The sequence below is a fragment of the Cebidichthys violaceus genome, unplaced genomic scaffold (genome assembly GCF_023349555.1).
Source record: "Cebidichthys violaceus isolate CVI_PGR_0920_01 unplaced genomic scaffold, fCebVio1.0.p SCAF_78, whole genome shotgun sequence".
Classification (NCBI taxonomy): domain Eukaryota; kingdom Metazoa; phylum Chordata; class Actinopteri; order Perciformes; family Stichaeidae; genus Cebidichthys; species Cebidichthys violaceus.
This window is the reverse complement of record NW_027176962.1, coordinates 463,733-518,269: the sequence shown is the minus strand read 5'-3', so window position 1 is coordinate 518,269 and position 54,537 is coordinate 463,733. Positions and strand designations below refer to the sequence as shown.

The 54,537-nt window shown below is 43.8% G+C and overlaps 3 protein-coding genes across 4 annotated transcripts; 1 reads left to right on the top strand and 2 right to left on the bottom strand.

Annotated features, from left to right (window-relative positions):
• Positions 1–3,779: 3,779 nt before the first annotated feature.
• On the bottom strand, positions 3,780–38,466 carry lpgat1 (lysophosphatidylglycerol acyltransferase 1). Of its 2 annotated transcripts, none has more exons than XM_068737333.1 (8): positions 37,909–38,466; positions 36,922–37,175; positions 25,693–25,811; positions 23,612–23,707; positions 20,233–20,512; positions 16,079–16,205; positions 7,611–7,717; positions 3,780–6,862 (listed from the first exon to the last, which is right to left on the bottom strand). In XM_068737333.1, the coding sequence occupies exons 2-8, from the start codon at positions 37,157–37,159 to the stop codon at positions 6,711–6,713; spliced, it is 1,119 nt and encodes a 372-aa protein (XP_068593434.1). In that variant the 5' UTR covers positions 37,160–37,175; positions 37,909–38,466; the 3' UTR covers positions 3,780–6,710. The 2 variants fall into 2 exon arrangements, with proteins under 2 accessions (XP_068593434.1, XP_068593435.1); XM_068737334.1 differs by lacking the exon at positions 37,909–38,466 and adding an exon at positions 37,314–37,431.
• A 1,207-nt stretch (positions 38,467–39,673) lies between these two features.
• On the bottom strand, positions 39,674–47,402 carry ints7 (integrator complex subunit 7). The gene is made up of 20 exons (XM_068737348.1): positions 47,225–47,402; positions 46,921–47,050; positions 46,451–46,597; positions 46,222–46,359; positions 46,029–46,075; positions 45,386–45,585; positions 45,014–45,136; positions 44,811–44,928; positions 44,549–44,683; positions 44,325–44,422; positions 43,491–43,730; positions 43,109–43,246; positions 42,774–42,980; positions 42,321–42,515; positions 42,020–42,123; positions 41,845–41,913; positions 41,022–41,154; positions 40,805–40,903; positions 40,275–40,460; positions 39,674–40,077 (listed from the first exon to the last, which is right to left on the bottom strand). Exons 1-20 carry the CDS (start codon positions 47,316–47,318, stop codon positions 39,796–39,798), a joined length of 2,883 nt encoding a protein of 960 aa, XP_068593449.1. The 5' UTR covers positions 47,319–47,402; the 3' UTR covers positions 39,674–39,795.
• Positions 47,403–48,595: 1,193 nt separating this feature from the next.
• On the top strand, positions 48,596–54,202 carry dtl (denticleless E3 ubiquitin protein ligase homolog (Drosophila)). The gene is made up of 15 exons (XM_068737373.1): positions 48,596–48,744; positions 49,417–49,554; positions 49,652–49,744; positions 49,827–49,888; positions 50,158–50,278; positions 50,639–50,704; positions 50,870–50,985; positions 51,133–51,206; positions 51,301–51,407; positions 51,497–51,601; positions 51,883–51,995; positions 52,096–52,185; positions 52,339–52,462; positions 52,628–53,292; positions 53,424–54,202. Exons 1-15 carry the CDS (start codon positions 48,693–48,695, stop codon positions 53,487–53,489), a joined length of 1,992 nt encoding a protein of 663 aa, XP_068593474.1. The 5' UTR covers positions 48,596–48,692; the 3' UTR covers positions 53,490–54,202.
• The last annotated feature ends 335 nt before the right edge of the window (positions 54,203–54,537 follow it).

The window sequence follows — 54,537 nt, the reverse complement described above, 5'->3', positions numbered from 1 at the left end:
TTAATGTTTTTATATCTAAACAGCCCTTTTTAGATATTTATGTTGGTTTTTCTTTGCCTAAAATGTAAGCAAGGATTACATTGAATTAATAATATGTCTAAATTTAATTTACATAAAGATCACCTTGTTGAATCATACTGAGATCAAACTGGTTAGATCTGGCTATTAGCTGGAGCAACAGCATGAACAATTTTGAATTACATTTCAGAATTCCTATGGCAGATAAAAGATTATTTTCTCATCACAAGCACACTGTGATGCATGATCCCTGCTTTGAGTCGTCTGTCAGTAACGTCCCTCTCAGCGGGGGAAGCCTCAGTAAACAGTTGTGTTCAAATCATCCTCTTTCTGCCTCTCTGCTGCCAGCGTACCACACACTGACAAAACTCACACCACCAAGAGAGTGAGCGCCAGAGCCGGTCTGTCAGTCTGCCTCTGCAAAGGTCACTCCTACAAAGAGCTGGAGGAGTTTGGACATCAGCCAGGAATGGCGGCGGGCGGGAGGGAGGGAGGGAGTAGAGCGGAAAACTGACAGCTAAAAACAAGAGAGACAGTCAGCTGCCCGAGGCCGCTCTCACGTTTAAAGGCCAAGAGTTGAGAAAGAGTGACGGACGGCTCCGTCACAGGATAACCTCTTCACCTTTGCTGGGGGGGGGTGTCACTGTGACGCCGTTATGGAGGTTAATGGTACTCTTTCTTTTTTGGGTGCAATTTCCCCTCAAAGAGCCTTCTCAAGACAAGATAACACACACAAAGGTGACCGACATTTTTTAATTACAATCACCTGGGTGCTTTCTTTTCTTTAGACGTTCAGACTGATATGCTAATAATTAGGCTAATTACAGTAAATATTAAATATTATTGCAGAGAGTGAGATGAGAAGATTGATACCACTCATGTCTGCTAAATGGAGGCTACAGCCAGCAGCCGTTTAGCTTAGCGTAGCTTAGCATAAAGACAAAACAGGTGGAAACAGCCAGCTTGGCTTTGTCTGAACACAACAAAATCCACCTACCAGCACCTCTAAAGCTCACAGATTAACACTATATGATTGTTTCATTGGTGCAAAACAAAGCGCAGGAACATCTGTTATAATAATAAAAGTAGTTTCCTTCTCATGTGCAGAGGTTTATACTGAGAGATGCTGACCCTGGTAAGAGGTTTTCCCAAATGAAATTCGGTTTACCGCCATTGCATTGGGGTGGAGACAGAAAACTGAAACCCATCCGCATGGTTTGACACTAAAAAGCGAATATACTTCTCGCGATTTTGATATGAGGAACGTGTGATCCTGACAACACAGAGGGTCCGACCAGCCCTCATCGTGCTCTCCTGAGGGGCCAGCAGCTGCTGCACAGACGTTCAGCCCGGCCCTCCTCTTCACAGCTGGATGTTTTAGTGCTTGCTGACTCAAGGGACACTGCCACCACCGCAGCATTCATGAGGGAGCAGGCATCAAAGTGTGACATTAAAGGCCTTGGGGAGCAGTACCCGTGAAATAGTTAATTGCAGGTGTCCGAGGAGGATCACTACTTCTGCAGAGGACACAAAAGTTCCTCTGGAGACGAATTTTGCCTGTGTAATGTGGGTGATCTTAAGAGGAGCTGTACTGAGGAAGAGGAGTATCAATGCAGGGTGATACTACCCCCCCCCCCCCCCCCCCCCCCCCCCCGCTGAGCAAAAGCCACCATGGCTCCTGCCTGGTAGCCCTTTGGTTGTTGAAGCTTCGTGCATATTTAATCCCATTTTCCAGCTCACATCCTGCTGTTTTCAACCTCAATTGCCATTGGTCGCCTGTAGCGCGCGGCTTTCCTGAAGACCCTCCACATATCTCTAACGGTTGGTGCTGATGGAAACTCACAGTGCCAGCCGTGGAATGTAACTAAATACATTTACTCAAGTACTGGAAAAGAAATTGGGTTAGATATTGCGGCGCATACTCTTTTTTTTGGCTTTGTTGTCCAGAGTTAAGACGAGAAGATCGATACCACTCTCATGGCTGCATGATAGATATGAAGCTAAAGCAGGCAGCTAGTTAGCTTAGCTTAGCACAAAGACTGGAAACGGAGGGAAACGACTAGCCTGGCTTGGTTTCAAAATAACATTATCTGCCAACCAGCACCTACAAGCTCCCTCACTAACATATTATATCTTGCTTGTTTAATACGAAGGAAAAAACAGAAGTTATGAAGGTGGTTATGAAACGTTTTCATGTCTTGGATTAGTAACTTCCTGAGGTCTCTACTGGTTGCCTGACAACTGGTCCCAGTATATAAATAGCTCAGGACATCTTAATTAGTGAGCTTTAAAAAGTGCAGCTAGACAAATATTTGGACAGAGTAAGGCTAGCCGTTTCAGGTCTTTGTGCTAAGCTAAGCTAAGCTAACTGGCGGCCTGCTTTAGCTAGCTTCATATCTATTTAAGAGTGGTATCAATCTTAAAAAACAAAGCTTTAGATTAACCAACTACAACAAATATGCTGCTCACATATCAATACAAAGGTGATAATAGATTCCGTGATGTACCGTATATAACACTCACAAGTACTTTCAACTTTTTGTTACTTGAACATCATTTTGCTGAGAATACTGTACGATTTTGAATGCAGGTCTGAGTACCTTTACATTTACTGAATACCTCTTTATTTCTCCTGAGAGTGCTTCCCTCTCTCTAACCTCCAACCTCAATATACATATTTTCCCCTTACAGTCCAGACAGGAAACACTAATAATCCCTTGGTGGATGATGCAGCAGTAAACCGTGTGGAAGGGTAAGGAGAGGTCACAGTGACCCAAGCACCAATACCAAGAGACTGGGCGTCACAGCTGACATCAGAACTGTGTAATACAAACCAGTGACTTTCAACAGCCGGTGACTGACACCACAGTTAAACAACGGGCACAGGACCGTTCTCAGCCAGCGACTGAGTGAAGTGAAAATGTGAAAGATGACATTTACATTTGCAGACAAAAGAGAACACTCGGAACAAGAATGTAATTTAAAATCAGTTACAAAAGGAGGCTTTCCTGTCGGACCCTCAGGATTCCTACGTGCTGTGGGAGAATTAAAGGATAGTTTGAGGTAAACATGCTCATCGGTTCACGTTAGATGAGACGATTGATGGGGCTTCCTGTTGGTTAAATACGAAGCTAACTTGATTAAATATGAGACGGGAAGCAGAGAGAAACAGCCAGCCTGCCAGCCGTCCACAAGAGAAAATAAATACATATCCAAGTTATAAACACCAATTAACATGATAAATACAAGTATTAAAGCTACAAGGCACTTTTCCATGGTTGGCACATAACCCCCCCACATAACATGGAGCCAAAATTAAGTAAAGGTTATCAGACAAGTCACATGTATAACAGGATAAGTCAATACATATTAGATAAAATGAAATGTAAAAATAAATATAAAGCTTTATACTTTTTCCTTTAACCTTCAGTCAGTTAAATAAAGCAAAAAGCTTAATTTCCCTTTACCACCAATCAATTGAACTTCAATTATTTTACTCTATTTATATATTAAAAATCTCATTTTATTTCTCAGCTCCTTACCAATTTTTCTTAAAGATGCCGAGCTAAGCTAACTGGCTGCAGCTACATATTTAACAGACAGGTATGACACTTTTTTCTCATCTAATTCTCGGCAAGAAAGTGATTATGCATAATTCCCAAAAATGTTGACATAATCCTTTAAATGTCCAATGCATCGATAACTGAAAACCTTATACACTACTGAAGTGTATACAACTGGTTAAAGAAAGCATAACACTGTTTGGCTTCTTTATGATGTTTTATTCCAGCACAAGTCTTTTGTGTTGTAAAATGGCTGTGCAGCTAGGAATTAAAGGAGAAGTACAAAATGGAAAATTACAGACAGCTCTAGTATAATTTGTTTAAATCCCTATTGTGTTTATTTCCTAAAACCACATCGAGGAAAACATTTTTTCCCTGCCTTCTTTGGAAACATTGTCAGAAAAATAAATAAATAAAAAAAAAGAAAAGAAAAGAAGTGAAAAGGTGAGGAAAAAAGAAAGATGAAGCTTCGTTTCACTCTCACGGCGGAGGGGAATCTGAAAGGGCCGCTGGATGAGTCACATTTACCTCCTGATTTAAAAAGTTAGTACCGACCCAGTCAGGCCCGTTTCTTCTCATTTCACACACAGTTCCCACCAACAGGGGCACATTTTATGCATTTTGTTCATGATGATGATGATGATGATAACTGCTGCTCCCCTATAATCTTCATAATTCAAGCAGACTAAGCAAATTACACGATGGACCTCAAAACCACAACACAAGTGTATTTGAGAGGGAACAGCTGCGTCACTGCAGGGCCCTGCCAGAGCTTCCCTCCTCAGTGAAGAGCGATTCCTTCCTCCACTGGCCCAGTTTTGAGCTCAACGCCACGAAACGATCCTTAAAAACAAAATGTTTTGCCGAGAGGGAGTGTGAGGAAACAGCATTATTATTTTTGGGGGATTGTGGTCCACCGGGACATCAGGTAAGGCTTGATATTCAAGGTTTTCCACGACATCCTGATGACGTAAAAATGTACAACGGTACAAGTTTGAAAGTGGGCCCCGTGTGTCGCTGAGTCAGCCAGAACACGGACGCACAGTCGCTCTAATGTCTTGAAGCACACAACAACCTCCAGGTCAAGAACTCGACATGAACAAACAAACAAATACAAAATTAAAAAAAAGGTCAACACTGAGAAATGAAGGGAAAATCCTTTCTTCTTCTTCTTTTTTTTTTTTAAAACATTGACTTTTCAAAACTAAATTTCTCTGAAATTATCACAGAACAAAAAAAAAGAAAACGGCTGCCGTCATTTCTAACAATTAAAACTCTTCCTCAGCTTCGTTATGTACAAGATTTAAACATACCATGACATGAAGACGACAGTTTCATGTAATTTAAAATGAAATCAAAATTTGACCACTCATGAAATTGCCGCCATACTCTGAAGTAACAGAGCAACACGACATGAATCATAAATATCAAAAAAAGGGTGGGGGGGGAAGAGAATAGGACAACCACACACACACTCACTTAGGCAGGTTATGCTGTAAATTTACAGTAATGACACCTATAGTTCTGTAAGCCAAAATCTCTATTTTAGAATGCTGAACATTAGGGTAGCTTTCTATAAAAAAAATCATATTTTTCCCCCATTTCTTTTTCCCCACCCGACGACACTAAGCATATGGCTTAAATATTTGTAAAACTATGTAGTCCAATGGGGGAATAAGAGTCTCTGCCTTCTCAGTCTGGCTTGCTGAGATGATCCTTCGCGACAGACGTCTACTCTGCTGTGTGTAGCTGCACATGGCTGTGTGTGCACATGTTTGTGTCAGTGTGTGTGTGTACGACTGCTGGAGAGCAGAGCATGAAAAGGGGAATCCACAACGAGGGAGTTGCTCTTTAGGCGATCAGACTGCAATTCTCGCTCCATGTGCCACCATCTTCTTCTTTTTTTTTCTTCCTTTTTTTATATATATATATTTTTTTTAAATAAGCACTTCGGCACCTTCTCCTCTCGCTCCCTCCAACGCCTGACAAAGAAATCCTTAAATCAAGAGCCGCATCATTGCCACCATCCCTTTAGGCTTTCAGCAGGGCTGCCAGTGTAAACATTATCCTCCTTTCTCAGTGAGCTCAGAATACTGCCTCGACATGGGGAAGGGGGGGGGTAAATTTGACAAAAAGACGTCAACAACAAATACAGTGGCCGTTGTTGTGGAGATATGCAGGTTAAGGGAAGAAAAAAGAAAAAAAGAAAAATGAAAACATTTGACGGCTACCACGCAGGAATATCTCCTAGGACAGGGAGCAGTTAGGGCAGTATGGATCCTTAGTGCAATGAAGGCCAGAGGAGCAGCGGGCTGCGCGGCCTCGTCGTCCATACGGCCGCTCGCTCTGGAAGAGGTGGCCAGCCGGCTAGTCAGCAGCCGAAAGAGAGGTCCAGTGGGCTTCATCAACTCTCGCCAGGAAGAAGAACAAGGGCAGACATTATGCTTCTAGTCACATATACTCACACTCTCTCTCTCTCTCTCACACACACACACACACACACACACACACACACACACACTCACTCACTCACTCACTCACTCACTCACTCACTCACTCACGCGTCCATACACACTCTATACTCTGTAAAACTACTACGGCTAAAGCCTAGGAGGGGAACAGAGAGAGTCCGGTCCGGAGCGTCCTCTGGAGGAGTCCTGAGCCTCGTTTCGGTCACTTCGAATAAAAAGTTATGTACCTGTGAGCGTCTACGTGTATGAGGACGTGTAAACATCGAAATGTGTGTCGTGACGAGTGCGAGAGATTATTCTGCCAGGCCGTTGGAGTGAGTGTGTGGCGTTAGGGCTGTGTGCAAGTCTGCTATGCCTGTGACCAGTTTCCTATTGTGTTTGCATTCTGTGTGTGTGTGTGTGTGTGTGTGTGTGTGTGTGTGTGTGTGTGTGTGTTTGCGTTCTTCATATGTTTTTTTTGTTTTTCTTTTGTTGTTGATTCCTGTTAAGTCTCTCCACTGTTGTAAATGTACATTCATCCATCGTAGGGCGGGGGAGGAGGGTGGAGGGGGGGTGGGGGTGGGGGGAGGGGCAGGTATGACACTGGGCCACACACACACCAACTGATCCTGAGGCTTTTCCAGTGGTCCAACAAAAGACTCTCGCCTCATCAGCGCGCTCAAAATAAACAGCAGTAGAGGTACTGGAGGACGCGGTACCACGCGTAGCCGGAGGCGAACGCTAACGACTGGATAACGCACAGCCACACGGGGTACAGGGCCAGCGGCCGGGGGACCGCCTCCTTCTGTCCGTCTTGAGAGGGGAATGATCCTGACGAGGAGGACGGAAATACAGACAGAGTCACTAATATTACTTCAAATGTGTTCGACCAAGATGTTGCGATTTTTAAAGTCTGGAAAAACTGAAGTATTCATTTCTTAACAATTTGTAATAATGTCCTCGGTTGCAAGAAATGCCAGTTTGATGTATTTTAGCTAGTGTCGATGTGAACCACAGAGCAACGTCTGGAGCACTGAGGTTACAGGACTGCTGCTGCTGCTGCTGGGAGTCTCGACAGTCTCATCATTTGCAGCCGCTACATCTGGGCCCCATGAGAGACGGCCGACTCCAGCTCCAGTAGAACGTCTCTTCGGACGGCGCGTGACGAACACAGCACTGAGGAGATGGACGCCGATCACGAATGACAAGTTACAGACTGACGTCTCTATAAGGCAGACGTTTTAAACATCATGCGACAAGAAACCTGCTTTCCACAATCAGGGGGTTCCTGGAGAAACACAGTTTCTTGGTCACATTTTTTTTTTTGCTTTGCATCTCCATATGCCTGCTCACCAAAGACGTTGCTCTGCACTCCACACTAGTTACCGTAGTGAATAAATAAATATTTTGTGCACGTAAACAGTCATTGAATACGATTCTATCAAATACTTTAAAAAAAATTTTTTTTTTTAAATAGAAAAGATATGTATCATAGCTGCCGTTTCGTTATAGTTTATATGTCTTATATGTAAAATTGAGGAGAATTCAGACTTTAACAAACTGACATGGTGAGACAGACCTGTGTCGTAGAAGTGGGTCAGCAACTCTTCTTTCTCCACAAACCTCTGATACAGCCAGTCAGTCAGAGCCTCCGCCTCCACGGGAACCTCTTTTATTGGGTACATCCTGAAGGAGAAGGGGAGAGAGAGAGAGATGAAACGCACACAAAAAAAAGATTTACCCAAAGTCTCACTCGGCACAAACTGTCTGCATTGATCGGTCGTAGACGCTGCTGTCCAAACTCAGGGCGTCAGCCGGGGGTCCCTGAGCGGAGCGGAGCGTTTAAAGCTGGAATCTATTACAGCGCTCTGTGTTTACTGGAGCTTCAGCATGTTTCGTGGATATTCATTAGCTCGCTCATCAGAGAGACGCGAGTGCTGAGGAGGTCCTGACGGGAGACGGAGACAAGTCGTGGAGCTCCGCAAAATACTTGTGTGTGGGAAGAAAAAGTAAAAAAAAAAAAGAAAAGAAAAAAATTGATACTCAACTTTTTTTACCAATTAAATGTTTAAAGTTTAAAGATTTAATTTGCTAGAAAATGTTACTTAATCAATTGTTTGTATCCACTAAGAGAAATTGTATTTTGTAAAGTTAGAAGTTGTCCAATCAACAGCGCAAACCCCCCAAAAATATTCACTTTACTATTATAGAAGATGAAAGAAACAAGCAAATCCTAATATTTGAGAAGAGGAAAAATATGTCCCGTCGACTGACATCCAATTGTCGAGCTCCACTAGCCGTTTATTCCTCAAATGAACCATCTCCAGCAGGCCGAAACACTCTTTTTAGAAGAAAAGAATGACTGTTGCACCGGTTGACATTGTGAAAATAATGCAGGGTCACTTTTACAAGCCAGTGCTGATGAAGTCTGGTCTCTAGCCAGAAGGGGTCCCCAGTCGGCTGCACACAGAGCAGCTCCTGGTCACCTTCAAACAGAGGTTACAGCCTCCTGCCTCAGACCAGCAGCTCCTGGATCACATCAACCATTAAAGATCATCTGCGCCTAGGAGGAGAGCTTCTGTAAGAGGGTGGTGAGACGTGTCCCAGTATTGATTACTGAAGTGATCTATATATATATATATATATATATATATATATATATATATATATATATATATATATATATATATATATATATATATATATATATATATATATATATATATATTTAAAAAGCTAAATGTAACAGCAGGATGTCTCGTGGTTTAAATCCAGTTGAAGAATATGTTTCCCCACTCTGTTGCAGGAAAGAACACATCAATGAGCCACTATACCTTAAATTAAAACATCAATATTACAAAATAGATTATAAATCATGAGTGTGTCTTTTTAATGAGGCATTTCTGCTCAGAATGAGCCTTTATTCTGATGATTAGTGGCCTAAAGTTGAGCTGAGGACTGATTGAGATAGAAAATGAATCGGTAACTAATTCTAGAAATGATTAATCGATCATTACGTTACTGTTCAAGCAGTTTTTGATCTTTGGAATTTGGACACATCGTCACATGGAACTTGATCAACATTGGTTCTGAGAAATTTGACATTTTTCTGACATTTAATCGAGAACATTAGCGGGTCAACTGATAATAAAACAATTGTCAGTTTCAGCCCTAATTTCCCAAGAAAGTATTCACATGATTGAGTGTCCACATGACAAATGAAAGATGTTTTTAAAAAGCATAACCCGTTGATAATATTGTTTTTCCAGTCTGATTAAAAGGCTTCCATAGAGCTTTCTCTTTTCTCTCGCTGAGCCAGTACTCAGTGTTTTATCGGTGTAAAAAGGACGTCGGTGCAGTAAAAACATGATCTTTGTGCCGAAGCCGGTTGTTCGCCCAAACCGGGAAAAGGCTCGCCGTCCTCGTTCCACAGATCAGAAGGGCCGACGGCTCGACGCAGACTTCTGTTTGGTGACAGTAATGTAACTCATTATCCGTCAGTTCACGGTGTGGGTGTTGCTCTGTGGCAAGTCTGAACAAGAGCCTCTTTGAACAGAGCAACTTTTATGTCCCCAGTGGCGTGAAACTCTTAAATATAAAAACGGACTAACATCCACCTATTTAAAGTTCTACCAACGCTGACTTTTTGAAGATAAGCGAGTGGATCCGGAGCTACGCTGCTGTTAGGCCAACCGATAGGCCGATTGCAGGCGAAAGCGAGACGTTCCACAGTGTTTCTCCCACTGAGTCTGTGGCGATCGGGTGTCTTTCAGGTTACTGGTAGGAACCAACCACCAGCACTGATGGGTCCTTAAAGCAGCAGAAAAGGGAGAAAACGCATTCAGAGAGAGGCTGAGATCAACAGACCCCAATGATTCCTCTCAAAAGTAACACTGATACGATGATATGTGGACACAAAGCAGCGACGAAAACAGAGTATGAATCAAGCGCGCCACCGCTGGAACAATAAAAGACGTGTTTTCCTGTAATTTGTGGTTTTCGGCCGCACATAGTTCCCATTAAGAGTGAAAATTCTGTATTTTTTTTTTCTTCTTCACAGCAGTGATTGGTGAAAGTGTTGTCATTAAATATAAGTAAGTAAATAAATGAATGGAACACATGCGAGCCCAGAGAGCGTTTCACAGCAGCTCCGGCAGAGGAAGTCTGCCAAAGTCCTTCTCCTCGACTCTTAGACGTAAACAGATCGCTCCGTAACGCCGTCGGAGGACAACAGGAGCCGGCTTGGGACAAGTACCAGGAGGTCTGAGCGGTTGGGGACTTGGGTGGTAGGTGGCGGCCACAGAGCGTTCCTGCAGCTGAACTATTCTTGCAGAAATCTGGATCTTTCGCCGTGGAGTTGAGGTTAACCGATTCAGGTCCAGAGCAAAGAAACATAATTAGGCTCATCGATTCATCGACCAGGTTTGTTTGAAGAATCTCCCAGACCTACCAATAGCGCCGCCTCGCTCCAGTCACGTGGGTTATTTTCGGATTAGGGCGACAAGTAACTGTAATCAAATCGTCACATTTGAGAAGCCGGAGTGAGCACAAGTCTGGCAGCAGTGGTGGGATCCGGTGGTGACGCGTTGGCGCCGGGCCACGGCAGCACTCTCCTTTCCACCCCAACCCATTTGGCAGCGGGCGGCTTGTTAACCGGACACCGCGGCGGCCACACGGACAGCTGAGCGAGAGCTGCAGCTTCGTCTGTAAATAACCATTAATCTGACTTCTGCCACGCGTGTGTGCTGGGTGGGACTGGCCGATATAAAGATCTGTGCTTTGAGGCCGAGTGGCGATACGCAATCATATCTAGGTACCGTCTACGGAATGGGCTAAATGTTCAGCTGTAAGTCGGGGGGGGGGGGTGAGACTTGAATTAAAACACTAAATCACATCACATGACGAAGTTAAAGCTGCGTTTCAGACAAACTATTGAGGGGTGCTTTAAATCAATACATTCAACAATATCATGCTGCCATTTTCAACAATTTGTTGTTCCGGATTACTCATGGCAAGTGATATTATTGCAGTTAAATTCTGTGTTTCTAAATATAAATTCAGGTTGTGAAGGCTGCAAATCAGACACTGTTGATGCTCCATACTCGCTGCCTTGTTTGAACCATTTAGCTTCTGTAAAGCTCTTATTCTTTACGATGTTATGTCCCCCTCCTAACCGGCACTGGGAAGCTAATTTAATTGTGCTGGTAGAGTCCGCTCATTGTTCGGGGACTCCATGCGTCCCTAAAATCTCTCTTGCTGTGAGATCTTGAGAAACAAAGAGGTGCCCTGGGAGGCCCGCTCTCGGGCAGAATGTGGCAAAAGGTGAATATTGAAATTAACAGCCAGTGTTGCTTGGGGAGAAGTCTCCCATCCCGCGCTCTGTCTCTTTCTAGTTTAGAGAACAGTCCTCATCTACGTGCAGCGAAGCTCCAAATCCCAAAACGGCTGCCTTCGAGTTCTTTCTCTCAATCCTCGTGGGGCAGAGAGGGTCAGTTTTACCAGCTAAAGCAATGCTTTAAATAAAAGTATGATAAAGAATGCGTACGCTTTTATTGGATTTGTGCTACACTGGATCAATTATGACGTCGCTTTCCTTGTATAATTGTACTTTTGAGGTCCCATAAGCAAAGCGCTCCTCTGGGCTCTCGCTTGCAGAAAGCCAAAAGCTTTATCTGCAATCAAGAGAGAAGTTGAGGGGCGGTGGGAGCCCACTTGTTAATTGCTCCATTTAGTCTTTAATCTGCTTCTTGTCTCGCTCAAGGCCGTCTGTGTTCCAGGAAATAGTTTGGACATGACAAAATCTTCACAGGCAGATGTAAAAAAAAAAAAAAGAAAAAAAAGAAGAGAAGCTTTTAATGAGCCGTCGCAATATTGCTCCGTATTTCTGGAGACTGATGAAAATGTTTTCATTACGTTCTACAATTAGAAACAACTGACAGCGGCCTCAGCTCACGGACATACGCTACATGTGCACTCGTGTCATCGGGTGTTTTAGAGCAACAACAACAACAGAAACGGCACTTTATTTAAACTAATATATAATCCACTTGTGTGATGTCACAGGAGCCAAGTGGCTAAAACGGAACTCTTGCTTTAGGAGAGTAAAACAAGCAGATGTAGACGAACAGCTGATCATAAAGTGAACAACATCTCTATTCTGACGATGATGTCGTCATATTTGGTAAATTCATCGCATCAATGAGCCTCATAACGTTTCTAACTTGTGTAGAAAGTTGATGTCATTTTTGTTTTGACCATTATTGATTTCCTATGACTTAGAAATGAATTTTGACACTAAAGCTCTTTAGAATTGACTCGACACTTTAAGTAAAAGGGAGTTAAAAAGGTGAAGGAACTCTTTGTTTCCATCATGCGTCACAACCCAGTGACACATACTGCACATGGAACACACATGAGCTTGTAACATCTGTGTCATCAGTCTTTCTTTATGGCTGCTAGTATTATATTACATGTTTATAATGTCCCTACATTTACATATTTCACAGGCGATATACGAAAGCTGTCGGTATCGCAAGCAGCTTTGCCGGCTGGATTCCGTTCCATTATGCTGGCGTGAAAGCCGCGGACCGAACTCCGGCGCGGACTAAACACCCGAAGGTCTCGGCTCATGGCGCGTGGCGTGAAAGCAGACCGCCCACGAGAAATTAAAACTCAAAAAGCTTAACCGCCACTGAACCCATCCCACTAAGAAAGGGATCTCCTGACCTGTAGCACACTCTCACCTGGTCCCTGTGACTGTGGAGGGTGTGGAGGTTAACAACGGCTTAGCATGAGAGCGTCAACCTCTTATCAGTGCAGAGGCCATAAACCCACCGTCACAGACGTGGACTACATGACCTGTGTTGACTTTATAGTCTCTCACACACACACACACACACACACACACACACACACACACACACACACACACACACACACACACACACACACACACACACACACACACACACACACACACACACACACACACACACAGATCTGTATTTAGCACGTTTGAAGTCAGTTTCGGTGTAAAGAAGTAGGACACAAACTGTATCGTCCACAAATCAGAATCAGAACAAATCCTTTAAAAACACCCAAAGTCACACAATAATAAAAAACTAACCGACATAACATTTCCTTGATGGAAAAGATGTTTCTCATAACCTGCATATGCAGGAGTTTGATTGAAAAGATGATTCATTCAATCACCTGCCAAGTATCTTTTGAAAGGCCCTCCAGTTTCTAAAGGCGTAACAAACCAAAGACTGAATTGAGATCAACTCAATTTAACTTCTAAGGCATTTGCTTTTTTCGGTTAAGTAATTTCAGTGCCTTTTATGACCGAGATGTCGTCTGAAGACCCCAAGCTTTGGAAAAAGAAAACTCGTCTACTCATCAATTATCTCTAACAATAAGGTACTAAATACCCTCGCATGTAAAACACACGTGTATGAGAGGTGTTGAATGAACCTCAGGAAGTAAAAAAAAGTAGGAAATGTCACGTCAGATTTACATCTAGTAACAACGAACTTGCAGCCTTTTTACAAAGTGCTCAAGAGAAGAAACCACTTCTGTGCGAGTGCCTCGTCTCGGAGAGAAAGCCAGGTGTGCAGCTAGAGAGCGTCCGCGTGACGACCAGACCAGGCACACTCAAGACACAATAAATCACCTTTTAGATATTTTCAAACAGCAGCTTTCAGAAACGCACAGAGCAGCACAAAAAAAAATAAAAAAAATAAAAAACAGACAGAAAGAAAGAGAGGAGATGGTGCCTTTAAAAGAAAAGGATTTCAACATATTTAACACCCACTGCTGCCCTCGCTCTGCCTCCGTACACCCACCTAGCTCTCCCATCTGCCATTCACAGAGGGCTTATGATGCCGCAATCTGGAAGGCTGAGATTATGTGGAGAGAGGGCAGGTGGGGCTGAGGGGTGAGGTGTGGAGGCAGCGAGAGAAGGAGGGAGGTGGAAGTATTAAAAAATAATAATAATAATAATAAAAAAAAACTGCTCGACGTGGATTCATCTAGAATATTGGGAAATTCTCAGCGGCCTCGTTTGAAGTCGAGGCGCAGTGATCTATGCAGCCCAGAAAAGGACTCCTGTGCATCTATATATAGATATATAGATATATATATATATATAGATATATAGATATATATATATATAGATATATTATATATATTATATATACATACGAGGGAGGAAGTAACTAGTCAGTGTTAACAACCCCAAAGAAACAAAAGAACAAGGATTAAACTAGCCAACCAGTTTCATGATGTGGTGAAACGGTCTTCTGCTGCTTCATGTAGAACAACAGAAGAAGAGGTGAATGCAAAAAAAAAAAAAAAAAAAAAAAAAAAGCCTCACTTAAATGGATGAAGTCACTGATTTGCAGAGCTGAACATCCAATCAGGGAGCTCCGGTACACACAACATGCTGAATCATCAATAAGAGCCGACAGCTGACACTCTGCTTGCTGCCGCCGCATGCGAGGTCTGAGGTTTCCCTTTTTCGGAATGTTTTGTGACAAACACCATGAATTCAGAGGTCATCACAATAGAAGCAACAACAACAACAATAGAAGGGGATGAGGAGGCGTGACACACTCTGAAACACACAGCGAGACAGGGAAGCCTCTTTTTGTTTTTGGTAGTAGAAGACATCATTGGAAGCTTTTTCGGAGTAAAAAAAAATATGGTTCTGTTGGGGAGGGGGATACTCCTGTCTAGCAGACTCTCCTGTCTGCATCACATTGCTCACCCCCCCCCACCACAGCGTTCCCTTGATCAGGCAGGAAGATTAATCCTCTTGTTGACTCGGCACCTCTGCATGGAGGCCTAACTTCTGGCTGATCAGCGTCATCTACACGACCGGAGCCGAGGGTGCACACTTGTTACAGGAACAGCTGGGCCTTCAGCCTGCAGAGCTGCTGACCGAGTGAGGGGGAGCTGATCGTGTCAATGGCTGATTAAAGAGTCTCAGCGGCGGGGTGGGGACTAGAGCATCCTCTGCTCTTCTAATTAGACTTAATGAGCGCTTAGCTTTAGCCCACGTGGGAGGAGACGCCTCAAGAGAGGAGCCAGCAAGCCAAGAGTTCATAAATCATCTGTAACTTTGCCCTTTTTATACCCTGCACACACACACACACACACACACACACACACACACACACACACACACACACACACACACACACACACACACACACACACACACACACACACACACACACACACACACACACGCACACGCACACGCGCGCTTTAGACAGGAGGCTGGTCGAGATGACTTCTGCTTGATGACTGCCGCTCAGAGTTCGGTTACGTCACTTATGATCTAGCCTGTCGAGACGATGCACAGAGGGCCGCGTTCATCCTGAGCGGAGCCTACAGAAAATCTAATCCTGGCCCACCTTCAGCGTATCCTCGAGTGGCGTAGATTAGCAACAGAGGGGAACCTGAAGGACACCGACGGCAGGACAATGTGGAGGGGCAAAGGCATTTCTCTGTATTAGAGAAGTGATATCCTTGGCAACAGCATATCAAGATGGGCTGTGAGTCTACTTTTTATTACAGCCTGCTTTTTATTCCCCCCCCCATTGTTACATATCAAACCAACGTGTACTTTAAAACACTGCAATATCACAAACTACTGCTATGCGTGTTTTGCCTTAAAAACACAATAATCAGTCACATTCAGTGCTTGGAAATGTCACACGAGTGCAGGAGATAAACAAAAGAGTCACAGCTTCACGGCGCTACTAGAGGTCTGAAGCTCCACAGGGAAGCTTTAAAGTCAGGCGTGTTCTGCTGACTCACGAGGTATGCAAAGGTGGGTTCGTCTGTAGTGAACTTGTGTTATCAGTGGGCGGATGAACCTAAAGCCCTCCATCGGAATAAAGGGAACGCTGCTAACGTGAGTCACCCCAGGAGCCTCAAAGTCTCTGTTTACCGAGGTGCAGCGCTGTTACAGACCTGGGGTGTGACTCTGTGGTTCTAAAGATCGCTCATATGATGAAATGCATATTTTGCTATTCTTACCTGTAGTGTACATGTGTGACTGTAGGAGGTCTGTAGCCAAAGATCCAGGTCTGGATGTCCATGGGTTTTGCTTTGGGGTAAGCTATGGTCACATCTACTACCCACTGCAGGCCTTTACGTTTATTACCTGCCATGGTAGAAAAAAAAACAAAAACACAAATACGGGAAGTTAGGACACATTTGAAAAAAGGCAGGGAATCTAGGGTAGGAGTTCACCCAGTATTCTGAGGACGGCACACTGGAATAATCCACGCGGCGAAAGCCTTCTCGCTCAGCCTCAGCCGACGAGGCTCTGAGGCGAAGGAGAGATTCAGCGGCCCTTCAGTGAACCCTGGTCATCCAGCTTAAGAACAGTGGCTGGTAGTCGCAGTCAAAGAAACATTTTCACCTCAAAAGCTAATCCTTTATGTCACGTTAATGATACCAATAAATTATCACACACAAAAAAAAAAATCTAATTGAAGCCTCGTGGCGGGGCAAGAAAGAGACGACGACAGATGGAAAAGAAAGAAAAAGTTAGACAAGAGGGAATGCTAAACATGCGATAAATGTGTGTGTGTGTGTGTGTGTGTGTGTGTGTGTTGTGTGTTTATGCACATTACAGAGATCCGTCTTTGTACTGAACGCGCAGATATGAAACAACCGTAACACCCGACTGTGGGTTTTGACGGCAAACGAGCGCGAGAACTAAACGACAGGCGTGTTCCTTTAAGATGAACAAGCCTGTCAAATGTTAAAAAAAAAAAAAAAAAAAAAAAAAAAAGGAGAGCAAACACCAGCGGCCTCAGTCGACACGGACACATCTAAAATGAGGACGTCGATGTGAAGCAGTGCATATTTAACGGCTCGACTAAAGTCACGGGCTGCCGTCGCCGAGCAGCAAGAGCGACGTCTTTATTAAGAAGTAAACAAACCGTGACCGTGTGACGAAGCGGAGCTACGTTCCTACGACTCATTTTTGCCAAGTCAACATGTCAACCTATCCAAGTCAACAGCAGTGAAACGGGAAACTGTGTGACTTTTAAACTGTTGAGAAAGCCCTTTTAAAAGAGTGCGTTACCAAATGAGCAGAGAACACAGTGTCTTTGATGTCGTTTCATGGCTGTTGGTATAAATCACCCGTCGGTTATAGACCCAACAGACAATGCCAACAGCAGTAACCAACAAAATACAAGACATTGTGAATGCTAGCTGCAGGAGAATATTTGAGATATGGAGTGCGCCCGTGAGAGAATATAACTTTGTCTATCGTAAAATGTTTATACTGTGATAACCACGCCTTTCATAACTGTGAGGATATGAATGACACAAGTCCTTTGAATGAATGCACACCTCGGTTCACTTCGTATCATACTGGTTACAAAAACAACAACAACAACTGCAACAACCAGCTTAGAAACAGGCTGCTGGCTCCTGCATATCACTGCTACAGTGACTTGATAGGCATCCTTGGTGTTGCAGGGAACGGCTACCACCACAGCGATCCCTGCGTGGGTAATTGGATCTAGAGGTCTGTCCAAGTGTGTTGAAAGGCAGCCACCGTCTCTCGCGAGGGCCCTGAGCCAAGGTATCGCTGGTGCTCCGTGTGCCGTGACAAACAATACTGTAATAAACGGCGGCGGCGGCGGTAATTGAAAAAATGGCATCGGAGAGGCCCCGTCCTTCTGTAAACAGTTAAGAGGAAGGAAACACACCGGGCAGATACCTGGCTCTCCCATCAGGCCACTCCGCGGGCCAATTACAAACACTTGAAACCCACGCGCGGGCCCTCCCACCGACTGAACCTGGACAGACTCCGCCTCGGGTTGGTCGGCGCTATCAAAAAACACGTCTACCTTTGGGTCACGCGGAGCTCCGTTCCCACCCTAAATGACTCACAGCGGTGAACTCTGCGAACCTGCCAAGCCGCGAACACAGTTTGATAAAACGCATGAAACCTCATCGGTCTGAGCCGCACACGGGAGGCTTTCTGCAGGCTGTGAGCTTCACTGGTGACTAGTGACCCGGTGAATGTAGCCCGGTTGACATTGCGCGGCTGATACACAGCGACACACACATTTACATCAAATCCTATTTTCTCCAAGTGGCCCATTTGTCTTCCGAGTGAGTCAGCAAGCTCTGGGCACCTCTGCAGAGCATCAGGGAGGGTCAGAGGCAGACAGAGCGGTGTCTTTCATCAGCCAGACACACACGCACACACGCACACACACACACACACACACACACACACACACACACAGAGTATAGTGAGGGACATTGGCTCTTCTGAGAGTGTGTGTGTGTGTGTGTGTGTGTGTGTGTGTGTGTTTTCTTGCCCTAGGTTTTAATGCCATTAGCTAGATTCAAGCAGAAGGACGAGCTCTACTGCAGCAACCAGCTTCCTCTCCTCCTGATCGGCTGGAAGAGACCAAAGGACAAGGGGAGAAAAAAGGAAGAACTGGGATATGAACTGGAACCACACTGAAGCAGGGGAAGTATATATATATATATATATATATATATATATATATATATATATATATATATATATATATTATGATGCCAGTAAAACCCTAAAAATGTTTTGAAAATCCCCTTCGTGCCCGAGGTTATAAACAAAACATCTGCTGCCGTTAGTGACTTTGCACAGACTTCGTGCTAAATTTGCAGAAATGCCAAAACAAAAACTTGCACACACAGCGTAAAATTTAGCCCATAAATAAAGCAGTTCCCCGTCTTTATCTCCATTTTTACGACAGCTGATTAAGAAACACTCCTCCTTTGGTTTGACAGTCCGTCCTGCAGAGGGACGAACAGACAGCCTCTTGCCGTTAGTGCTGAGGCCGTCGGACGCAGAGCTGCGTTAGCAGACTTGTGGAAGGCTAAAGTCCCTGAGCCACGTTCTCTATAGTGCTGGCCCAAAGTCTCTTCAAATTACTATTAACACAGCACATCCTTAAAATGGATTTTGAACCGAAGCCAGGAGAGACCGCTGGGTGGACTCATTGCATCTGTGTGTTTACGGGCCGTTTGAACGCGGGTTTACCGCGTCATCTGGATCCTTTTGTTAGACCATGAGCATTATTGGTGGATAACTCTGGTTTCTCCCAAGGTAGTAAGTGAAGACCTTTCTCAGAAAATTGGTCACTTCACTACAAAGACAGACCATTGTAAAATATCTGGATTTTAATCTATGTAAAAGATGTGTAAAGACAGTAGCGTAAGAAATGTACCCCCCAGTTTGTTCCCATACTGTTTGTTTTCTCCTTTCCTGTAATTGGGGCTGGTCTCTAGACAGAAAAATGACTCTCTGCAAATGACCAGCGGGGTTTCAGGGACTTTGACGCAATTCCTTGCACCTCTCCGCATGTCACCCGTCACTTCTGCTGGCAATCTAGACCAGCAGCCCCCTATGATTTAAAAACGGGACTCCCAGAGGACAGAGGCAATGATTTAATGCTTCATGTTTGAAACATGCTCCGTCCGTGGCCTTCCAGCCAACATAAGATCACATTCTGTCATGAGCTACATTTCACAGAGACTGCGCGTAAAAAAAACCACATCATTTTTGCCAGAACATTCAATCAATACGGGAAAAAGAAATCCCGCAACTTCAAAGAACACCTCAAAATTCAATCCGAACCTCACTTGTGTTTAGTGAATCAAGCGTCTTAATACAAAACACTCAAAATCCATTTAACAGTTCAGATCCATGGCCGTCAAAAATAACAATAAATCAGTGCTTTTTTTTTTTTTTTTGCAGAATGACGACAATTTGAAAATGAAAAATCACCTCACAGCAAAGAGAGCTAGCATGCAGTTTTGTCTCATTTTAAGATGCGACGAGACGCTGAGATGAACACAAGACAAACCGAGTGAAACATTACTGAAGGTTCATTTAGAGGGAAGAGGGGCAACCTGGTGGCCTCCAGCTTCAAGGAACAATGCAATCAAAATCATGTACAGCTGACATGTAATTTCCCCACCTGTATCTACTTCTTATTCTCCAATCAAGACACAAAAGGGCCAAGAAACATACTTAAAAAAAACATATTAAGGTCGTAAAACACAGCCCTAATAACAACAAACGTCATAGATCCAAACTGATCCCACAAATATTCTAGTAAAAAAGAAAACAGAAGATGATCAGAGAAGGTTGAATGTGGGCTAGTTACCCTTCTGGTTGAGGGTCCCGGTCTCGCTGCCCACGCTGCCGTTCTCCTGCTGGGCCGACAGGGTTTTTAGGATAACCTGCGTGGCCCCGAGACGAGGCAGCGTGACGTGGGTCAAGTGGGGGAGAGAATGCTTCTTGGCGAACAGCTGGCTGGTTTCCCGCCGCTTGCGCAAGAAGCCCCCCTCGGGGAACAGCACTATCCACTTCCTGTCGCGGCTGTGGTAGTATTTCTCTAGGTGATCTTTCAGGTAAATCAGCTGCTTGTCTCGGTGAGCTTTACCCTGCGGGAACAACAGAAATACGTTAGGAAAATGCACAATGCAAAACAATTATAGTTATGACACCAGTGTTTTTCAGCGCAGTTTCAGTCGATTCCCCAAATGAAAGAAAAACGATTGAGGCTCAGTGCTGAATTCATTTAACTTTAAGATGGATGTGTCTTGTCGGCATACAAGCTAATAAAAAACAAGCGAACACAAGTCACAAGTTAGATGCGGAAACTCTGCTGAGCACTTAAAGCGGCATTAATGGCGCGACTGAAATGGATGCAAAACACGGCGGCCTTGACAACATTAAGAGCATTAGCAGTAGCAGGACGAAGAGGAGCGGGATTGATTTTTAGTTAGGCTCGGTCAGAAGCCATGTTAAAAGCATTGGCTGGACTCTGCATGTGTCATGTGAGCACACATGCAGCTACATGTGAGCATACAGAGTGTGTGTGTTTCTTTGAATATATGCATTACCCTCAAAAATCCTAAACAGTACATTATTTATTTATTTATTTATTATATATATATATATATATATATATATATAAATAAATATATATTTTTTTTAAATTATTATTATTATATATATATTTTTATTATTATTGTTATTTATTTATTTTTGATTTAGTTTATTTTTATCGTATAGACTGTCTCACTGAGCTTTGCAAACTCTGTTTTTAAAGGTGCTATATAAATAAAGTTATTATTATTATTATTATTATTATTATTATTATAAGTCAGAATATAAACTTCGCATTGGCTTTGTACATCCTTTAAATAAAAACATGAAAGACTAATTGGAGGAATGTGTTGAATTTGAAGTATAGGTTTAGAACACCAACAGGACCAAGAAATAAAAATAAAAAAAGTCCAATTACAGACGTGTGCAACAAGTACGCGAGCTCGGGCCATCAAAGCCTGCTGTGTTGTGCCGTGCATAGTGATGCTACATCCTGAGTGGACAGCAGATGCTTGGGAGGCTGGGCCAGATGCTGGCTGTGCTGGGTGGACGTGAACTATTCTGGGGGAAGGATGTGAAGAATGCACACACCAGGATGCCAGAGGGGACCACAGAGAGGGGAGATGGCAGAAATGGACCGGCCCGCTAACGGCCTTCCACCACAGCCCGTCTGCCTGGCTGCTTAGCGGGCTCAGGGTGCTTCACCCTCGGCACAGAGCCGGATGTGAAATTCCACGGCGAAGCATTTCCATGACCTAAAAAAATGAATTCCCCCTTGCCATGGCTGTGGCGTTTTTGCAGCTCAGAAAGTGAGAGGGGTGAGCGGGCACACACACAACATTAGCAGTTCTGTTATTTAAATCTATTATATTTTTTAATCTTTGTCCTTTAGGAGCTGGTGCCAACAAGTCCTATTGAGTTTAAATTACCAACATCTAAGTACATCAAATGTACATAAACTGATGTATTCTGACAAACAGAAAGTAGGGCTGAGCAATATCAGAATTTATTCCATAAATTCAACATGCGTTTGTTTTTTTGCACGATAAGTTAAATGCCATCATTGTGACATTCCTGTGACTCCAGATGTCTCGTAGTGACAACGTTGTTTAACTTTAGATGAGGGACAAGCTGACAAAAAGTTTGTTTGTTGACGAGATATTGTCTCGGATTATGAGATATATTATCTGCGTGCAGATTCAACTTCATTCAGTCCTTTATCGACTGTCTGGGTATGCTAATGCTACCTAGCCAGCTGATGCTACCTAGCCAGCTGACGCTACCTAGCCAGCTGACGCTACCTAGCCAGCTGGCTAGGTAGTGTGAGGGATAAACCTCCCAAACCGTCACAATATTCCAGGAACCCCCCCTGACCAATAGGAGCCCTGTCGACTACACTGTAGGCCTGTCAAAGCAGGCTGCTCTGTTCCACATGCCTCCACAACTAAAGTATCAGTCTGACCCAGCGGGGCTCGGCAGCCCCCCACACACTACTGTCCACTGCCGTTATCCTTCTCAGAGGACGCCCGGGCCGTAAGAATCCCACCAACCAATATATCTGCTGTCCAGCTGGGACAAGCAGATGGGCAGTGTCTCCGCTTTGCAGCGCTGCAAAAACAGGCCTGCAGTAGCCGGGAGGTTGAACTAATGACGGCCTAAAGGTCTACGTCAGGGGTCACTAATAGGCGGACCGCGGTCCGGATCCGGACCCAGATGGCGTTGTATCCGGACCCAGGACCTAAAACCGATGGATAATTGAGAATTATTACATTTTGACGGAGCGCCTATATTTTAACCGGCGCAGCTTTTCTAGGCCTTTACGGCACTCGGTCAGTAGTCCAGGAAACAAACCGACCAATTACATGAGTTGTAAATCACATCACGTGATGCAGCTCAGTCAATCAAAGATGGGTATTCTGACACGTTTCCTGACTCGAGTGAGATGTAGACACACGGGGCTGAGACGAGGAAAGGGAACGAAGGGCAGGAGCATTACTACGCGAGTCAGAGAAGTTTTGAAATGCTACATCAGAATGTCCTGGTTCTCTCTGAGTCACACCTTGAGGTGGTCTGCTATCAACCTGAGGTGAAATGATATCGTAACTATGCACCATTTCCTCTAAAATCCCATCTGAACTTAGACAAATTGTAACACTAATCATTGTACATTTATAAAAGTACACTACCGAACGGCATGCTGGGTACAGCTCGCTAGCTAGCTCGTTAGCTAGTCTGTTAGCAGCTGGGAGAGGCTCCGTCGCTACATTAAAGAACAGAAACGAGCGATGCAACGTGAACGAAGACAGACCAACACCATGTGAGCCCAAGAGAGAAGCTGTGTCTGCTGTTTGGAGGTTCTGGTCCCGCTACAGACACATGTGTGATCATACCGCCCAGCACTACTTTAGGGGGAAACAAAGTGTTGACATGCGGCGGGAAAACAGGCTTTCTTGTATCAGCGACAATTGACAATGTAGTCTGGAGGCTAATTTACAGACAAAAAAAAAAAATCCCTGCCTCACAGCTGGATGTTAGCATGTTTAGTGTTAATGTGGTGCAGAGCATGTTAATGTTCAAATAACAGGCGTGACAATAAAAACAGACACTGCAACATTTCTCAGTGTTAAAAGTACCAGTTGTGGGCGTCTTACCTGTCTGATGAAGAAGTCCCCGTGGATCAGGGACACTAGGCCAAAGTTGGTGTATTTGAACACATGGTCCATCAACCACATCATTTTTTGTACCACCTAAAAAAGAAAAAAAAAAGAAAAAAGGGAGGAGAAATGAAATGAAAATCCCCAAAATTCACCTGTAATCAAAAGCACAGGACTTTGGCTTTGGTTCCAGCGTCCACAACTGATACCGGCCCTCTGAGCACTCCCACCCTCATGACCTGCGACCACGCAGCTTTGGCTTACTGTCCTTTCAGTGCTAAGAGGATAAACTGGCCCAGGGATGCAGTTGTTGAGGCGGATCATGTCATCATGTTTGTGCAGCGTAGCTAGGCAGAACCAGTGCTGTGCCAACTTCAGCCAAAAAAAAAACAAAAAACAACAACACCACCACCACCACAGCTGCCGCCGCTGTCCCAGAATTCACAGCAAAATCTCCAGCATGGTTTGAATGGCGGGACAGCGAGCTGCACGTTGTGAAAATGGTTTGCAGAGTGAAAAGTGAGCCGAAAGTGACTTTTTAAACTCACTTCTGCTGCTGACGGTACGTTTGGAGGACAAGACGCTACGTCTGTGTGTTATTGTGCAGCGGCTACACGTCCACTTTGGCAATTAAGCAGCTGAGCCCCTAACAATGTCGGATTAAAGTGCTATAAAGTGATAGACACAACAGTAAGGAGTTGTACATCTTGTGAGAGGAAGAGCATGCTCTGCTGTAGTTTAGTCCCAGTCAGACTTCCTGTTCAAATGAATGCAGAAACGTTCCAATATAAATACTTCTCTCTTTGTTTATGTCTTACGACCAAACAAGGAAATTGTTTTTCCCTCCAAAAAAAAAAATCTTCTCGGCTCAAATTCTCTCTGTAATAGCCAACTTTGTGTGTTAATGAATTCCATTACGCAACACAGATGTTGTGTTTAAACGCATTTGTTTACCATTCCAGACAACCCCACATGAACTTCGTAAGTGTACAAAGTATCCCATTAAAACAGAGGAAGAGGGGTGTGTGTGTGTGTGTGTGTGTGTGTGTGTGTGTGTGTGTGTGTGTGTGTGTGTGTGTGTGTGTGTATATATATATATACGCACTGATGTTTGGACACGTTTCACTTCCTTGCCATGTTGAAAATGATCAGTGTGAAAGAATGCAAAGCAGTCAACCCTCAGACCTTTGCACACTCGCTGCCAGCAGCCCGAGAGGCTCTGCTGTGTGCTCCAACTGGGAGTCGGTCATTTGAATGCAGCAAACCGCAGCAGTGGTTTGCGAGGCCGTCCGTCTCTACTGTTTTGACTCGAAAAACGCATCGTCCCGTCGCCACGGCGCTCAGCGGTTCTACAAAAAGTACTCCCTGCTGCCGCATCGACTGTCAATATGCGTGATCGAGGCCTTGGCTGACTTGACAACCGTCCTTAAAACGAAACGTAATTAGCTGAAGCTCACACCCGAGCCACACTACCTGTGTGTGCAGTGTGGCTCGGGCGAGGCTGGGCTGCTTCAGCTGCTTCTCTTCTAGAAAAATCAAGGTCTTGCTCATCTTTTACGTGTGAAAATGATCTTTTACTGTATGTTTGACATCATGCTAGCAACAATACTACAGTTCAAATGTCTACATCTGTAGAGAAAAGGTAAATATGTATAACTTATGTTTAACTCAACATAAATAAAGTCCCTCCAGCATCCTTTCATTTGTTAATAAAAGGCGTGTATTTTTAAGTATCTGCTGGACAGTGTTGCACTTCCACGGCTCCATCAATGAACAATAAGTATAATGTACAAATGAGCGCGCGCGCGCGCACACACACACACACACACACACACACACACACACACACACACACACACACACACACACACACACACACACACACACACACACACACACACACACACACACACACACACACACACACACACACCCTGATCTGTATTTAGCACGTTCTTAGCACATCTGCATGGGCTGGTGTTTACTCCGATGTGACCCTGTTCAATCGTGAGGTTATATTTCTGGATTTCCTAAAAAAAGGGGCAGAATGAGGAACACGTTTGTGTCTCTGGTCTTACCATGCCCTTGTCTTGCAGGCACATCATGAGGGTGCACACATCTCCTGTGGATTGGTGGTTGACGATGACCATGGCTTCTTCTTCAGAGATGGGCCGTACGTCGTCACCCCACTCCGTTACTTCAAGGAAACAGAAGAAAAAAAAAAAGACACTTATGGTTAAACAAGGTTGTAAATTATATATATTTTTTATATGTGCTCTTTCATTTTTTTCATTCATTCATACATTTTGCGTATCTTTGAGGTCTAACAACCATTTTAAATGTCCCCCATAAAATGAGCAAACCCATTTTTTTAAAAATATTTGCCAAAAATGTACTCTCCAGTATTTATTTTTATTAAAATTAAAAAAATATTTAAAAACACACCGTCTTACAATGTTTTGAAATCATTTTGAAATCACTTATCCGGATACAAATTAAAAACTCTTTCCACCGGATTTCACTGAAAACTGTGAACAAGGTTTTAAAAAGGTATTATGCAACATAATGAAGGTACAACGTAACCACAAACAAACTCTTTAGTGGCGGCAACAGGTTTGCTTTAAACACCGTGGAACGTCAGCCAGTTGTGGTTCATTGCGTCAAAACAATTAAATGGAGTGAAGTAAGAGATCTCTGGTATATAAACACTGAAATCCAATTAGTATGTCAACGGTGAATGCTACACCCTTTAAAACCATCTGACTCTCACGGTCTGTTGTTGTTGTTAAACCCAAAAGTGTCCCGACACTCCCTCACTACACACTGTCTGCTGTGTGATCTGCATATCCTCCCTGCAGAGATCAGAGAGCAAACATTCACTCCCATGCTTCCACCGTCGACAAGTAGGAAGTAGATTTTTTTAGGCGTCGTTTGTATTAATCCGTGTCGAAAGGGAATGACAAAATGTTTGCCGTGTGGTTGGACATGAGAAAGGAGAAGCGAGTTTCAGGAAACGGCACCACAATCACTCTCACTATTGACCACTCTAAACAGAGCAGAGGAAACGGTCCACAAAAAAAAGGGATGGTGCGTAATTTCATTTCATAGTAACAGACTTTCAAATCCTTCAGATCGTCTGAACGATCATCCGCACACTGCACCGTCACGATCGTTAATCGATCGCGGATGGCGCCGTTCTCTTGGACGGATACAATCAAAATTCAAAAATAAAACCTAGAATGACCTCCTCCGTGTGAAATGGTCTTAAAATCAGCATATGAACTCTTGAGTTATGGCCCAAAACATGTTTTGTGAGGTCACCAAAATTCTAATGAGCTCATCCTTGAGTTCCAGTGGGCATTAGTGCCAAACGTAAAGAAATTCCCACAAGGCGTTCCTGAGATATCACGAGAACGGACCGGACGGACGCACAACCCGAAAACATCGAAATAAAAACATTAAAAAAATGCTTTAATGGGGCACCAAATATACTTGGGCGGCCGTCCAAGTAAAGTCTATTAATGAATATATAAGAATAGCAAAAGATGTAGTAACTTGAGTCACCATATGGTTTATCAAAAGGAGTCAAAATGATGCATTTCTACATTGTTCAAAATGTGCATTTATTGCTCGAAAATCATTAATACCGTTTGGCTATTTTAAGGTATTCTGGTAAATTATATCAGCTGTCATTTCATTATCGCTTTCTAGAGTCTTCTAGAGTCACAGATCCCATTTTCCCACGTCCCACATGTACTGAACCATCTTTAAGGATACAAAATATTAGCATAATCATGTCTACTTAGCATCAGAAGTTGCCCTTGTGTACACATTTCTTTTGTAGGCGGCATTCATGTATTTTTAGTAACGATCACAGTGCTTAGCTGACAAAGATAACAGCCTTAGTTCAAAACTGAATCATCAGGCTTTGCGTCAACATCATCAGTGGACTTGTTGGAATGGGAGCTCCCTTCCTGAAATAACACTTTTCATTTGGATGAGCACTAAGTTGGGTTCTAAACTCGGCTACAACAGGAGATCGGGCATATTTGCAAGTCTACGATCCATAAATGACGCTTCTCTCTTCAGTGAAACTACATACGGCATCGATGTAAAGCTTAGAACAGCTTTGTTTTCCATCAAAGTGATAAAAATAATACACCGAGGTCTCATGTACCCACAGCACAACAACAACAACAATGTTGATCATGATCCGAAAAAGATGGGAGATAAATAAATAAGATTTGACTTATTTCCTTTGACTTTACGGTCGGCTTCCTTCAAATGTCAAAGCCAAATGGTTTGGATTGATATCATCAAGCGGAATTAGTTATGTAGACACCAAATCAATGACCAGGCAGTTGTTGTTGATTCACATCAATCAAATCTTATGAGCGCGTGTCCGTGGCATGCAGCACAGAAATCGATGGAAATGACGGCAACACAAGAAACGGGACATAAAAAGGTTCTGTGGTCGAAGATCTGCCTTTAGATCAACGCATACCGGCATTGCAAAAATATACGTTTCTATCAAAACCACACCAAATGATTTTCATTCTATAAATCATTGTCCTATTATAGTAAAACAGCCGATAAAGCGAGGTTGTGCTTTAGTGGCTACCTTGTGATTGACAGGTTGTTACCATGGTGAGCCGTCATTAGAGATAGAATTGAAGCAAAGCACATCCTTCCCTAGCTCCTCCTTCTCGTCCAAATATGGTCACCAAAAGAAAAGAAAAGCGACCGCCAAAACGGTAACTACGTCCATTTCTTTTTACAGTCTATTCTTCCAAAGCACCCGGTTGAAGGTAATTGCTTAAGTCATAAGCTTATTTAAAACGTACATCTATAAAGCACTGCTGGAAATATTTTAAAAAAGTAGATGAAAACCACTGTCACAGGAACTGAGGTACACAACATCCAGTCATCAGCAAAAAGTCAAATGTCAGCAACACATTCTGTTAATTCTGAACTGAATCAATGTCGATGCGTTAAATCACTGAACCCTTCTGGTTAGAACTTTCAGAGGACGCTTTGCTTCTGCTTGACCAAAGCAGACAATGACCAGCGTCTCCATCGGCACCTCCAGGAGTGGACCTCCAGCAGCCCTCTGGATTTACATCACCATGCCTCAGAGCATACAGGCTACTCCACCAACCATTCATCTGTGTCTTAAGTGTTGATGGGACACACAGAGGAGACGCAAACAAAAGGAAGAAAACACGACTCAAAGAGATGAGGAGGCGACAACAATGGCCCTCCTATCGATCACACGAGCGCCTTTGCAATTTAAACGCGCTTCGACAGCTCTGCATATTAACGGGGAACACTCAGAGGTGAATAGCTTCAGCAGGGGAGGCAATCGTTTGCTGGGAATCCCCCCCCCCACAGTTCTGGGCGGGTCTGACCGACTCCAGCTCTGTGTGATGCAAACGTTGCATCAGTCTTAAGCTTAGTTTGTACTCGCCTTAGTAAAGCCGGCATGAGGCACGCACGCCAGAAAAATGGTGTAATTGGTGTAAAGTTTTGTAACTTGGTGCGTGCGATCATGTGACTGTCACAAATAGTTAACTGATAAAAGCACCATTTACATGTGTAGGGACTATTAAAAAAGTAATGCCATTTCACTTTTAAATGCTTTAGAAACGGGTGGTCTTAAAAATCTTCATTTGAGTTTACATTATGCCAGCAGAATCAAATTGTTTACAGGATATTCAACCTTTGTTTCCTTATAATACATGTAATACTTGACTTTCTTTACAGGACTTGTACAAAGGCCATAAAGTAGTCCATGAATATGAGATATGAGGTTACAGATAGTGTAAATGCCTCCTCGGCATTGTGGGAGTTGGTTTATGGGCTTTTTGCGGGTGACACCTACAGTCTGTGGACAAGACACCAACACACAAAACCATACAGCTACAAGAAACACGACGTCCTGCTGTGCAAAACATGACGCCACATTGTGGTTGAAGATGACAAATATTAGGTTTAAGTGTCCGTCCCTCAGAGTCACAGACAAACAAAGGCTCTTACAAAGAAAAAGATACGTTTTATTTTGCTTCCATCTTTTCTTGAGCATAATAACTCACTTTCCTGCTCTTACTATGGCTCTGTCTTTGTACAAAAAAAGAAAAAGGCCATCCACGATCTGTCGGGTCAACAAAAGCTATCCGGGGAAATGAAGAAAGGCTTTACACAAACTATGAGAACACAAAGACAGCTGTGTTTCTGTTCCTTTAGCAGCAGCAGCAGTCTTTGTACAGTTGGCATCAGTAGTGAAAAGTATGCGAGGGGTAGTCCAGCGTACCGTATGGTCACAGTCGTGAACGTGATGGGTTCATCTTGAAAATGGATCCCCCCCCCCCCCCCCCCCCCCCCCCTCGCACGTATGAGCCATGTGACTTCTTCTTTTCCATACCAGCTAAGCTAAGCTAACGCCAGAGAACTGAGGCCGCTGCTAGGAGATGTGACATCTGAATCCTTTCATCGATCGTTCCACTCAAACAGGAACGGATAACCTTCTTAATTACCAAGTTATCCGAGGCCTACAATTCCAGTATCGATGCACTAAACTCCGCTCGTCGCATCAACTACAGCAGGCCTTTGATGTTGATATGAGGTAGAAGATCTGCTGTCAGGAGAAAAGGCACATCAAGCCACCTGTCTGCTTCACCACGTCTGCATGACTCACAGTAAAAGGCCGACTCGTTTCCCTGACTGGACAGTTCTCGACGACAAAAAGGTTGCAAGCTGGTCTGGTTCCACCTCAAAAGTCGACTCGCTTTCTACCTGCTGCTCGCTGATCCGCATGTTCGAACTGAGACGCGGTCTTGTATCGTGAACGCACAACTTAAGTCGCTCAACAGTTCATTCGCAGATATTTCAGAACCCACTCCATGGCCGCATTTACATTTGAGTTCACGCATTGGAATACAGGACGTAAGCGACGACGCGTTAAACATCGTTCCTTCTAGCTTCTCTGATGCACTTCGACCTGGTGGCAAGACAGCGATCTTCTGAATCTTCAGACGGCCTCGCAAGGGGATCTCCTTAAAGAAATGAATAGAATGGAGGGCGGACATGTTGTTGGCATGTTCAATTTAGGCCTTTTGTTTCACCGCCTGTCCGCCGGATAATAAGCTCAACTCTCACGAGAACGGGAATCAAGAGCCTATACCTCTGGAAAAAAAAAAAATGACACCTGCCAGCGGTGCGTTGGGGCGTGCGTACCCTGAAAGGAAATGTCGTTTCATAAAGGAGCAGACGTTCGTACGCGCTGGAGTCCCCATTGTTGCGGGAGACGGGGGCACAAATGATATCAGAGAGACGGGTCATCTGTCAGATGGAATACATTAGGGAAATTGTCTTTGAGAGATGACACAGTTAGCGCAGCAGGATGACAGCCAGGCTGCAGGCTCACCATCTAATCCGGTATCGGTGGTCAGCTAAACGGCGTACCGACGACCTTCACTCACTCACTCACTCCCCCCCCCCACCCCCCCACACTTCTTTCTCCCTCTCAGGAGACCAATGTGGTCAAACTCTCCACCTCCTTCAGAAACTTGGGAGGAAAGAGTCCCTAAAATTATAAAAGACCTACGTGACAAAACCAGAGGAGAAAGGGGACATTTTCATAAGATGGTTTAAGATGCCTGGTTACTCATTCTTGAAGATAATCTTCATTATCATCAGCTATATGCAGCAGTTTTTTTTTTTTTTTTAATTATGTTCCCTCTTTGGCTCCTTAAAACCATTCATCCTGGTTAAATGAGAACGTAGGCTACACAGACCAGACTCGCAAGATTTGTTTTCACGACTCAACAAAGAAAGGATCAGGACACCACAGATACCACAGCTTCTACAATTCTAACGGTTATGAAACCGTTATGGCAAAATCAGTGGACATGCCAACAGGGTTTCAGAGCAGAGAACACCGCTTATATTTTCAGGTTGTTTTTTTTAACTCTGATTCTATATACTAGCTGATTTTTGGGTTAGGGTTAGGCTGGTTTAATGCAGTAAATGGGTCTCTTGTTATTTCTTGCCCTCATTAAAAAAAAAAAAAAAAAAAGTTAAAAGCTAATTTGACACCATCCGTTGTTTCTAGAAGTTTGTTGTATCATTTACATCCCAACACATCCGACGTTAAAATATGGATTCACCACATAATGCCTTGTTTATCCACATTAATATTGCACAGCCTTTCTGCACACCGGGGAACGAAGCGTTCAGGGTCCACTTACGCAAACATGTTTCAGGGCTTCGGGAACAAATGTGATGTTAACTCCACATTCATGCTATCGGCCTCTCTACCCAAAGCTGCAGTAACATGATTCTGTGCTGGGATGCACGTGCATCTTGTCCCGCAGTGTGTTTTCATGCACTACACACATTAAACTTTTACCAAAGGCTGTAAACAAGACAACAAAAAAAACGTAACTCGTCCCTAAATAAAAGCTTTCAAATACCAGAAATGTTCACGTCAAACGGGAGACATGATGTGACGATGGCACTCGGCTAAAGTCTATATAAAAACCAAAGCTGTAAACTGTCTGTCAAAACAGGTGCAAATAAGATAACTCAGGACATTAAGAGAGATGTCAATCAAGTATGATCTGCACACGCCCACATAGTCCAGAGACGAAGTCTAATCAGCCACGTAAGTGAAAACACGTGTGTGGGTGAAACGGAGGCTGAAACAAACCAGGAGCCGTTTCTTTTATAGCTTCAAAGTGAGGTGATACACACTGAATCCACTCCAGAGCTCACTACTGCTTAGTGAGAGCTGAGCGTTCTCGTACCAAAAACATGTCAAGATATTTAACGTACGCATACACACAGAGATGGTCTCCTGGTTTAGAGAAATACGATGCACTGATGTTCAGCCAGTTCTCTGGTCCCTGTTACTCAAATGTGAGGATTTATTGTTGTTGTTTTTTTGTCATATGTGATAGTAAATTGATTATTTTGGGGGTTTTGGACATTAACTCTGGCAGATGAGAAATGATGATACCTACCGTTTTATAGACCAAACAGTTATTCAAGAGAATAAAATCGGCAGATTAACCCTTGTGGGTTCATTTAAAAATGTAAAAAAAAAAAGGAGATGGTGGCATCTCAACACCTCATACTGGTGTCTGGTCCCAAACCCAGAGACATTCTGTTTACTATCACAGAGGACTAAGAAACATTCACATCCATTCACAAATTCCTCCAGACAAGGATCAGAAGTCTGGGTCATGTTTGTGTACACAGAGACCTGAAGAACCAGGTTTCTCTGTTGAACCCGCATCCAAAACATGATCAAAGGCCCGGTTCAGACCTGAGACACAAGACTATGTTGTTGTGGTGTTTACACTACATGACTGACCGGGGTCAGGGGGGGTCTCTCACACACACACACACACACACACACACACACACACACACACACACACACACACACACACACACACACACACACACACACACACACACACCACTGTGTCTGTAGCTCACTGACAGACCGCCTCGCCTACAGGTCCAGATATTCAGCGTGCAAAATGTATTGAGCTATTGTGTCGAGTTGCCTCCTGATGCAGTGCATGTCTAGGGCTTTTATTTTGAAAGGTGAGAACGGAAGGAGAGAAGCCTTTATGCAGAGTCTTGGAAACATAAACTCAAAACCAGGAAACAATGTCTGCAATCTTCTAAATCACCGTCTCTGATCTCTTCACGGACCCGACAGACCTCTCACTCATGGAACATGCAGTGAAGACTTAATCCTGCTGGCTTCAGTGAACCCGTTTGTGCCCACTGTTGTGTGTGTGTGTGTGTGTGTGTGTGTGTGTGTGTGTGTGTGTGTGTGTGTGTGTGTGTGTGTGTGTGTGTGTGTGTGTGTCACTGATCAGGCCTCGTGCATGCGCTTTTGTCAACAACAGGGAGAAGAGGGTTAGGTCAAGTGGACACAAGTAACCACATCACAGTAATGCCACTAAATAACGCTGGTTCCTGCTAAACGCTCATAAATGGCTAACTTGTGTAACTGTTGGACAGACCTCCAATCACACCTGACAGATCTCAGAATTGTAGTTTTTAAATGGTCTGAATGAATCCCGTAAAGTGGGCTAACTAATTATGGTAATTACCATAATATGTTTCTACGACGACAGAGTGCGTCTGTATTGTAGTAATAAACTGAAAACACACCGGGGAAAGGGTTTACGATCAGCTTTGCCAAGCCGTCGAGCTAATGATAGCAATATTAGCGTTAGCCTGTTCTTTAATAGAATCTAAAGATCTGATCTCATCTCTTTGGTGCAATGTAAAAAAAAAAAAATGTATTCTTGTACACACCCCGTGTGTATTCTAAGCATAAACATGCAAAACTTTTTATTTCTACTCCAATATTGTATTTTTCTTCCAACATATTGATCTGACAGCTTTACTATTACAATGTTTAAATCGGGGCTGAATGATTTTGGAAAAAATATCCAATATGATCATTTTGACAACTGCGATATGATTTCTGATGCTAAAGATAGGGATGCTAATTTTTTCTGACCGATAGCTGACCCTCGTAAACTGATCATTAATTGGCTGGATTAGTGGCGTGCATGCAGGGGGCGGTCGAGGTGCTTAACAAGCGGCCCAGCCGTTATGATAACCGATGAATCGTGTGCCGTTAAGAGTTTACGTCGGTGTATTGAAAGTCCTGCGTGACGTTAGCGAGTGTCCAGTCGAGAGCGTGTGTGTGTGTGTGTGTGTGTGTGTGTGTGTGTGTGTGTGTGTGTGTGTGTGTGTGTGTGTGAATAAATGCTTCAACTTCTCAAGACACAAGCCAAGTTCCCCCGTCTCGCTTGCGACCGACCTAACATTTTTCAACGAATCGCCCTGCGTCCTCGCGTCTAAACTGCCCCATTTGATAAAAGACAGCGACAGTAGAAGTCAGCTTTTGGAACTGACGACATGACTGTATAGTATTTAACTACTATTGTTCCACTTCCCCCTTGTGGAGGTGATGCAACATCCTCCATCTCCGATGTCAACCGAAGCTCAGCTTCCAGACTGCAGCGTGTCGAGCTCTGAGCGAGAATCCCCCCCGTTTCCCTGACACACATTTAGTTTAGTTTGGTGAGTCCAGGCTGAACAAACAACAACAGAAAAATCAATGCTCTACAAGTAACTACGCAACCAAAATGTAATATTTGTCCTTTTGTAGATGCAATAGAATTTGTCATATTGGAATCGTTTGCATTGGAAGCCGGTGGTACAGATACCGACACGTACATAACTTACTTGGGAAGAACGCAGACAGATGTGCGCCGTGAATGTGACGATTCAAAGTTCGTCCACGTTACAGGGACCCGGTCGTTACGCCAGACTGAGGATCGAGGGGAAAGGTAACGGAGGCGATCGAACCGTCGCGGTCAAAGTGTCCTTGGCTGTGGGTCACCACACTGACCCGTACACTACAGCAATGGTGCCATTGTTGATATTGTCATTATTTACGGTTCCATACGCGTTCACTGCTCCGATCTGGCTTTGTTTGTAATGTGACCAGTATCTGACAGCAGTCTAGCACGAGTCACCCTTCTGGGCCAAACCACACAATCCCAAAGACTTCACACGAGGCGTGATTGTGCAGACGAATACCAAATAAAATGGAGGACGCTTTCATTAAAATGGCTGTAGCAGCGTGTCATCGTGTCGCTACACTGCATCATAGCCGAGTTATCATATAAAATACAGTGTAACTCAAAAAATGACACATTACCCATTGCTGCTTCTTGAATTGAATGAACTCCCATTATCTTCTGGCCGCCATCAGCTAATTTTTTCTTAAATATTTTACGAATTTTCCTGCATTGAAGTGACGTTTAAAAATGATCGCGTGGCCTGATAATTCACCGTTTGATGACGCACGGTAGCTGAAAAAAAATGATGCAGAAATTCTGATAAGACTGTTCAGACTGAAGTCACATTAGCTGAGAATAAGGAGCCCATGTGGGACGGACCCAAGCCTAAAAACACACAGCTCTATATACGAGTACAGAAAACTGATTTAAGAAGTGACAGATTGAAAATGACAGGCATGTTATATCTAATATATATATATGTATATGGCATCTCATCTCCTAAAAACTGTCAATCAGGGCATGTGACACTTGTTACTCAACGCAAGACCAGGTGTTCTATAGGCTGCACGCTTTGCATTATTAATCAGCATGCCTTGTTGCGTCCCATGTTCACCACTTAGCAATTTGTAAGCATTTTGCTCGCAGCTCTGTGCAACTAAACACCGCTGACTGCCTGAATCACTTCGAGAGACTCAACCAGCCAGCGGAACCAACAAACACACACTCAGGATATCCTGCTGTTTATCTATCAGATGCCAGTTGTGTGCGTTTGGTTGTAGCGTCTCTGTACAGTTGCTACCAAAACCATATAAGTGGAAGGAGACACGTTCAACTGTCTTAGTTTTGTCTTCCCCAAAAGTAAAAAAAAAAAAAAAAAAAGTAAATTCATTCACTGTCATGTATGACGAAGAAGAGCAGCACCATCCTCACATTGAAGAAGCTGGAACCAGCTATAAGGCTCCTCGTCATCGAAGGGTTAACGGTGCCAGGTGCACCCGTAGTACAAATGTGATCATATCCAACTATACAAACAGGAATAGACTAAACTGTGCATCTTCAAGATGAGCCCGTTTTCACGACGCCACCGGTAAAGCAGCACGTTATGTTGACTGTGTGGAAATGCTCCATTGAAAGTGGAGCAACAAGCAGCTGTGCCACTCACGATTCAAAACAAAGATACGCATTTCATTCATTTTCCTTCAACGATCTCATTATCGTTCAGTCATAAGCCCTGTAGCCCCGTTTCTGGCTGATTTTAAAATGTTTACATTTGGGGTCACACTGTATTCATTATGCAAAGACATGTTGTTTTACAGCCTCCATCTTTGTTTGGGTCAGAAAACAGTCTTGTAACTTTAATATTTGTAGCAAACCAGCACGTTTTCCATTCAGATGGTTTGAACAGAAATTTCGGGGCTTTTCAGATATTGTCAGATGCTCATCTCTGTGACTCAAAAAGGTAAATAGACAAATCAAACTGGAGGAGCAACTTAACCGGTTTGATAAGAATCTTGTGCGTGCATCAGGAAGCTGTTATCACCTAGTCCTGTATGCAAAAAAAAAAAAAATCTTTGCATGCAAGGCAGCACGTGGAACAATGGCTGTGTGTGTGTGTGTGTGTGTGTGTGTGTGTGTGTGTGTGTGTGTGTGTGTGTGTGTGTATACACACATCACTATCAGTCTTACCTGTGTAACCTGCGATCCAGCCCCATGAAGACACCATGGCCAGCAACCATTTGAACATGACTCCTTCGATGTGCCAGAAAGCGGTGCTGTCCCATATTCTGAGCGGCTGCAGGAGCACCAGGTACAAGCAGTAGGACGGGATGGCTACACAGTTGTTGAAAAGCATGAACACAAAACGGATCACAGACTTGAGCAGAACCCAGCCCAGTGTGCCGGCCCCGTCCAAGAGCTGTGCCATCCTGACACACCACCGTCTGGAACAAGAGACACAGCGAGTGTTAGCATTTCGGTTAGGCTTGTTTGACAGAAGACGAGTCGTGTGTGTGTGTGTGTGTGTGTGTGTGTGTGTGTGTGTGTGTGTGTGTGTGTGTGTGTGTACTCGTTATTCTTACTGTAAACAAACTAGTGTGCTCGGAGCAGGATACAAATCCGCAAATAACCCCAACGTTACACCCTGGGAACCCAGAGGAGCGAGTCTGCCGCTAAACGGTGGAGGGTGAGGCTATTTCACGGAATTTTAAATGTGACACGCGCGTAGTGGACGCTGTCTTCAGATTATTATTATTATTATTATTATTATTTTTTTAAAAAGGGAGGGTTTATTCTGAAATGTGGCTATTTCATTTTTCGTGACTTGCCTGCTAGCTAGCTGCCTTGGTCCTTAAAGTAATGAATGCACAGACAGGACCATAAAAGGACCAGTCGCACGTGACGTGGTGGATCACTTCATGACTTGCTAGCTAGCAGCTGAGTTAGCATAACGGGAACAGATGTTAGGAGATATGTCGGGTGTGACAGCCCGTAGACTGTAACATTATGGCGAAAACACACTGACACAAATAACAGCTATAGCTAATAAACTGAAGCACTCGGGTATTTCAGAAGACAACACCAAACGTTTACGAGGGGGCTGGGGGCTGGTGCAAAGCGCCTCATCCAGACTATAGTCAGACCCTGTAATTTAAAAATCTGGTCGCTCATACTCACCCAATTAACGTAACGGAAGCACCCAAGGACGGCCAGAGATGTCTCTAATGGTTGAAAAGGAGATAAAACCTGTCACGTGTAGCTAACCTTTAACGGTTACGTTAGCATCATTTGCTAGTCAACATGGTCAGCGTCTCTCAGGGATGTAAATGTCTGATAACGTTACAACAAGCTACAGTAGCGCCCATCTAGCTCACGTAATCCAGGGCTGCTCGGTAACAGTGAACCGGGCACCGTTAGCTCGCTAGCTAGCTAGCAAGCAGCTCCACTTGAGCGTCGCTGGCTCCATCTCAGTCGGAGACACCGGGATAATTCCACTGATGCACCATCATCATCATCATCATCATCGTCGTCGTCAATTTCAGCTAGCTACTGAGCTCCCATCTGCGAGTGTGGACGAGAGGCGGTTTGGGCCGGGCCTGGAATCACCGCTGCTGGTTAGAAGGACGCAAACTGTAACCGACATATGAACATCAAGTACGAAGAACAGCGATGTTTTAGTTTCTAGGCTGGTCGGACCCGTTATCTTCCTCCAGACCTCGAGTCACACAGCGCCAATGTACACAAAAGATCAGAAGAGCACGAACGGAAGTTAGTCCCTTTTACCTTCAGAATAAAAGCGTCATCTGTAGGACGGTGTCGAGATAGGAATTTATTCAGGAAATAATAACGACATATAAGATGACCCATATGTGTATGATAATGCTAGACCTTCACCACTTAATGTAGAACTTAAATAGTGAATTATATAAAACTTAACAATATTCAATGTGATACAGTGTGAATGACCAGCATTGGAAAATTACATCAATGCATGTTGACATGAAGAGGGAAAACTAATACATTTATATCTTAAATAATTAAGAATTAAGAAAGATATATATGTAAATGTTTATTATCGTTGTAAAAGGATCATCTGAATACATTAATTCTCTGAATTTGCTTAGACTAACATTCAATATTAAGTAAGGTTTAAAACTGTTTTTCCTTGTTTTTTATGCGGTATGAAAATGAACATTGCATATTCAGCAAAACGTTTTATTTTGAAAACAAGGTGTGTAACTTATTTGAATTCTTTCTCACTTGACGCTCGTGTCCGTTCACCTGACGCCAGTTTGGAGCCGTTAAGTGCGCAGACTCTGATGTCAAGTGCTGATGGTTTCAGTATCCATGAACAAGAACACTTTCCTAACCCAGAGACTGTATCCTATGACTTCATCTGAAATCATCCGGACTCATCTCCGACAGCGAGTTCTTTTCAGGTTACGTCACCAGTGTGCATGCGCGAGTTCACCGTTAAAATCGTTGAATTTAGTTTAATTTTAACTGGGAAACGCGTGGGTTATTGGGAGTTTGCATCAATTTTGTATGATGTTATTGTATGTTGGAATTGAAGTTTGGAACTTCTGAGTAATGTTGGCGGATATATGAAAAGCTTGAGGTTATTATTCTACAGGGTGATATTACATGTGACACTGTAGCAATAAACACATGCAACTGTTTAATCAAAAAGTCTAAATGCTGACATATTTAAGCTGTTATTCAAACATGTCTGAAATTGACAGAGAGATTTTACTGCTCTTTAGACAGCGATGTCCGTTTAATGACCGTGGTCTGCCCCCTGATGGCTCTTTATGGTGTTACACTTCATGTAGTATTTAGATGACACCTTAAATCCTTTGGGTGTGCTGTCAATCTGCATTATCGAGTGTCCTTTACACCTGGTCAATATTACCTTGAAAGGATTACACACAATATGGGCGCGTTAAAATTAAATCTGGTCATTTAATCACTGAAAAAGTATGTACATATTCAGTCTCTACAAAACAGGTCGAGAACACTACAGCTAAAACTGTTTCCGACGCTGAAGCGCTGAGAGGACGGTCGCTAGAAGCGAGCATATGCACTCCTCTGCGGAGCCGGCTGAGTTCCACTCTGCTGCAGCTGATGGCGGAGCTGCTGGGAGTACGGGTCCTCCAGGGATTTGACCGACACGGTCGTCTTGGGCCCGGTCTTCCACTCGATGCCGCGCTCGTCCACCACGGATGCCTCCACAGTGACGGTATGAGTGCCCAAGACGGAGAAGTTCAGCAAGAACTGGGTGCTGAAGTAGTCGTTGTGGGGTTCTACCTGCTGCTCAATCTCATTCGTTTTAGTGTCGAGTGGAAGCTGAGAGGGAAAAAGACGAATATGGGAGTCGGTCTCATTATCATTGGAACAGCAAGACAGCAACAAATGAGAGTGCAAACATCAGAGCAGTGTGATCTGTGGATAAATACAGCATTCAGCTGTGTTGACACTGTTTGTACAGATTAAGAACACCTCTATGTGAGCATTAACCAAAGAGGAAGGCAAACACTAGATACCTTGTAGTCAGGTCCTGTCTTGCTCTGGAGGACTGAAGTGACATTGAGACAGACAGACTGGATTTTCCTGAAGAGTCCCGGCGTTGAACCGTGCTGCACCACCCCCTCCACCTTTAGAGTCAGCTGCTGGCTGCTCTGCACTAGGATCGGTTCACTCGGCGTTCGTGGGGAAGGAGAGAGGGCAAGCTGGACATTCAAAAAAAAAAAGAAAAAAAAAGGAAGTACATCAGTCAGCTTTAAGAGAGCCAAACAAAGACTGTTGTATGTACAGTAGCTGCAACTGTGCTGTATGTCAAACAACTGTATCTGTTATGAGGGTGTGGCTTTTCCCCAGTCTTCCTTTGTGAGGGAACACTTATGTTGCCCCGAGGATATGTAAATGTAATACAATTACACAAAGAGTGTACTGCACTTGATCTCATCAAGAGATAAATCATACATTAGTAGTAGAAAGTAGTACAGGGACAATCTGTTTGGCATCTTTCGTTAGTGCTTTTGTAATTAAAGTGAACATAAGTGTGTTACTGTACCTTAATGCTTGTTGACTGGAGCTTTTGGAAGAAATACCTCTGGAAAGAGAGTGGCACCTTGAGCAAAGCTATGACAGCGTCACAGAGACAGCCTGTATGCTGCAAAACAACAACAATTATTGACGTTATTAGAGCAGAGCGTTTGTCTGTCATTTGCACTTCTGGACACCTTGCAGCTAAATTGTGAGCATAAGTCATGTGATTACAAGGTATTCACCAGGTGTGAAACAGGAGGGTGTTTTTGGGTGAGGCCCTCCACTTCCTCCAAAACACGACTGAAGACGGACATCATCCGTCGCTCGTATTCACTCTCTGTCTGGACCGAGCCCAGGTTGCCATACTCCTGAAAGCTAGATTACACAGAGAGAGAGAGAGAGAGAGAGAGAGAGAGAGAGAGAGAGAGAGAGAGAGAGAAAAAGACAGAGAGAGAGACAGAGAGAGAAAGACAGAGAGAGAGAGAGAGACAGACAGACAGAGACACAGAGAGAGAGAGACACAGACAGAGAGAGATAGAGAGAGAGAGACACAGACAGACAGAGAGAGATAGAGAGAGAGAGACACAGACAGACAGAGAGAGAGACACAGACAGACAGAGAGAGAGAGACACAGACAGACAGACAGACAGACAGAGAGAGAGAGAGAGACAGACAGACAGACAGACAGACAGACAGAGAGAGAGACAGAGAGACAGACAGACAGAGAGAGAGACAGAGAGAGAGAGAGAGGATCTGTTACAGACAAATGTCTGCCAGGAGAAAGCCTGCAGGGATGCATGTTATGGCAGAGCACTGTCAACAGAAGACACTCAAGTACATGGCATCTTTTTATCAAGTTAAATAAAGTGCATTTACTTTCATTACATTGTCATCGACAGCAAATGTGCAGCTTACAGAAAAAAAACGACATCCATACATCACGCTGTAGTCGGTTAACACAGGATGGCATTTCTCTCAATATGAAACATTTAAAAAGGTTTAATATGCAGGCAAGCGTGAAGAGATTGACATTGTTCCAGCTTCGTGGACTACAGCAGGGCTCACCTCGCTGCCTGTGGGTCCAGTACCAGCGCTTCTATGACATGGGAGACCAGCAAACAGCTCTGTTGTTGTCTGAGCAGCAGACAGTTAAAGACAACTACAGCAGAGTAAACCGGGGTTGTCAAAAAAAAAAAGAAGAGAAAAGTGTGAGATGTGACTGAGGCATGTTTGAGGATACAGCTCCACATTGCAGAGGGTGGCGTAATCGGCGTCAAACGACGACTGGTGGAGATCGGCGTAGCGAGCTGCAAGGCTTCTGAACTCATCCATGCACACCTTCATCTGGGAAGAGAAGAAGAAACGCAGAGGCTTGATGATTGGCTGCGTTTGGACACCCGGGCTATTAATCATCTCATCCTGGTTAATAACACGCGTCAGAAACTAAACCCCTAAATGTTGAGAAATTGATCCCATCCAGCAGTTTGGCGAGTACGTGCCGTGCTACGGCGCGTTACAACACGACTGCGTCGGTGTTTTACCTGCATGGCGATGCGGCCGCAGCGCTGCAGGTCGTTGCCTGAGGTGAGGGCGATGGTGGTGGCGATGGCGGGGGGAGGGCTGGTCTTCAAGCTGTTGCAGGTACAAATGAGCTGCGACAGGGCCTGCAGGGTGTCGATGCGCAGCTTGATGAACTCGCACTGGAATGTGAGCGGGCTCAGAGGAGTGCTGGCGGCCTGGAGGGAGGGATTAAATCAGATCACAGCAACATAAACACGACGGTTGAACGGCGTCACGGTGTGTCTTTGAGTTGACCTAACGAGATACAATCAGGCGTTAGGTGACTTAATCCATTAACAATTTGAGATGCTGCGAAATCAGCTTCAGCACAAGACTCTCCAGACTGAGTATCAGCAGCTTTTAGCCTCCATTAGTGAAGCAGGAGGAGGGATTGTATTCATGATTTTGATGTAGAGGTCTGAAAGTCAACCGACCGTGAGGGAAGCGATGCCCTTCTGGTAGGAGCGCAGGGCCTCTGCGATGGCGCTCATGGCTCCGCTGTAGTCCCCGTCCTCCACGTGACTGAGGCACTGCTCCGCCTGGGAGAACTCCTTCAAGCTGTTCAGCCAGAAGTAGAAGTGCTCCGACGCCACGCGGGTCCGCAGACTCTGGTACAGCTCGCTGGAGAACTCGTGGCACCCCTGAACGACAAATATCCCATTATGTTTCAGGTGCAGGTAGATAGATAGATAGATAGATAGATAGATAGATAGATAGATAGATAGATAGATAGATTCTGGTCTGGTTAAGCACCAGCAGAAGAGATTACCATGCGCGAGGCCTGTCGTGCGATGCGGTACACCGTCCAGCCGTTGGCGACGTTCTCCAGCTGCTGTTTGATGACGGTCTTCACCTCGGCCGACAGAGACGACTGGCTGGCAACAAAAATCACTGTTGCCAAGGAAACCTGCAGCAATCGCCGTGGGAAGGATGAGCGTTGAAATCCCAAAGAGACATACAAGTATAAATAGCTTATTTAAACATAGTTGAGGGTTAGCAGTAAAAAAACAGAACAGGTTCTATTCCTAATTGTAAGCAGGTTTGTATGTAGAGAACATTGATAAATGCTGTTGTGAGGCTACATTTAAGTGCTGCTATGAGTCCCTTCACTTTTGAATTTCCTGATGTCTGACTCGGGCACGATCTCTCACCAGAAGCTCTTGCTGCTTGTCGGTGGAGGAGTGACTGGCCACTCTGTAGAGGTCCACCAGATCTCCCAGCATGCCGTCGCCCAGCACCGGCAGGTGGGTGGCGATGGCTGCCAGAGCGTGGCACATGAGAACGCGAGAGGAGTCGCAGGACAAGTGGAGCTGGCCGAGCAGGAAGTCCACCGCCGACTGGCTGAGATGCGGGCGACTTTTCAGCAGTTTGACCAATGAGGTGAGGGCTGTCTACGGTTGGGAAAGGAAAAGTAGAAGAATGGGGATGACTAACTCACGATGTACAGACGGGTCGGATGATCATTTCAGGAGGTGGATGACAGGGAGTTTAGGTAAGGTGTTAGGTTACGGCTGTCACTGTTAATGAGCAACGCTCCCAAAAATAATTTTGCAATCATTTTTCCATCAGATGTTAAAGATGAACACCGCATGTGTCTTTGCTTTGGTATCAAATAACACACATGTAGACAGAGTCAAAAATCTCATTTGAAAGATAGAATTTGAAATGTGAAACTATTATCAGTAACATACCAGATGTCCGTCACATTTTTCTACAAACGGTCATTTCAATTTACCAAAAGAGGCCAAAACGTTTAAATGTTTTACCAACACAAGCAGTCACAGAACAACTCTAATTGCTAAAAATTTGGATTTAAAATCAGAAACTGTCTGATCAAAGAATAAGTAAACTAAATGACAAATCTGAGCAGGCATTTGACAGCCTTCTGTACTATGCGATACAAACACAGATCTAATGTACCCATCCCTACTCCGGATGCATTCATCCAATCAAAGCCCTTTGCCGTGGCTGTGAAGTCGCCTTACTTTGAGCGTGGCCTGTGCGCTGGGGCCGCTGTCCTGACTGCAAAGCATCAGAAGCGACTCCACTCCCAACACGGTGTCCTGCTCCAGCTGCACTATATCTGAGGAGGAACACAGCAACACGTTGAGCCTTGAGAGCAAACGTCAGCGGGTTAGACGTGAGCTAAAGCTGTCGATCAGCAATTGTCATGAGAAGAATACCTAATTACCTATTTGCTGAAACTCACCTTTTTCTGGACAGGAAATGGCGATGTTTGAGAGCACTATGACCCCATGAGCAGCCACTGCCAGGTTGCTATGATAACAGCATTCCTGTGCCAGTTTAACCAGGTCAGTGAGGCGGGGGGGAACCGAGGAGCCACCTGAGAAGAATGTGTGAGAGGAGCGCCCATCAGTCTAGAGCGGATTCCTTCTTCACTACAGAATCAGAATACATGCATTACCTACATATGAAATGTTTTTATCTTTGAATATAAAAGTGAACACGACCTGTCAAGTTATCAAAGTACTGCTTGATTGCAATTGTTCCAGAGAGGGTGGAGAGGACAGCCAACATCCCCAGCTTCAAGCTGCTGTAAGGGCTGGACAAGGCGCATTCACACAGGGTCTGCAGAGACGAAACACAATAGATTACCTGCGGAGTTTAAACCGCCATCGAGACAACACTGCAGCGTCAGACTCTGAATCTCTACCTGGGTGTTTTCTCTGATCCAAAGGTGAGGAGCCTTTTTAGCCAAAAGCTTCAGGTCGTTAATTGCGAGTCTCTTCACGGCTTTTCTCGGGTCGTCTCTCAGGTATTGAAGGAGGAGCTGCAACTGAATATTAATATTAGATTGAATGTAAAGTAGGCTACAGTGATCAGACCAATGCACACATTCAGGATCCCTCATGTGGCTCAATTGTGTACTGCAGATATAAAAGAATACAGAAGAAATTCATGATAAAATCTGCTGACATCCATCTCATTAAGAGCCAAACGTCAAAGGGTATACATTTCTATATGTGAACATCACAATACAGTACCTGACCTATAACAATGAGGCACAGCTCTGTCATGGTTCTACCTGCTTTGGGATGTCGATGAGGGAGGAGGCAGCCAGCTGGGTGAAGGTGTGCAGGGTGACGATGACCATGGGGGTGGAGGGGTACGAGTTCACCAGGTGCTGCAGGAGCTCTCTGCTGCTGGACGCCAAGCTGGCATCGTGATGCATGTGCTGCAGCATGGGGATCAACTTCAGCTTCAGTTCCACTGGAGTATCCAAGCCTGAGGTTGAGAAATGACTTCAAGAGGACGGTCTACACAGAGAGGACAAAACGAGCCTACCAACCTACGACTGGTGGATTACATAAAATACATATTCACAGAATATCCCGTAGCGCCGGCTCCAAATGTCCACACAGTCAGATACTTCTTTAGTTGGTATTCAAATGTACAATCATTCTACAGTTGCATTTTGGATTATCAAAACGGACTGTGTTTGTTTTAGCGTGAAAAACAATGTTCACACTGACCACATGTTCAAGCTCACTTGTTTAATTACATCACTTTTAATCCCGTTTTAGCCCTTGAATCTTTTTTTAATTGAAATTTTGGATAGTCGTTTGGAATATTTACCAATATTTAAGGCTTGAAAACGGTAATCAGGACAGCTCATGTTTCAGTAAAAGTGATCTGTGACCTTTTAAGTATTGAATAGAGATGTTTACCTTGAATCATCTCACTGACTTTGTTGCAAATCCCCGCTGCAAAGTCTCTGAAAAAAAAAAAAAAAAATGTATACAAAACATCATCCCATATCTATCTATCTATCTATCTATCTATCTATCTATCTATCTATCTATCTATCTATCTATCTATCTATATGAACAACAGCTCAGGTGAGGCAACACTTCCCCTTACTTCGACTGTGCCGAGAAGCTTGCAGCAGCAAATATGGCCGCCTCTACTTCTACATTGTCATGGGAGTCCAGACTTTGGCGAATACTGTGGTGGGCATTCTTCCTGTCTGGGATGATGGAGGCCAAACTACCAAGCATCCTGAACAGAAACAAAAAGGCGTCATTCATTCCTTCTGGGTCTGCAGAGCAGTACAACGTCACCAGACGTTGGTACGTTAATCGTTTGTTACCTCAGAGTGATGGCTCTGGCCACGGGGTCGTTGCTGTGGATGACTGAAAACACCCTTTTGACAAATTCGTCGACATTGAGGATCTTTTCGAGGTGTTTCTCACTTTGTTGAGTTACTTTCAGCACACAGAGGCGCAGAAAATTGTTCCTGAAATCAGAGAGGCAAGCTTTAATAAACAGAGAGATCTGTGCCACAATAAAACCAGTTTCACTAACGACGCGCCATAGACACGTTAATAAGTGTTCTTTCAGGATGTAGTTAGGGGTGCAGTTTAATTGTTTTGTATATTAGTGAGAGGTGTGTGTAATATTTAGATTTATTGCTGTTTTAATCTTGCCATAGACTGCTTCACTTTTAACAAACTGACAACTGTATATGTGGCAGTTTGGAGATAAGTTATAGTCAGAATTGGAAAGAATTCATATTTTGTCAATGAGCTATCGTCTTTATACCACGTGAATCATCCATACCCGAGTCTGAAGAGGTCTGCTAGCTTCAGAAAAGCAGAGTTGATGAGGATGGGAAACGGATACTTCTGGAAGAGCTTTGGGAAGAGCACCACAGCCTCACACTGCTCTCCCAGCTTACCCGACCGCAGCCCTGGGATGGAAGCAATGTCACAGGTCACAACAAAGGCAGGGAGGTGTCATGTAGACAGTAACATTGAGCAAAAACCAACACATGGAGAGAATACACACACACACACACACACACACACACACACAGGATCAGAATACAACCGATGCTAACGTGTTAGCAAGCTAGCTTACGCACCTTTGTCCAGCTCCATGAGAGCGGAATTGGCGTCAAGTTCTTGTTCGCCATAACAAGCCTCTGATAAGAAAGAACGTGCAGTCGACAGCGACATTATTGGTTAGTTGTGGTTATCACCATAAACAAAAAAAACAGTCTTGACATGAGCCGTGAGCATCTCATGTACAAGCGGCGAAAGAGACACACTCAAACCGGACGTTATAGCAACAACATTTCCGGTTTAGTTTTGGTTTTCATAATAAAGCGCTCGTAACTTGTTAGATGTTGAAGCCAACTTTCTTTGTATCTAAAATGACCTTGAATAAATACAGTATTTAAGTACTGCTTGCAATAATGCAATCATGATCCAGTATTAATAATGCTGCACTTGCATGAGTGCTTACATTTTTTAATAATTTACCTATTTTATTGCAATACTTACAAAACTAAATTGTAATATGTTTTCAAACATATAAAACACAAGTGCTTTGAATAACAATTTCTGTCTGATAAAGATTTTCCAGAAAATAATTTTGATTAGTCTGTAATGGTCATGCTAGCATTTAACACAGAGAAAATGGCCCCTTTCAACTGAAAACATTTTTGTGGTGTCATCAAACTATCATTCTGATTATAAACGCTTATCAAATATAATGCCTTGCTATAAATTATATTACCCTACAGTTTATACAAGTACAGCTGAAATGATTAGTAGATTAACCAAATAATTAAGTCAGTTGATTGACAGTCACAAGGGACATTTTTCTGTATAGAGTACTTTTACTTTTAGGCCTACTTTAAGTACAATTTCACGTATATAATTTTAGTAACATATATATTAATTCTGCAGTGTATTATTAGTACGTCTACTTAAGTAAAGGATCGTAATTCTTCCTCCATCAATGCCTATATCCATCTAAAAGAGAGATTATTTATGTTGATCCAGTTCTTAGTATGATCAGTACTGGGCCATTCTTTTTATTGTAGAAATCAACACTTACAACATGTGACATTTAGACAAATTATAAAACATTTTAGCATCATAATGACATAGGGATAACATTACATTCAACATGGTAGCCGGACAAAGGGCAACTGTAATATAATAAAAAAAATAAAAAAGGAAGAAAAATACTATAATATACAATTATATATTAACAGAAAATGTAGGCAATAAATTCAAATACTGATCCGTTGGTAGTTATTATGGTAAACTTTACGGAACCCAGCCACGAAGGAAGCGGAAGTAGATGTGACGCTCGCGAGGAAGCGGATGTGACGCTCGTGAGAAAGCGGCTGTTTCGACCAATGGAAGCTCGTAACGTCAGTTTAGCGGGGGATTCAGTCCTGTGTTCAGACGATCTGTTCGCGGGAAAGACGAGCAACGGCATCAGCTCACGGAAAAAGACCTCCAGCTACTCTGACAAAACTTCTCCGCGTTATTGAATATTATTTCAGATCGTCCTCCACTGGAGTGTTGGGCACAGGGATGCTTTTCCGCTCAATAGTCGACAGAGGAGCTGGCAGACGAAGGTTTAATGGTGAGATGATCAGTGTGTTTGGGGTTATTTGGGGGGGTCTTTTCGGGTGTTGCCCTGTAGTTTATGCTATCTAAATTTAAGCTAGGTTAACATTAAGGGTAGTGTAAGTTTACCTCAATGTTTCATGTTGATTGTTCCCATGGCAGTATAATTATAATCCAAATGAGCTCAAACTGACGTAAAATTAAGAGCAACAATTAAACGGGTATTGCTTTAAAAAGCGTAAAAACACGCTTCTCCAATGTGTCTGAAATCAATATCACCATATTAATAAGTACGTTTTTACAATAGCGACCACAGCATGTAACATGTAGGCCAAATCTTATGATAAAAAAGAAAGTGACGCTCTACTGTCACGCATTATAACTACTAAAATCTGAAAAAAAGCCCTTCAGAGACTCTTTTTTTTTTTTGTTATACATTCTAATATGTTAGTTAAAAAAACAATCTGATTAACAGAATGTGGTAAAACGATTTTAACACTACGATACTATGCCAATGAACGTTGATTAATGATCGAGTTACTGCCCAGCCATTCATTTACCGAGAAGTAAAATGTCAAATCATAGCCTGTGAAATGATAAGTACCTGCATCCATTAGATAGTATCCGTATTGTTAGTAGTTTAAGTACAGTGTCTGACTAAATGCACTTTCTTCTCTGATCTCCCCAGCCCTCGCCGTGGACCCCTGGCCCAGGTACCCTCTGAGCTCTCTGCTGGGAGGCTTCGAGTGTGTCCGGCACGACGAACACATCTCCTACGGAAACCTGGGCGACACTGTGCCGCCGTTCGGATTGGCTTTCTCCTCTGGTAACCCACCTAAACATGCCGCATTATTCTCAGATTACACACAACAGAGCGAGGAGCTGTTGCCGTTCATCCATCTAACGGGTGTGTCTCTCTTCAGCGGGGCGCATGCAGCACGTCCTCGCAGCGGCCAATGAAGAAGGCATCGTTAGGATCTACAACACGGAGAGCCGGGAAAAGCCACTTCTGAAAGGTGTGTGTGTGAAGACTCAGTTGAACTCACAGCAGGTCTGTTGTTAGGACATATGGGACTAATGGTGTGTGGATGTTTACAGAATGGCTGGCTCATGAGAATGCTGTCTTTGACATAGCCTGGGTACCGGGGGAGCCTCACCTGGTAAGTTAAATTCATGCAATATTATTAGTCATCCATGAATCATCATGTCAGTAACGATTTTAACTGGTTTATTTAAATGCATTAGGCATCAATACAACTTTACACAGATATTTTTTGACTCATTCATTGATATTGTCTGGTTTTTGTATTCCCTCATGATCTACTCCTGTTTGTATTGTAGCATTTAAAGCAACTTGAAAGCTCCCTTTTTCTAACAAATACAGCCTTGTTGTTTAAAACACATTTTATTGGCCACGTGTCATTCTTAGGTGACTGCTGCTGGGGATCAGATGGCCCGTCTGTGGGACGTGAACTCGGGGGAACTGTTGGGCAGCTTCAAGGGTCACCTCTGCAGCCTGAAGTCTGTTGCATTCACACCCTGGGAGAAAGGTATGCTATAGAGTCACCAAATGCAGTTTCTGGGGTGTATTTTGTTCCCTGTTTTCTCTCAAAAGACACAAGAAAACACACAGAGTTTGTGGTGTGACATTTGGATTTTGTGGCGTTGACTGCCTGTTATTTATTGACATGTTTATAGACGCTCTCATCTATTGTTGTTGCTTTAATATAACCAGTAATATACATAATTGCCAAGATGAAAAAAATAATTGTAATTGGATTTAAAAATCAAGAAAATGCACTGTATTTAATGTTAAGTCATTAAGGACATTTTTCATTTAAATATAATATATTTTGCATTAATGATGCTTTGTTGTACACACTATTGATGCTTTGTCTTCTATTAAACAGCTGTGTTCTGTACTGGGGGCAGAGATGGAAATATTATGGTCTGGGACACCAGGTGCAGCAAAAAAGGTATCGATTAGATTTTTCAATTACACAGTTTTTGTATTGTGTTGATATTTAGTTCTGTCAGACCCAATCTTAATTTTTAAACTGTTGTGAAATATTAGGCCTCATGGGGGAAAATGCATAAAGATTAGTCTAATTAGTTCTAATGCGTTTGTGTCCTCCTCTCAGATGGTTTCTACAGACAGGTGAAACAGATCAGTGGCGCTCATAACAAAGCCGAGACCAACGCTCCCGCCAAAACAAAGAAGAGGCGGAGCAGCACACGAGGCATGGCTCCCAGTGTGGTGAGTTTCTTCAACAACGTTCATGAAGTAAACGGTAGGGCTGCTCAGAAGGGAGTGTGATCGCTGAGCGCCTCCTCGTTCTCTCTCTCTCTCTCTCTCTCTCTCTCTCTCTCTCTCTCTCTCTCTCTCTCTCTCTCTCTCTCTCAGGATACCCAGCAGAGTGTCACGGTGGTTTTGTTTCGGGATCAGCACACCCTCATCTCTTCTGGGGCTGTTGATGGGTAAGAAACAAAACTGTTTCCTGTTTCTAACGTGCAGCAAGCCAACAAATAGAAGTACATGGTTCAAATACATCTTCTATTTCATCCGATCCAGAGTGATCAAGATGTGGGATCTGAGGAAGAACTACACTGCACTCCGTCAGGATCCTGTTCCCCTGCAGGCGTACCCGTACCCGGGTTCTTGCATGCGCATGCGACTGGGTTAGTGTTGTACAAAAACTGCTTCTAATGTGTACCTGCAATATGCAAATTACCATAAATAGCTGATTGCTGTTTTGCATGTGTTGCAGGTTATTCTGGACTCGTTCTGGACTCCACGAGATCCAACGTCATAAGTAACTGTACCGATGATAGTATCTACATGTTCAACGTCAGCGGAATGAAAACGACTCCGGGTAAACAAGGACTCCTAGATATTGTGTATCTGTTCCCTAGATCCCTTGTGTAATTAATTGCATATCACTAGATGGGGCTGCAAGCTAATGTCTCTTCTTCTAACCGTCATGGGGAGCAGAGGGTAAAGCAAGAGGGCACTGTTTGACAGAGGGACTGTAGAGACGCAGGGATTTTGTGTGCTCGCATTAAACATCTTAAAGTCGGAGCTTTTAAATATATGAAGTCCTGAGTCTGAATGTATCTTTTATTCTCATATGGCTGTTTTGTTTCCCCTCCACAGTGGCTGTTTTCAGTGGCCACCAGAACTCCTCATTTTATGTAAAGTCCACTATTAGCCCAGATGACCAGTTCTTGGCCAGTGGTTCAAGTGACAATAACGCATACGTCTGGAAGGTACTGTCTCTGTTTTATGTTGCCATGTTGAAATGTAGCACTTGTAATGTTTTAGGGTGATTGTGTATTTTAGCAACTTGCGTCTAATTTTACGTTTCAGATCTCTGATCCTAAACGACCTCCCATGATGCTCCAAGGCCATAGCGAGGAAGTGACGTCCGTCGCATGGTGCCCGACCGATTTTACTAAGGTGAGCCAACAAAACTATTCTGTTTCTAGTTTTTCCAAGGACTCCGAGTGTGATTCTGAGCCTTTTGTGTTTCCCTGCCGTGATGCTGAGCTGTTTCAATAGGCTGGGAAGATGGATGAAATCTCCTTTTGATCCCGACTGCTCTGTTTGCAGATTGCTTCCTGCTCTGATGACCACACTGTACGGATCTGGAGGCTTCACCGGGAAATGGATGGAGCCCAATCTTCAGTGGGAGAGGCCAACCTTGTGGGTTGGGCACGTCCTAAAGCTCCCTCAAGTAAACATCACTACTATAATGAACCACCTTGAAACATGATATACAATGTCTTTCCATGGCCGTTGTATTCTTTTGTCGTAAATCACTGCTGTCCTGCCCATGAATGCAAAATGTGTCATTCAAAGTATTCACGGTGAACTAACAAGGACTTCTGCTTTCGTTAAGGGCCTTCAATCAGAGCTGAAACAACTCCTGCCAAGAACCAGAGGACAGAGAGTCTTGGAGGCTTGGCGTCCCCCCAGCTGGCTGCCTGTGCTCCCAGTGGAGCTGCCTTGCCTCTGCCCTCCAGCACCACCTCACCCATCCCTTCACAGGGCGCTACGGGTGCTGCCGCTGTTCGCCAGAGAACGCCATCTTCTATCAAACAGTGGTTGTCCCCGAGCTGCGGGTCTCCTGGTCAGCTCAGCCCTCCGGCCCGCAGGGTGCTGAGCCCGTGTCCCCAGAGCCCGGCGAGCAGCGCCGCCTCTCCCGCAGAACGACGGGCCAAGCGCAGGCTGGAGACGGGCGACGGAGCATCTGCAGGCTGTGAGGGCGCAGAACAGTGCGACTGTGTTACTGAACTCTACCCTGCGGCCAAGAGAAGCCGGGCCCTGGCTGGGATCTGCTGCCCTGCTCAAGAGAGCCGGCTACAAACGGACCGTCTCACAGAGGACAACGGGCAAGTCTCATCAAGACAGACGGGCAAGGAGAACTGCTCTCCCAGAGAAAAGGACTGGTTGTCAGAGATGGGCCAAAAGATGAGGAAAGGTCAAGGAAGTCCCAGAAGCCCCAGTACTCCCAGAAGCCCCAGCGCCTCTAAGAAACAAGAAGGCAAGACACCAGCTTCACCGGTAAGCACAAATCTGTGAACCAGCACAGAATGATCGTTTGGTAATTGAGGCCTGTCCCTCCTTGTCATTTCTGATGTTTACGTGCATGGGGATGCTTTGTAGCTCACCATTTTTTGTTTCTTGTTTTTCAGATCGTCCGCTCACCACAAACCATGAAGAAAATCTCTATGTATTTCACAAGAACGGCTCTGGAGTGACACTCGTGAGATGCTTTGTGCTTCAGTTTGAAAAGATTTTTTTTTTTTTAATTGTATTTTGAGTGTTTTTAACCTGAACTGACAGACAATAAGCCTCTAAGAAGACTGATCTAGATCCAGATTACATGAGCCTGGGCTGCATAGTTTGACAAAACAGTCATTTAAAATAATTGATGCTGCAGTTTTCAAATCCCAAGAGGCTGTTTGTTTTTATTTGAATTGGGCAATGGGTTTTGCAGTTGCCAGCTGCACACTTTTTGTGTGCTGTTCACAATCTCTGGTTGAAAAAAGTGGTATGATTTGGTGAGTAAATCATTCATTTTACTCAAAACTGACAACTTCAAGATGTACATTAGTGTTTAATACAAGAACACAGTTAATGAAGTTGTTCAGGTGGTCAACCAGGTATTACTCCTGAAGTGCAGAGGAAACTGTTTGTCTGCAAATACAAAGCATTTTAAATTCTTCTTAAAAAATGTCTTATTTGATCCACATCTTTGAGTAGTTTTATGAACTTCACAAAGTGTATTTATTGCTTCTCTGTAGATTTTTTGCATGTATGGGTTTAATTTTTTTTTTTCTTTCAATCTTACCCATATCAAATTCTGCAAAATGTTAATTCTTGAACTAATGCTTAAGTTGTTTATATGTACAAAATAACATAATTGTTGCTTGGTTCTTTTGTATTTCATTGATGCAAAAAATTTGCTGTGGTCAGATTTTATTAAATTCAAAAGATTTTTCAACGTGTATAGCATGGTATTTCAGTGTGATTCATGTGTTTGTGTGATAAGGAGTGCTTGGTGAGACTCAAGTGACTAATGTCATGACTAATAATTCACCTCAGTAGTTACAAAGCCTTCACAGGTCGCACATAGCTTTTATTTGAATACATTCAGGCGTATAGAGAGTTAGAACGTAGAGGTGTAAGTAATAAAGGAAACAGGAAATTCTGCAAATGGAATGTCTTCCTTCCTTTTATAGCCTTCTAAGCTTCTCACAACCCATCCAACAGTTTGAACCACTATTGTACTGTAAGCTATATTAT

What these genes read in the sequence shown, in the direction of transcription:
- ints7 (XM_068737348.1), bottom strand. Translation starts at nt 47,318, where the DNA reads ATGTCGCTGTCGACTGCACGTTCTTTCTTATCAGAGGCTTGTTATGGC. An exon ending in TCTCATGGAGCTGGACAAAG is followed by an intron (nt 47,051 to 47,224) that starts GTGCGTAAGCTA and finishes CTTCCATCCCAG; the next exon opens with GGCTGCGGTCGGGTAAGCTG. An exon ending in GCAGACCTCTTCAGACTCGG is followed by an intron (nt 46,598 to 46,920) that starts GTATGGATGATT and finishes CTCTGATTTCAG; the next exon opens with GAACAATTTTCTGCGCCTCT.
- dtl (XM_068737373.1), top strand. Translation starts at nt 48,693, where the DNA reads ATGCTTTTCCGCTCAATAGTCGACAGAGGAGCTGGCAGACGAAGGTTT. An exon ending in GAGGCATGGCTCCCAGTGTG is followed by an intron (nt 50,986 to 51,132) that starts GTGAGTTTCTTC and finishes TCTCTCTCTCAG; the next exon opens with GATACCCAGCAGAGTGTCAC. An exon ending in TCTTCTGGGGCTGTTGATGG is followed by an intron (nt 51,207 to 51,300) that starts GTAAGAAACAAA and finishes CATCCGATCCAG; the next exon opens with AGTGATCAAGATGTGGGATC.
- lpgat1 (XM_068737333.1), bottom strand. Translation starts at nt 37,159, where the DNA reads ATGGCACAGCTCTTGGACGGGGCCGGCACACTGGGCTGGGTTCTGCTC. An exon ending in CGGGACCCTCAACCAGAAGG is followed by an intron (nt 16,206 to 20,232) that starts GTAACTAGCCCA and finishes CTACCATGGCAG; the next exon opens with GTAATAAACGTAAAGGCCTG. An exon ending in GACCCACTTCTACGACACAG is followed by an intron (nt 6,863 to 7,610) that starts GTCTGTCTCACC and finishes CCTCCTCGTCAG; the next exon opens with GATCATTCCCCTCTCAAGAC.